We start from the raw sequence: 72,089 nt of genomic DNA on the forward strand, positions 1-72,089 counted from the left end.
CTTAGGTATCTCATAGTGCAGATGGAGTCTAGCATATCAAAGAGTACACAGAAGTTCAGCAGTGTATACAACAATTTTGACATTTACAGAAGATTCAGCTTCTTATCTTGTTGGAGATGAAGTGAGGCCTGTCTTGCAACATGGTGCATCTTTTGCATCACTGCTGCATCGGTTTCATGTGGCACGGGACTTTACAGCATGACACATCTGCCTAGATGCATCAAGTTGTAAATATGTCGCCACATAGCAAATCTTTTGCACCGCCGCTGCGTCACAAAAGTGACGCACAGTGACGCAAAAGAGGCATACACCTATCATAAATCTGTCCCTAACATTTTAAATGATTGATTCAGGATGACGATAAGGTGTGGCCTATCCAGAGGTTTGTTTAAGGTGAGGCCTACTCAGGGTTGCAGATGAAATTTACGCTTGTTGAAGAGTACAGAGGAGATAATACATGTGAAGGCCTACCAATGAAGTAAGTCATGTCCACTTCACTCTTGAACAAAGGCCAGACCTCTTCTGTGTCCGTGGACAGGCCTAAACCTTATCTGCACAATGTCATTCGTAAACTTAGGAAACACAGGTGATGTAATTGAAAAATGTGGAGTTTCTTTTCCTCATTTCACAATCACATCACCTGTGTTTCCTTTGCTTAGGTATCTCATAGTGCAGATGGAGTCTAGCATATCAAAGACTACGCAGAAGGTGAGAACTGTATGGAACATGGTTATGTAAGTCAAATAATCAAAATCTAAATTTACCAAGCACACATGGGGGTGTATTTACAAGGACCTTCCACCACGGGGAAATGTCTTTAATTAAAATGGGAAAAATAACATCAAAGGGACTCAAATGCCTTTTAAATATATACCCCAAGCAACCTATGAAACTCTAGCACTACATATCAAGAAACCTAATTGATTTCAAAAATCATTTTTAAACACATCATCTAAATCAATTATTTACCTACATTCAAGGGGAAATGACTTAAAATGGCCTAAGATACATGAAAGCGTTTTTTTAAGGCCCTTGCACCATTTTTGGGTCGCTTTTAACATGGCTATGTTAGTCAAAGAATTAAAATCAAAATTTGCCAAGCACAAATGGGGGCATATTTACAAGGAACTTGCACCACGGGGAAAGGTCTTAAATTAAAATGGGAAAAATAACATCAGAGAGACTCAAATGCCTTATAAATATGCCCCAAGCAACCTATGAAACTCTAGCACTACATATCCAGAAACCTAATTGATGTCAAAAAACGTTTTAAAACACATCATCTAAATCAATTATATACCTACATTCATCGGGAAGTGACTTAAAATGCCCTAAGACACATGAAAGCATTTTTTTTAAGCCCTTGCTCCATTTTTGGATCACTTTTAACATTGCTATGTAAGTCAAATAATCAAGATCTAAATTTGCCAAGCACAGATGGGGGCGTATTTACAAGGACCTTGCACCACAGGGAAAGGTCTTAAATTAAAATGGGAAAAATAACATCAGAGAGACTCAAAGGCCTTATAAATATGCCCCAAAGCAACCTATGAAGCTCTAGCAGTACATATGAAGAAACCTAATTGTTTTCAAAAATCGTTTTTAAACACATCATCTAAATCAATTATATACCTACATTCAAGGGTAAATGACTTAAAATGGCCTAAGACACATGAAAGCGTTTTTTTTAAGGCCCTTGCAATATTTTTGGGTCACTTTTAACATGGCTATATTAGTCAAAGAATTAAAATCTAAATTTGCCAAGCACAGATGGGGGCATATTTACAAGGACCTTGCACCACGGGGAAAGGTCTTAAATTAAAATGGGAAAAATTACATCAAAGGAACTCAAAAGCCTTGAAAATATTCCCCAAGCAACCTAATAAACTCTAGCAGTACATATCAAGAAACCTAATTGTTTTCAAAAAACGTTTTTATACACATCTTGTAAAGCAATTATATTCATACATTCATGGGGAAGTGAGTTAAAATACAATAAGACACATGAAAGCATTTTTGTAAGACCCTTGCACTATTTTTGCGTCACTTTTAACATGGCTATGTAACACAAAGAAACAAAATCTATTTGTAAAACACTTGACACAAAGCAACATTTTAAATACACAACTTTCTTCATAATTTTCTCCCTAAACCATACTATTCTCTATCTAAATTAAATGAATCTTTTTTCACCTTAGCAAATACTTTATGAGTTTCAAAACAGTCTCAGAAACACACCAATTTGTCTTTAGCAGAGCAAAAGGTATGCACTCCAGAGTCTGCAGCCATAAAAAGCACAGAAAAGCTGTAATTCATCACACATATCTCTCATGTCACCCAATCAAAACTCTTCCCTCACTTTTTTCAAATCAACACCCTTCCCCCTCTGCCCTTTCTGCCTTTTTTGCATAGCAACCACCTCCTGAAAGACCTCTCATGTTTGCAAGTTCACACAACAATGTTTCAATTGAACTCTGAACTCTCAGTACACCTGCATATCCAGTGCAATCTTTCATAAAATGATTTTTTTTGACCATTCAAATTACATCTTTCAAAGAACTCATCCATGCACCCTAACTTTCTGTTTTCAGCAATCAAAATCCACCAATCACTGCTACTGCTTCATTAACACAGAAACTCCACAGTTTTTTTCATTTTAAACTCTTATTTTTTCAACTGCCATTTCATTGCCACACTTCATCTGACTGCAGCAGAACCTCCTCTCACCATGTTTTCTGTCTGGATTGTTGGACATAGTTATATCCACTGGGCTCAAAGGTTTGCTGATAACAGAAATTTACCTAACCTCAATTTACAAAATGTGGAAATCAAGTGGATTGCCCACAGAGGATTAAAATGTCACCAATTGATACCATTGGTGAAAACCTTTTTGCATTTGCCAAAACCTGACCTGTTAATTGTGCACTGTGGAGGTAATGACTTGGGCACTTTGACTGGGGTAGGTCTGGAAATGCTTTTAAAGGACACCTTTGAGCAATTGATGGCACTTTTTCCTCAAACTGCCTTGGTATATTCAAATATATGCCAAAGACAGAAATGGAGGTGGTCGAACCAATTTTGCCCACAAATTGAGAAATCGAGGAAGCATGTAAATAGGTCTGTTTCAGCTTACATGAGAGACCATGGAATGGGCTCCATCTACAACAATAACTTGCGTTACTACATGCAAGATATCTACAGAGGAGATGGAGTTCACTTCTCAAATGAGGGGAACAGAATTTTCATCCTCAATTTAAGACTGTGCATTGCTACCTACTTGTAGGTACCTACATCAGCCACAGGACCCAAAAGCTCTTTTCAGAGCTACCCTGCATCTGATCACTCACAATTATTATTTTACTCTAATTTTTTTCACAAATTTTCAAAAAAGTACGCTCCCCGGAGCGCTACCCGGTACGCGCACCGGACGCTAACCGTGCAAAATTTAAAAAAAAAAAATTTTTTTTCGCACATATGGGCCTCCTCAGCCACCCTCAGAAAACCTAGGGGGTCAAGATACGTCTACCGTGCCCCCTTCTAACCATTCTGAACATTATTTGCCCTCCATCTTGTATCTCAATTCTACCGAAACACAAAATGGTGGACTCTCGTAACGCTGCCGGTTCGCGTACCGGGGCGCGCACCGGGAAGCGCTCCATTAAAAAAGGTGGGAAAGTAATTTACAGAAAAAACCCTGGAGACAATATCACCAAATATAGATTAACTCATACTACATACCAATCCCTACCATTTTCACAAATTTGGTTGGAATACCATTTAGCCATTTAGCCTGTAGACCTCTCTAAATACCCTGAGGTAAATTACTTCACAAAACACATCTGAAGTGTAGGAATTGACAACCAATTAAAATGTTACTTTCATTTTCTACTTTTTTTACCTGACATTTGATTGGTTATATACCTGAATATATATAAAAAAGAGAGAAAAACACAGCCATTTTGACTACTACTTCCTGAACTACATTGCAAGATCATTTTCACTCACAACTTAAACTTGTTTTTAAAAGGTAAGATATTATTTTATAAATTTGAAAACATTTTCAGATAGTTATATACTATCCCTCTGTAAGAGTTAGACATTGAGAAAGGCTTGTTTATTATAATTATGGATTGATTTAGGTTTCTGTGGTATAATTATGAATTTACATAGGCTTTTTCACAGGCACTTTTTAATAGTACTACTTCATGCCTCAAAAGTACCTGTCTGAACTTAAACCCAACAGTGCCCTATCTCTACTGATATATTTTTTTTTTTCGAATTTCAGCACAAAAATGCAAGGAGAACAGAACGTTTCCTTTGAAATTGTCCTAGACATGAACAATGAGGAAATAATTGAACCCATTGACTTGGAATTCATGGATGAATCACGAGACCATCAACTTCTACAATGTGTAGAATCTGTGGATCATTTACTTCATTATGATGACGGTCAAATGTGGGAAGTTATGTTCACTCAACAAGAGGACATATCGGACAGTCAAATGTTAGACGTTCTTTTAAATTTTGAAAAACAATCCGAAAAATAAAATTATATGTAATATTAAAAAATTGTTTGAGTCTTTAATCATTTTTATATGTAATTCATAAACTAGTACCAAATTGATTATAATGTAAAGTCAGACTTATAGTATACTGTGCACAATTCCAAAAATACATTTATATTTAAAATTCATTAATACTGCTACTTAAATAAAAAAAATAAAAAAACAACAAAAAGAACAATCAATAAACATACAATATTTCAAAATATCATAGTCTATCATTCTTTTTTCCTTATAGTACGCTCCCCGGACCGCTTCCCGGTGCGCGTACCGGGCGCTCCCCACGCAAAAAAAAAATTATTTTTTTTTTGCCCCGCGGGGCCCTTTTAAAGCCTCCACATCAAACCTAGGGGGTCAGGGAGGATCTACTATGCCCCCTTATGGTCATTTCCCCCTTTGTTTTGGCCTCCTCTTGTCTCTCGATCCTACCGAGAGACAAGATGGCGGCCGCTCCGGACTGTTTAGAATGTTGACAGACACCGGAGAGCCAATCAGCTTCGCTTCGCAAAGTTCCGTTACACGTCAGGTACGCGAACCAGGGCGCTGCCCGGAGCGCGCTTACAGATATATATATTTTTTTGAACGTTAATTTCTCAAAATCCACTGGAGCACATATATTGAGACCTAGCAAAGGCACATCGGGCTACCAGTCCCTACAATTTTGCCAAGTTTCGTGCAAATCCATTCAGCCGTTCGGGCTAAAAGTGAGGCCAACCGCCCTATGGAAATTAACATGGGAACAACGCGTTTTGGGACCCCCCTTTTTTCTCGGCCCCCCCTTGACGACCCCCCCCAAATTTTCAGTGGCTGCTCAGAAACAAAATGTTCCATTTTCCTGAAAATTTCAGCCAATTCCGTCCACAAACGCCAAAGTTATTAGACATAGAATTTTCAAAAATCCCACAGAGAAAAAATCCTAACTATATATACCTACTGGCGACCGCCAGTAGGTAACATATATATATATATATATATATTCACTGAAAAAAACATAGGTTTCACACCAGTTATAGTTAGGGATTAGCATTTAAAAAACCTATTAAATTCACTGAAAAAAACATAGGTTTCACACCAGTTATAGTTTACTCGCATAAAACCATTGAAATTCCCACGTTATAGTTAGTTGGATTCACTATAACTTGCGCGTGCAATGCACTTCTGATGACATCACATATTACATCACTCATGACATGGTCAGTGACATCACTCATGACATCACTGATGACATCTCAAATGACATCACTGATGACATCATCCAGTGAATGTGTATCTTTCTGAAAAATAAATATTTTTTATATATGTATATCTAAAGGTTGATGGAAGAATAAATGGGTAAATAAATGTCTAAATGGATGTTTTTTTGTGTAAAATTGATTGGTTAACTGACTTATTAAATGTATCTTAGTGAATACATATATTAGCGAGTAATGTTTAAATATTTACATATCTGTATCTGTGTCTCACTTTGTGTATAAGTGGCTGCATGGGTTGGTGAGTAGCTACATGAGTGTGTATATGGGTTATTAGTTGTTTTTTTGAGTATCAGTATCAGTGTCTGTATGGTTCGGTGGGGGATATTACTTAGAGCACAGATGCATGAATGAGTGACTCACTATTTGTATGTATTTTGAAGACAGCATGTGTGCAAGACTGTATGGGTGGATAATTGTGTGTATGGGTGGGTTAGTGAGTATGTGTTTTTATAATTGATTGTTTAAGAGAGTAAATATGTTTCAGTTTCTGTAGAAGTATGTGTAGTGGTGTGTATATAGCAGTATAATCAAGTAAATGTTTTTTGATAGTTTATTTGCATGTGTGAATTTGTGTGTGAGTAACTATATGGATGAGTATTAGTGTGTAACAGGATGTATAGGTTTATGAGTACATATGATGAGTAAGTACATGCATGAGTGACTATATAGAACTGTTGGTGAATGAGTGGATGTGGATGTAGATGTTGGAATTACCTAATAAGTTGTTGTAATTGGTATTGGTTTCTCCTTTTTTAAGAAAATGTTAGTTTCTATTTTTGAGATTTGAGATGTCATCAGTGATGTCATAAGTGATGTCACTGACCAATTCATGAGTGATGTAATATGTGACGTCATCAGCAGTGCATTGCACACGCAAGTTATAGTGAGTCCAACTAACTATAACGTGGGAATTTCAATGGTTTTATGCGAGTAAAATTTCCAGCTAACTATAACTGGTGTAAAACCTATGGTTTTTTCAGTGAATTTAATAGGTTTTTTAAATGCTAATTCCTAACTATAACTGGTGTGAAACCTATGGTTTTTTCAGTGAATTTCAATGGTTTTTTAATAGCAAATCTTAATAGGTATAGAAAGTGAAACATTTGAAAACGAATTTTATATTGTATAAATATGTAAAAAAAAAAATATATATATTTTTTATTTGTAACCCGGGGGCGCTCCCGCGGCGCGTACCGGTGAACGCACGGGTAAGCGCAATGTTACGGCGCGCCCCGGGCGCGTACCTGGGAGCGTCCCATTAGCGCTATTCTCGCGAATGAAAACAACATCGTGATGTTTCGCGTAACCGCGTGATGCGTCATATGACGCACAGCGTAATCGCAACCGAAAGCACGCGATCGCATACGATCGCGAAACGTCCTGACGCGCTTACGCTACGCACCCGCAGGCGCCCTCTGGAGCGCGATTACGGGCGCGCCCCGGTGCGCGTAGCGTAAGCGCGTCGGGTCATGTGACCTGAAAATAACACTTTCTATTGGTGCAGAACAGTTTTGGTTTCCAAATGAGTATAGCCTGGGTCTTGTGACCAGCCTGGGTCTTGTGACCTGAAAATAACACTTTCTATTGGTGCAGAACAGTTTTGGTTTCCAAATGAGTAAAGCCTGGGTCTTGTGACCTGAAAATAACACTTCTGATTGGTTCAGCACAGTTTTTTTTCCAAATGATAAAAAACCCCACCTTTCTTCCTCACTCTGACTTTGTCTTTTGACTGAGGAAGACCTGTCTCATCTACAGAGACAATTCTTTTGTACTTTGAAATGGCTACTGTAGCAGCAGCTGGAGCATCTGCACCACCACCACCACCACAACCACCAAGAGGACCACCACAACAATACATTGCTGGTGGAGAAGAGGAGGAGGAGGAAGAGGAAGAGGAGGAGGGGAGCAGATGGCTGCCGGAAGAAATTACCCCATACAAGCCAAAAGAACACATTGTATGAGAGTTTTTTTCTCTTCCAGAGGGCAAGAAAAAAGTTAATGCGGCCAAGGTAACATGTCGAATCTGTGGTGCAGAACTCTCAAGAGGCAATCCAGATAAAAAAATATTCATTTGGGAATCATACCATGATTCGGCATATGACCCGGAAGCATCCTGCTAACTATTCTCGTGCAGAGATCAGGGAACTGGCCAGTCACCTCCCCCAGTGTTCAAGGACCAGCTCAAAAAGAAAGCAACCCAGTCAATCGGACCCAGAAACAACGGAGACGATGCCTTGCATTCAGCAACAATTTGGTACTTTTAGAATCACTTGTACTGAATGTGGCAAGCTCATCGCCTATGGTGAAAAGAGCGTAAAGCTGATCGTCCTTGCTGGTCAGAATCACATTTGCCCCAAAAAAAAAAAGTAATTTTTTTCGTTTTTTGTTTTTTGCTCCAGTTGAGCCATTTTCAATTCCCTTTCTCTTTGTTTCTTCCCATAAAAAATACAAAAAAAATATAAAACTGTTTTGAAAAGCCAAAAAAAGTACAAAATGTTCAAAAAACGTTAAAAAAAATATAAAACAACAAAAAGAATAAAAAAAAAGTATATTTTTAATGGATCTCTGTCAATTTTTGTCATTAGGGTACGTGTACCGGGGCGCGCCCCGCAAAAAAATAGAAAACAAATATTTAATGAAGCAGTTAGCATGAGGGAAGGACACAAAGAGAGTTATGTTAAGAGAGAGCTACAAGATGACCACAGAGGGATTGTTTATTACATAGTAAAAAATAGAGAAGGTGTAATTGGATGAAAGTGAGAAAAGTAAAATGACTAAAGGAGCGAAAGAAAGGAAGAGAGAGGAAGAACACTGAAGTAGAGATAGTGTGAGACTGTGATTGGCTGTTAAAAGAAAAAAAAAGGACAGTAAAAAATGGAGAATGAAGGGTAGTGGCGGAACCACGATAAATGAAGAACGATGAGGGAAAGTGAGAAAAGACCAGGTAGTATAAGTAAAGAGGGGTGAAAGAGGGAGAAAAATTGAATTAGGATAACACATGGGGAGTGACAAAGAGAGAGGACAAAGAGAGTAAAGGAAACAGTACCTGAATTGGCTTGAGTAAAACAGCAAAAAAAGATAAGTAATGCAGTGTGTGTGACTTATAGGGAGTCAGTGGGTGTAGGTCGGAGTGTGGGTGTGTAAGGTGTGTCTGTGGGTGTGGTTGTGTGGAGTGTTTTGGTGTGGGTGAAGGTGAGGGTGTGTGAAATATGTGTGAGAAGTGTATGAGTGTGGGGTGTATATGTGTTCGATGTATGTGTGTGTATGGAATGTGTGTGTGTTTTTGAGGAGTGTGTGTGGGAGGTTTCTTTGTGTGTATGAGGTGTGTGTGTGGTGTGTGTGTGGGGTGTATGTTACAGGTGTGTGTATGTGTTGGGAGGGGGATGAGGTGTATGTGTAGGATAAAGGTAAATAATTAAGAAAAAGAGAATGAGTGAAGAAGCAAAGGAAGGGAACAGAGGGAAAGTGAAGTAAAGAATAGGGATCGAAAGAGGTTGAATATGAGAGGGTAAATAGGGAAAGGGGAGTAAACATGTAGAATAAGAATAAGTGAGAGAAGCAGAGTAAAGACACAGGAGTGAGGTAGATTGAGAAAATGTTAGTGACCTTAAAGCAAAGGGTGATGACAAACTACATTGTTTTAGTCATACTTACCATATAATAAATGTAACTTTAATTAATTTTTTTTACTACAGTTTGTATCTGTGAAAGAGAGAAGAAAAAATAAGTTATAATTAGTAAAATATGTATTTTAAATTAAAAGATACAAATGAAGAGGTTAAAAATCATAACGCTCTATTTAGAAATAAAGTTAGAGTGAAGGACACAGAAAGGGAAATAAACTAAGGTAGAAGGACAAAAAGAGAGAAAAAGAAATAGAAGGAGAGCAAATTACAAAGAGTAAGGCATATAGATTCACTGACAAAGAGAGAGAGAAGAACAGAGAAATGAACTGAAGGTAAGAAAGATACTAAAACAATGTGAGTTAGCAAAACTAAATCAGGAAACAGAAGTAAGTAAAAAGATAATGACTGAGACAGAAAACAGTCTAATTAAGGATGCATTTAGAAGATTGAGGAATAGAAGATAACTGAGACTAAGTGAAGAACAGTCATAGAGTGAAAGGATGAAGGGAGACAGGATAATATGCAACGATTGAGGGAAATGGACTGAGGAAGTTATAAGGTAGACACACTAAGAGAAAAACTGAGTGAGGTGGAGTACACTGAGTGAGAAAAGGAAATGAGTAAGTGAGCAAAAAGAAGGAAAGAGAGGAGAAGACGACTAAACCAGTGGTACTGAGAGAAAATAGTTTGGTGATGAAAGTAAAGAGAAGGACATTGAAAGAAAGGAAATGAGGGATAGTAATGGAACCAGAGTAAAAGAAATGGGATGAAGAACGATGAGAGAGGAGCAGTGAAGTTGTTGTAAAAGAAGTGATAGAAGGTAGATAAACACAAGTGAACATAACACAAGTAGAGTGAGGCACTGAGTACATAGAAGTAGTGAACAAAAAATAGAGAGAAGAGGTCAAAAGTAAGGAACAAACAAAGAGAAGCGAGGGAGAGTGGATGGTTTATAGTGATAGAGTGCAATAATACTGCTGAGTGAGTAAACAGGAATTACTAAAAGAGCAAAGGAGGAAAATACGGAAAAGAGAAGTAAAGCAGAGAGACTGAAAGCTAAAAAGTTTTGCAAGGGAGAGACGGGATGCACACAGTTGAAATGAGAATGAGGGGTTGTCAAAGAAGTGGAGTAAGGGAACGGGGGTTACAGAGAGTGAGAGAAAGACATTATAAGTGAGTAGAAAGAGCTGAAAGAGGATGGAAAAAAGAAAGTGAGTGTCAGAGAATGGGAATACAATTTAATTTACACAATCCAAAGTATAAAATAACCTGTACAACATGTTACATAGTTTATTTTTGCTGTTCTCAGAACATATTGAATTTCACTTAAAACAGTGAGTTCAAATTACTCATCATATGGGAAAAAATCTTAAAGATTGTGTTTTTAAAAAAAACTTAAATACTGACAAATGACAAATGTACGCTAAAGTTAGATTGACTTACTTTTCCTTGAGGCCAAATTCTGTATCATGGTGGTCCTTTTCTCGTTGGAAAGTACTTTGCTGTTCACTTAAAAATCCATTTCATCGACTTTTCTATAAGAAAAGCTCCAAGAACATCTGAAATATTTTCAATATGCAGATAATTTGGAAAAACAGGACATTCTATGGTATCCTTCGTAGCATTAAAAGAGTCTTCATAACAGAGAAAATCTCAAGTAGTTCCTCTTCTTCTCACCATGGTTTAAAGAGTTGCAAAAGAGCCAAATAGTAAAATTCTCTTTTGTCTGGATTTTCACAACTCAATTTTCGATGATTAATGAAATGACCTTTTCTCTGTTTCACTAGACATCCTTCACATCCAATGACAGCATATATTCCATTATTGATATCTTCTCTGATGTTCCTCTTATAAATATAGCTTTGAAGAACTTCATAGAGACAAACGTTCTCAAGATGAGGACTTCTATTTGGATAGTATGTATCCAACATGTTTGTCTTCAAAATATCTGTACTTTCTGGTTCTTTCTCCGCCAAATACTCTATCTCTTGTACAGATTTCAAAACTTGATTTCGTGTTGCAGCAAGACCTAGACTCACCCAAATGATGGTTCTAGATTTGGCATGGAGACTTGCTGACGACAATCGATCAGAACATTCATATGCTCCAATTTCTCGATGCGACAACATCTTCAGACTGTAACTGTATAATTTCTTGCTTAGACTCTTTTCATGTGAAATGTCCTCCCACATTTCCTTCAGTTCTGTCTTTTCTTTTTTTGCGATGTAAGACGTCACATATCGAGCCACAGCAATAGAGTTGTCAGCAACGAACTGAATATCCATGTTAGCATTCCACATGAACAAAATCACTGGGTTGTAGTCGTTGATGTACTTGGACTCTTCGTTTCTTTTTAAATTGTATGTATTTTTTGGTGATTTCCTCGTCACAGTATGTCGCAGAGAAGACATCAAATTATTTACTCTTCCTTTAGAAATCACTTGTCGTGGAAAGCCGAAACGACATTTTGTGTAGAACTTGTCCTTGTTTCTGAATTTTCGACGACAGTACTTTCCACAACGATGGGATTGAAAGCGTAAAACTTGTTGCCTTAAACTGTTTTCCTCTGTAGTTTTCGGAACAGCACATGTTGAATACTCTTCAATGAAGCTCATCACTGTCTCATCCGAATCTGTTCCAAATTTGGGTGCATCTTTAATCCACAACAACATATGTATGTGAGGAGCACCTCTCGCTTGATACTCCTTTCTCCAAAAGAAATCCAAAACCTCTCCAAGGGGAGGATTTTTTTTGTTGGTAATAAAAGACATCATAGCTTCAAATCTATGATTGAAATATCTGCATACATTCACTGGATCCAAAGAACACAGCTCTCCAGGTGTTTTGAATTCTATATTTTGTATATTTGCATTTGCCTCTCGTAGAAATTGAAGTAAGTCGTCCCATGCATACTCGGCACAGCTAAGAGTGAAGAACCATGTCGGAGTTCCTAAGTTTCTTAGCATACATTTCAATTCCCCATGACGACGGTACCAATACTCGTTTGTACCACGCTGACATGCCATGAGATTGATTAGATGAGATTCCAAAATATTATCTTGCAGATTCACTTTCTCCATAAAGTCCCTCTCCGAAACATTTTGCAGATGTGCTCCACTTTTCAGTATATGGTTTACAGCATAAGAAAGCCCAAACAAGTCACTTTCATACAGTAGATGAAATAAATAGGGAATGCATTGACGAAACCTTGGATCTTCAGCATATAATCTTACAGTTCGATATTCAGATGCAGGAATTTGAAGTGGACGATCGTCATATCGTCCACCTCGACCTGTTGGAAATAGCTGTGGAAAACAACGAGCTTCCAAACTTTGTTCCCATACACTAATGGGACTTCCTTTTGCTGCTTTCATTTGAAACAATTCAATTGCATTCCCCATTACTTCTTTGGAATGAAAAGGATGAACAGTATAATGTTCATATATTTCTTCACTTCTAGACACATCAACTTTTTCAATTTGGCCGCCTGAACAATCACTGTCTTCATCTGTAGCTGTTTCCTCTGCTGCAACACATACATCTTTGTAATACTCATTGTTTTTGACTAAATACAACGTTGCCTTTTTGACTTTCCTAACATCCACTAAATCTTGCCAGATTTTTTTACTCTTTGTCGGAACCCCATTAACTAGAATAACTAAACGTTCCTCTTCTACTTTTTCTATACCAATTGTATCAATATTTTTTTTTAATCTAGGGGCAAATAAACAACTCTTCCCCTTAATCCTCTCTGCAAATCTGTAGGAGGCAATTTCCCTATCTTAGGCTCCATGCGAATAATTGCCTGAAAAGGATGGACACATTGAATCAAAATAGACTCATATGTATTTAAATCCATCAATTCACGGGGAATGTCTACCAACTCCAGATTATTATGAACAGCTCTAGCAGGCATTCTGTTTTGATTTAATTTATCATAACAATATTTACAAATACGCTGATCAGAACTCAAATCAAAACAATTCTCCACCCACAAATAAGTTGCAAAATCTTTCCACTCATAATTATTCATCTTTTCACTTTTTACATATAAATCAACTAATCTAGTTTGATGCTTATAATGACTTCGTCGACAACACACACAAGTAAAATTCGGCCTTTCACTTGATTTCACCTTAAACCTGGTAATTTCCTGCTCAAACTTTTCTGTATTTGAAATCTGTACATTGTCTTCCACATTACCTTGAATTGCTGTGTCAATTTCTACACTGTCCTCTTTTTCACGAAAATAACAAATCTCAATTTCTTCACAAATCTTCTTCACATCTAATTCAGTTCCATGCAAAATAGCGCTGTTTAATTGTTTAAGCTTAAGTGCTGGACTATTTGCATAATACAACATTCTCACTAATTTCCTCATTTTGCTATAATGCACTGCTAACATCCTAAAATGATGAAAAACACTCTGACAGACTTTTCTAGAAAGACAAGCCAGTGAATGCCCTTGCAAACCTGTGTTTTCTCTCACTCTGCAAGGATCTAAGTCTTGCAACAACTTCACTTTCTGCTTTAGACTTTTCTTACTATATGTACGTAAGAAATTACAAAACAAATCAGTTGATTCCTGTCGCACACTACAAATACTACTACACTTCCAAGTGTACACTGGACCCTTAGTACGTCTCCCTAAAACTTCATCAGTTAACACCTCTTCTGGTTCTCTAGGCACAAGTTTCTCTTTTTCAATCGGACAACCGTCTTTCACTTCATACGCTCGACCACAGGTGTCAACTGCATGCACTAAATCATTATCCTGGAAGTAACTCTCCTCATTAAAAAATGGCTCACAACTTGAACTGTGCATCCATTCTCCAGAAAAAACTTTACAAAAATTAGTCCGATTAATTACTCTTTTCCATCTACTGTTTGATTTGAAAACATCAATTGTCTTGTTAAGTGTCCTAATTCTATTGATTATTAAAAGAAATAATTTTTTCTTAACTTCAAAAGCCTGATCAACAATCTTCTCTACACTTTTCTTTTTCCTATAAAAAGCAGCTCTCTGTTTACCTTTCCTAATGTTTTTTAACAAATTTAAAACCACCCTATTGCGAAACATTCGTTTACGAATGTCTCTAAACTGATTCTGCCTTCTATTCCTATACATATTATTCTCTCCTGCTCCAATTGTAGAATTCTTTGATGGTCTCTCCTTCCTTTTCAAATTTACTCTCTCATTCTCTTTTTCTACATGCTGTCCATCTTTTTTTTGAGATGTACATATGTTACGTATGAAAGACTTAGTTCTCTTACCAGGAGCTTTGTTCCTGTTTTTTGAAGTATTTGTTGTGGAAGAGTGCTGTAATTCCGTTGCTCTTTTTGTTTTTTTGCGGTTATCTTCTTTTCTTCGCCTTTGCCTTGAAGGCATTTTGTCTTACTCTTGAAATCTTGATTTCAATCTGTATTAAAGAAAAAATAGCACATTATAGATCACTATTACCAAACAACAAAGCAATGACAAAAACCAAACAGTCTATTCAGGGTTACAGATCAAGTCAGGATTCTCCAGGGGTGCAGAAGAGGTGAGGCCTGTATTGAAGAGTGTAGTGGAACACAGCTCTGTCCACAGGTACAAAGTAGGTGAGACCTGTGTCTAAGAGTCCAGTAGGGGATAGGCTTCATGAAGTCTAGTCCACTGCACTCTTATACAAAGGCTTCACCACCTATGCTTCCCAGGAAAGGCCTCTCTCCCACTACAGTCTTGAACATAGATCTCACCTCCTCTGTCCCTTTGGATATGCCTCACCTCATCTCCACAATCTACTTCCTAATCTCAGGTGAAACAGGTGACATGATTGTGAAAAGATCAATTTTTTTATGTAATCATGCACACACAATATATTCTGTCTCAAAAATGTAAAACACATTACTTTGCCCTATAAATGTGTCAGTAGTGTAATGAAAAGCTTATACATACCACCTTATCTCTGTTTTTCAAATTTTATTCTAAAAAAAGATTATGAGGCCTAAGCAGGACTGCTCATGTGATGAATCCTGTCCAGGGGAGCACAAAACGTGAGGCTTCTGTCCAAGAATGCAGTGGACGGGACTAAACTGGAGTAGTGTGCAAGAAAAAGATGAGCCTCATTTATAAAACCATGCGTCAGTTTTGCGCTACTGATGTGTCACTTTTTGTGACGCATTGGCGGCATAAATGTAAATGTAGCCGTACTTGTAAAGCGCACTGACACTCCTGAGTGTCCTGGCGCTGTACTCATACCGCTAGGGAACCCTTCCTGGTTTTTCCCCGTGAAATGTCCACTCCTGGGCATCCCCAGGGTGCAACCAGGCATCCCTAGCGCTGTAGGGGGTCGTTGTGGAGACTAAGCTAGCTATTGCCCAGAGTTGCAGCGTGGGACCCATGCTTAGAGTAGGCACCGAGGCGAGAAATCAGGTCCGAGGAATTATGAGCCCAAGATCCGCCGAGACCAGCCAAGGCAGGAATTGAACCCTGGTCCCGGGCCAGACCTCTGCATCAGGGTCTGCCGCTCTAACCATTGAGCCACACTTTTCCAACATATGCCTTGTTGCACCATATTTAAACAGTGACGCATGTAGGTAGATGCGTCATTTTTTAAACCTCTGCACCACATTATACCTCTGTCAAGTGTAATGTACTTTACAATGATGTTACCTGTGTTAACTCAGTGTAGGAAGCATATTGAGTTTGTTTGCATAGAGGAATTGTATGTTGTAAAATAGTGAGGTTTCAGTAATGACATGGAATGCTTGTACATTGGACCTGTGCTGTGTTTCCTAAATGTGATATCAAAAACGATTTTGAGGAAAATGAATGGCTTTTACATTTTTGAGTATAATGTGGCGCAAAGGTTTAAAAAGTGACGCATCTACCTACATGCGTCACTTTTTAAATATGGCGCAACAAGGTACATGTTTGGGCTTTCCTGGGGAGCGTAGGTGGTGAGGCTTGTGTCTAAGAGTGCAGTGGACTAGGCTTCATGAAGCCTATCCCTGACTGCACTCTTAGACACAGGCGTCAATTTGACTCTTTACAATGATGTTACCTGTGTTAACTCAGTGTAGGAACCATATTCGGTTTGTTTGCATAGAGGAATTGTATTTTGTAAAATAGTGAGGTTTCAGTAATGACATGGAATGCTTGTACATAGGACCTGTGCTGTGTTTCCTAAATGTGATGTCAAAAACGATTTTGGGGAAAATTAATGGTTTTTTAATTTTTTAGTATAATGTGCCTATTTGGGCCTCCTAAGACCCCCTCAGAAAACCTAGAGGGTCAAGGAGTGCCTACGATGCCCCCTTATACCCATTCCCAACGTTGTTTGTCCTCCATTTTCTGTCTTAAATCTACCGAAAACAAAATGGAGGACTGCCGTAGCGCTGCCGGTACGCATACCGGGGCGCGCACCGGGAATCGCTCTAAAAAAAATGTTAAAACCATCAAAGACACTTTCACCAAATATAGAATAGCTCATACTACATACCAATCCCTACCATTTTCCCAAATTCGATGGAATTCCATTGAGCCATTTAGCCTGTAGACCTCTCTAAATACCCTGAGGTAAATTACTTCACAAAAACACATCTGAAGTGTTAGAATTTACAACCAATTAAAATGTTACTTTCATTTTCTACTTTTTTTTCCTGACTTTTGATTGGTTATGTACATGAATATAAATGAAAAATGAGAGGGAAACACGGCCATTTTGACTACAACTACCTGAGGTACATCTTGAAAGAATTTTCGCATTTTGTCTTCTTCACCTCTCTGTAAAGTAAGTTGATAATTTGTAACGGGCACTTTAAGTTAATTTGTAAAAACGTTTTCTAATAATTATTTACTGTTCCTCAGCTATAGTTATAGATAGAGATAGGCTCCTCTGTTATATTTATGGATTGACTTAGGCTTCTCTGCTATTATTAGGAATTTACTTACGCTTCTTCACAGGCACTTTTTTATATTTCTACTTCCTGCCTGTTACCATACACTGCCCAAAGTTAACTTCACTGTTAAAAAATCTGAACTACCTGTCTGAACCTAAACCCAACAGTGCCCTAACTCTACTGATATAGTTATTTTTTATGCAATTTACAGCAAAAAAATGGAGGGGAGCAAGAAAATATCAATATTTCCTTCGAGATGACATCTGAGGATATTCTAAATGAAGATTTCTTTGATGAAGAATTTATGGATCAGTCTTTGGATCAACAATTTGTTGAATGTTTACAAGATATAGAAACATGCATGTTTGAGGAGATTCCAGATGATGTAATGCTGGAAGTTTTATTGAACTATGAAAATTCAAACCAATACATTTTTATTTAATAATTAAAAATTCTTTGAGACATTATTCATTTTTATATGTAATTCTTAAACTAGTACCAAATTGATTATAATGTAAAGTCAGACTTATAGTATACTGTGCAACTTTTTTGTGTTACATAGTAATTTTGCTCATAGATACTTCCTTTCTCCCACTATATTATCTCCAATGTGTATTTGACATCTCTTTTTCATCTCCTGCCTCCATGTTCTTTCTGCTTTCCTGACAGACTATGGTATGGATTCCATATACCACAATAACTTCTATAACAACATGCAAATTATCTACAGAGGAAACGGTGTACGTTGAATTTAAGACTCTGCATTGGTACCTACATGTTGGTACTTAAATCACCCACACAACACAACAACTCTATTCAGAGATACCCTACCTGTAAGCACTTTAAATTATTATTTTAGTGTTTCACTGAGTTTTCCCCATGTGTGGGGGGGATGTGTGTGGGGGATGTGCGGGGTGTGTCTGTGAGGCATGTATGTGTGTGTGTGTGTGTCTGGGGGGGATGAGGTGTATAGGTGTGTGGGGTATGTGGGTGTGGGTGGGGATGTGGGTGTGTACGGTGTGTGTGTGGGTGTGGGTGTGTGGGGTGTTTGGGTGTAGGTGGGAGTGTGGGTGTGTGAGGTGTGTGTGGGGTGTGTGTGGGTGTGGGGGTATGTGTGTAGGATGTGTATGTATGTGTGGGATGTGTGGATGTGTCTGTGAGGTGTGTGTGTGTATGTGGGGGGGGGAGGTGTGTGTGTGGGATGTGTGGGGTGTGTCTGTGAGGTATCTGTGTGTGTGTGTGTGTGTTGGGGGTGAGGTGTGTGTGTGTGAGTGTGGGTGTGTGGGATGTGGGTGTGGGTGTGGATGTGTAAGGTGTCGGTGTGAGGGTGTGGGGTGTTTGGGTGTGGGTGGAGGTGTGCGTGTGTGAGGTATGTGTGGGGAGTGTGTGGGTGTGGGGGTGTGGGGTTGTGTGCATGTGGGTGTGTGTGGGACGTACTTGTAGGTACCTAAAACAGCCACAGAACCCAAAAGCTCTTTTCAGAGCTACCCTACCTGTAATCACTCAAAATGATTATTTTACACTATTATTTTCACTATTTTTCACCAAAGTACGCTCCCCGGTACGCTCCCCGGTGCGCGTACCGGGCGCTCCCCCCGCGAAAATAAAAAAAAAATATATTTTTTGTCCCGCGGGACCTTTTTATGGCCCCCACATCAAACCTAGGGGGTCAGGGGAGGTGTACCCTGCCCCCTTTTGGTCATTTCCCCCTTTTGTTTTTAGCCACCTCTTGTGTCTCGGTCCTACCGAGACACAAGATGGCGGCCGCTCCGGACTGTTTCGAATGTTTACAGACACCCGAGAACCAATCAGCTTCCCGTGCGCAAGTCGCGTGGCGCGCCTGGAGTGCTGCAATAGATATATACATTTTTTTGAACCTAAATTACTCAAAATCCTCTGGAGCACATAGCTTGAGACATAGTAAAGGCACATCGGGCTACCAGTCCCTACAATTTTGCCAAGTTTGGTGAAAATCCATTCAGCCGTTCGAGCTAAAAGTGCGACCGACCGCCCTATGGAAAATAACATGGGGAAAACACGTTTTGGGACCCCCCTTTTATCTCGGTCCCCACTTGACGAATCCCCCCTAAACTTTCACAGAAGGAGCGAGGAGCCGCGAGGCAAAGTTGCAGAAAAATTCAGGCCGATTCCTCAACCGGCGCCAAAGTTATTCCAAATAGAATATCACGGGTTACTACGCGCTCTACAAAACCCAATTAATAATAATAATAATAATAATAATAATAATAATAATAATAATTTCCCTATGGAAATCAATCCTAACTATAACTACCTACTGGCAACCGCCAGTAGGTAATATATATATATCCAACGAAAAGATTGCCTGCCAAAGGACGCCCAACGCAGATAAGGTTCGTCGCCGGTTGTGGATGTTACAGACATGACAGAGTGCCACAGTGCACTTCAAACTCACTTGGGATTTATGTTGCAAATAGCAGGTATTAAACGGCAAATCGTTGTGATTAATATCACTGCGACTCCAAATACCAGCATGCCATCGTTATGGCCACACGAACTGGGGCGGGAATAATACTTTAAATAACTGCCATGATACCTGTTCAGCATTGGCCAGCAGCCCCTGAGGAAGTGATTTTACGTCACGAAACGCGTTGGGCTTTATTACTTTGATGAACACTGAGGGTCGCCTGTACATTGTTTTCCAGGAACCAATAATGATGGCATGATGTGTACTTACCTGCATTGGGCCTCCTTTGGCAGGCAACCTTTTCGTTGGATATATATATATATAAATATATAAAGATGTATGTATATATATATATCCTGCTCCAGCTTGCACCAACAATTGAGAGGTACTCGAGCGCGGAAACGGGCCTCAAGTGGCAGCCCATTTGTCAATTGGAACCTCAGATTGCTGATGCCTTTAGCAGCTCAACCACCACTGCCTGACGCATTTCACAAATCTTCCTCAGAGGCTGTTAGTGGAAAGGAACATGCACAGTCTGGAACTACAGGTAAAGAACTTCCTTTATTGAGTGCCCCTTATAGGATGCTCGAATGAGTCAGCGCATTCGCCTAATGGTACCTGTAGGTATATAATAAAATAGTAAATATTCAATATGTTAAATAATAAAATTAATATAGGAAATAAAGGAGATTTAATATAAATTAAAAAATATATCATAAATAAATATAATCAAAAAAGTGAAAAACATATACATAGTAATTCATATACATTTCATTTAAAACAATTAATAAACTATTAATTTGAATATATTGTATCATGTTAATATAATATAGAAATATATATGTGTGTGTGTGTGTACCAACAACATAAAATCTAATTAAAAAACCACATTCTGGGGCGTGGCTAGCAGCCAAGCATGGCGGCAGCATAACATAAAGGCTCCTGAAGGCACTGTGGCCTAACCTCAATCCGACACATTAATCCGGCGCATAGCCCACCTGAAGCGGCGGCGGCTGGGACCGGGTCCGAAGCGGTACCACCCAACCCGCTTTTGAAGAACAGCGGAGTCTGCAAACTGCTCCGACACCCTCTGGCACGTTTGGGCCTGCACCTGGGTGAGAGACACCGGTCTAGCGTGATCCTCCGGCCCCGGCGGAAGTAAGTCCGGGCCGGCATACTGGTAGACGCGACTCCCGGCACCCGACCCACACCTAAAACCCACCCACGGAAGAGACCGGAAAGACGGACGGACCTCCTGCGACACTGCCCAGGGGTGTGGCAGCCAGTTACGACTGTCGGCGTCTGCCCCTTACAGCCGGAAGGAGAGGGACCCTTCGGAGGCTGGCGAGAGACGACACCGCAGACGGCACAGTGCGGGACCCCAGAGCGACGGTGAACAGCTCACATCAGTGGCGGAGGGCGACAGGCAATCGCAACAAATTGTGAGGACACCGCAAGCTCCCTAGGACTGTCTGGATCCACGTCACGGAGTCCGGCCGGCGGCGGTAAGGGCGAGTGCCCCCGGGGGACTGACAAGCACACAGCGGAGCTGCAGGAACTATCGGAGGGGGGGGCAGCACTGATCCGTGCGACGGAGTCTGGCCGGTGGCAGTGGCGACGGGTACCCCCGGGGTACTGGCAGAAACACCGCCGAACTACAGAATTAATCAGAGGGGAAGGCAGCGCCTATCCTGCGCTATTACGAACGCCAGTGCTGGTACGGTGAGGTGCCAGAGGTTGGGACACTGTGAGGCAGACACCCTACTGAGGCCCTGAACGATCTGATAACACACGTCCAAGGCGTGGCCCACCGGCACTACGACCAGTACATAACGGGGCGCCCCGCTAGCGGGTGCAACATCCACCCTGTTCAGATCCGGTGACCCCGCGTGGAACTCGTGGGGCGCTTCCTCATTGAGGCGCTATAAATCAGACTGGACATTGCGCATTGCAGACGTGGGGAGCTTTCATTGCATATACTAGGACGGAGTGCCGGCTACCACTGGGAATACCCTATCACCGGTACGTAGTGAAACGGCGAAGAGGCAAACTGCGTGGCGACAAGTGGCTGAGAGGAAGGTGCCCCACGGTCTCTAGGTGCACAGATATACTTCGACCCACGGAGCCCTGCCCCGGACGCAGTTTGTTGCATCATTTCGCTGCGACACGGGGAGGGACGACTCCGATCCCTACAGGCCTCAAGACATGGCGGGCAAGAATATTAGGAGTGGATCCACGCAGGCCAAGCTGGACAAGTTTGCCTACAGCCAGCATGCACAATCTCAATCCAGTGGGCGAAACTCCACCGGGACATCCCAAGAAGCAGACGGGACCAAGAAGGTGACGCTAGAAGACATCATGAGAACACTATCGGACGTCAAAACTACAGTTGGGTCCATCTCCTCTGAAGTTACACTACTACGAGCGGATTTTCAAAAGATGACCGAAAGAGTGTCCCAGGTAGAGGTGGTCACGAAGTCTCTGGTGGAAGACACGTCGGAGCTACAAACGGCCATGGAACGAATGGAGAAGATCACCAGGCTTCTGCAAGACAAGCTGGACGACCAAGAGGGGCGTTCACGAAGAAATAATGTACGCATCCTTGGGCTTCCCGAGACGGAGGGTAAGGGTGCTATGGACCTCTACATTGAAGACCTCATAAAAACCAAATTGCAACCAAAAGGGCTGTCCCTCTTCTTCTCCGTGGAAAGAGCACACAGAGTTCCGGGCGGAGCACCCAAATCAGGTGCCGCTCCGCGGCCTGTACTGGCTAGGCTCTTTAATTTCAGAGACAGGGACGCCATCCTGCAGGCGGCGAGAGTCTCCCCCCCTGTCAAGATTCACAACGCAACTCTGGCCTTTTTCCCAGACTACACGGCGGAAGTAGCCAGACGCCGCAAATCATTCACAGAGGAATGTTATTTCCTGCCAAGCTAAGAGTAGTGGCCGATGGAAAGACTTGGTTTTTCGACAATCCGGAAGTGGCTCGAGACTGGCTCGATGGTTGGCGCCAAGCGGGGCAACAACAACATCGTCCACACAGAGACCGATCCCATCAGCGTAACGGCAAGCAATTGAACAGACAGGTCGACCACCCGACGCATCAGGACGGCCCGGAAGGAACTGAGCTTAACGCAGCACAAGATCTCTTCGATTCGGGGCAACCAGCCCCGGTCTGAAGTCCACTTATAGCGGAGCGGGACACGATGGACCTGGGTCCCGGTGCGGCTGAGTAAGGTGGGCACAGTTAGTGCCTGTAAGGAACTCACCAACCCCACGAGCAAGTAAGATAGTTGGGGAAAAACTAAAGCACTCTGCGAAGTTGGGGTCACGGGCGGGGGTTTGTCCGTGGAGCAGGGAAGCAGGGAGGGGGGAAGGGGATACAGTTATGTTGTTCTCGTTTCTGTTTTTTGCCATCACTCAAACCACACGATACATTATCTCTCGGAATGGGGCCACACGCCTGCATACCGTCATAACACATCAAGTCTGCATTAACCCAAGCACCACAATACAGAATACACTATCACAACGGTTCAATGACCCAACCACTGCATGCAACGCCCGAAAGGACTGACTCCGGAAAGGTAAAAGTGCCCCCACTGCGCCTTTTAACTTGGAACGTCAGAGGCCTAGGGGATAAAATAAAGAGGGGGTTAGTGTTGCAAGCCATTAAGAGACAGAGCCCGGATTTAGTCCTACTCCAAGAAACACATCTGGCAGGGACAACATGTAAAGCGCTTGATAGGCGCGGCTATGAAATGGCGATACATGCAGAATTTACCACCGGTTCCAGGGGGACAGGGATCCTAATGAAAAAGACATCGCCCTTTATCATCACGCACCGTGTGACGGACGACCAGGGTCGTTTCGCAGCTATACATGGCCAATGGGAGGGAAGACCGCTAAATGTAGTTTCTGTCTATATACCCCCGGCACTCCACTCCGTAGCTCTGCTTATCTTAGGTAAATTCCTCCTAGACCTACCTGAGGGAGACACGATCATAGGGGGGGACCTGAATGCCATAATGGACCCGGCGATGGACGCCTTCCCCACCAGAGACAGTTCAAGAGGGAACGCATCATTGCGTGACTTTCTAGACGCCTTTGGCATCACGGATGTGTGGCGGCATCTGCACCCCACGGCGACACAATACACTTATTACTCGGCGGTACACAATAGCCTATCTCGAATAGACTACTTCTTATTCCTGGGGGTGGGGCTGGGGGCCGTGGACAAACTAGACATCCTGCCCAGGGGTATATCTGACCACTCGCCACTCACTTTGTCTCTCACCACCGGGGAAACGACGTGCGCTAGAATCTACCCAATATATCCGAATTACTTAAAAATCCCTAAGATCCGGAAGAAACTAAAATTAGCGACAACACATTTCTTCACAGAAAACACGGGCACGGTAACTTCACCGTCAGTCTTATGGGAAGCATACAAAACAGTCCTCAGGGGCGCAGCGATAGCATCAATAACAGGACACAAACAAGACTCCCGGCGGGAACTCGAGGAGATGGAACTGACACTAAACGACGCAAACACTGCCCATATGGCAAATCCCACCCCAGCCACAGCGCACACATTGCAACTAAAACAGCAGCAATACCAGACTCACCTGAAAACGACGGTTCAGGGGTACATCACCAACACTGCACACAGAATTTACGATGTGGGCGACAAAGCGGGAAGAATGCTGGCATGGTTAGATAGGAGTAGAGGGGGTGCAAGGGGTATCCAGAAGCTTTACACTGCTGACGGCCGAGTACTGACACACCCGGAAGACATTGTGCACACTTTAGCGACTCACTTTCAAGAAATATACACCCCGGAACATACCGTCACCGCTCAAATGGCATCGGCATCGCTAAATGCAATCGACATCCCCAATATACCACATGAGGTTAGGCAAGACCTGGAGAAAGACCCGACAGAGGAGGAAATACAGTTGTCAATTCAGGCATTGCAGTCAGGCAAGGCACTGGGCCCTAATGGACTGCCCGTGGAGTGGTACAAGGCAATGGCCTCGGAGCTTAGTGGACCCCTATTGGCGATGTTTAAGGAGAGCAGGGAAAGGGCGGAATTACCACTTGACCAACGCACGGCCACGATCATAGCTATACCAAAGCCCGGAAAACCGCCGACGGATTGTGCTTGTTATCGCCCAATCTCCCTGCTTAATGTGGAGGCCAAGGTCCTGGCCAAGCTTCTGGCTAACCGCCTGATGCCACACCTGCAGGCCCTGATCCACCCTGACCAGTCAGGCTTTATGCCTAATAGGAGTACAGCGTTGAACCTAAGGAGGGTCCATGGGGTACATAGCCTGGGTACGACTCCTATACACGCAACCGGTGGCACAGGTGATAGCAAATGGTCACATCTCGCTAACATTCCCATTGGGCAGAGGGACCAGACAGGGATGCCCCTTGTCACCCTTGCTGTTTGCGTTGGTGCTCAAACCCTTGGCTATCCTGCTTCGGACGACACCCTTGTTCAGAGGCATTAAATGGGAGGAAGGATGGGAGGACAAAGTATCACTATATGCGGACGACATGCTCGTCTATATGGTCGACCCTGATGTCGGGATCCCGGCCCTGCTAGATCTTTGCAACACACACGGGAAGTCCTCGGGCTATACCTTGAACTGGTCAAAATCAGTGATATACACACTGAAGGGTCCGGCGCCGACCCTGCAGATAGACTGCCCTTTGGCGACATCGTTGTCCTCCTTTAAATACCTGGGCATTGTCGTCACGCAGGATGCGCCAGCCTTCTTTATCAACAACTTAAAACCACCTATGGAACGACTGCGTGCAGACGTTAAGCACTGGGCCACTCTGCCCCTGACCCTGCTAGGGAGAGCAGCCTTATATAAAATGATGGCATTGCCCAGGTTTCTCTATGTATTGGAAAACAGCCTGTATCTTGTCCCGCCGCGATATTTTAAGCAAATTGCGGAGTTAGTCTCCAACCTGCTCTGGAACGCTGGCTCGGCATGTATAGCCTACGACAAACTGGTAAAAAGTTGGTATGAGGGGGGAATTGCACTACCCAACATACAGCTCTATTACTGGGCAGCTCAACTTAAAATACTCAACCAGTGGATCCACGCCCCGAGAGAAGACCCAGCTTATCGAGCAGACTGGTCACAACTGGGGACGGATTGTATGCTCTCGGTGCTATATAATAAACCGCAGATAGGTCGCCTGACTGGCCCAACGCAACACACAGCGGCACTATGGCACATAGCGCAGGCGCGAATGGGCTGGAAAGGAAGAATCACTAAAATGACACCATTGTGGGATACAAAGGCACTGGGATCCCTGAGAATATGCAAAGGATTTGCGCAATGGGATCTTATAGGCATTTCCACAGTAGGGGACATGTGGGACAAGGACACAGTAATACCGTTTCCACAGCTACAACACCAATATAGCCTTAGATCCACAGAGACATATAGATATGTCCAAATCAGACATGCACTGCTACGGGCGATTCCGGCGGGCACGGACTTACCGGAATCCTCGCCACTAGAAGATAGATTGCTAACAGATTTTATGCAACACAAGGCGACCTCTCTTACCTATAAAAAGCTAACTAACAACCTGGAGGACCCCACGCTAAAACTGAAAGAAAAATGGGAACGGGAAATAGGTGAGATGGATGACTCAGAATGGAATGAGGCACTGGCCTCCCCAAGAGAGGTGGGAATTTCAACAAAATTCCGACTGGTGCAGCTAAAAATCTTACACCACATTTATTATACCAGAACATTGCTTCATAAAATACATAGAGCACAACACCCCTTTTGCCTGCGGGGCTGCGGGGAGGAGGGAACACTGTTCCACACACTATGGGACTGCACACGTATACAAGAATTCTGGAAACAAGTAATGCGCACTATCTCCCAAGCAATTAAAATCACTGTTTTGCCTGAACCGCGCAAATGCCTCCTAAACATCTGGGATCCCAACGACTTAGACAGGTATGGACTAATGTGGGCTACACTGGCCATGACAGTGGCTAAGCGGGACATCGCGCAGAAGTGGGGGGTTCCGGAACTACCCACGGTGAACAGATGGGCTAAAAATATGGATGCGCTAATGGTAACAGAGAGGGCGGTTTATGTACTCAGAGCTTCCCCCCAGAAGTGGAACAAGGTTTGGGCAGCATGGAATGTCTATCGAGGGGAGATATGTGATCCGCTGCCAGAGGGAGATGATACGGACTCCGAAGGGGAAGATGAATGATGAAAGGGCAAAGAAATGATCGCCTATGAGGGCCGAATGCAGTGGTGGCCTAGAACATGACGACTAAGTGGTGCTGGGAGGGGATGCAGACTTACTTTTGGACAGTGGGAGGTGGTAACGCAAGATATATGATGGCTTAAGTTTGAGGGGGGGGTTGTTTCAAATGGTTTTTAATATGGGGGGCATGTTAAGCAATGTAACCAAGGCAATAATTGGTGACATCCAGAGAAGTTGATATAAGCAAACACGAATGGTCGCACTCATCGCAGGAGGGGTGAATACTATCACTGTTTGGAATTTTATGTTACATGATACGTGATGCAGGACTGTTACTTTGACAAAAAGAAAAATTATGATTGAATGTAACAATGTAACTGCTTGATATGCCTACATGTCAATAAAGATTTCCCCCCAAAAAAAACCACATTCTTTTTTAAATGTAAACTTTCAATTATTTAATAATCTTCAAACTTAAAGTTACCACTCCAATGAGTGCGATAGTAGGAAAGTATTGGATAGAGGAGGGGTAAAAATTACTATTCCCTTTCCAGTGAGTGCAACAGTAGGGAAAGTATTGGTTAGTGATGGGACAAAATTTACTATTCCCACTCCAATAATTGTAAAAGTAGGTGAATGTGTTGGATAGCGGAGGGGTAAAAATTACTATTCCCACTCCCGTGAGTGCAACATTAGGGAAAGTGTTGGATTTCAGAGGAGTAACGATTAATTTTCTCACTCCAATCACTTCAAAATTAAAACCAAACTAAGGGGGTCATTAGGATGTCTGGCGGATTGCCTCCGCCAGGCTGGCGGTGGCCACCGCTAGCCTGGTGGAGGCAATCCGCCAGACATCCTTCCCTGAATTCCCCCCGCCATATTACAATGGCGGGGGACCGCAGCGGGAGAAAACACCGCCCGCCTGTTTTCCGCCCCGGTCGCCTTGCGGCCGGGGCGGAAAATGATTAATATGGTGGCGGTGTCTATTAGACAGCGCCAGCCATATTAACATGGGCTGTGTTTCATGCTTTCCCGTGGTGGCAATGCCGCCATGGAAAGGCAGGCGGTGTTCACTCTGGGGGCCCCCTGCGGGCCCCCAGAGTGAAGCAGAGTGGGGACATGCACACGGGGGGTACTTGTGGTACCCCCCCACATTTACATAAACAAAGCGGCAGGCACCGCATGGTGCCTGCCGCTTTGTTTATGTAAATGCTGCAAAGCAGTTTTAGTATTGTGGCGGGCAGTGCTCTCTGCACCGCCCGCCACAATACTAAAAATACAGGATGTGCCTGCCACTGTGGCGGGCACATCCTAATACCCCCCACGGGACCCCCACCCTTATGGCGGGCGGTCCCATTTACCACAAGGATGGCGGGCGGGCAAAGTCCGCCCGCCATCCTAATGAGGCCCTATATGTTGACAACTATAAAAATATTTAAAAAACAGAATAAATTAAAAAATCCATAAAACAATGAAAAATTTAAATATATTTAATATTAAATGTGAAAAAGAATTACAAAAATATATTAGAATGGTAAATAAATATAACAAATACCTACAAAAAGTATATTAAATAAAATAAAAAACTATTTCCAAATACATACATATTTTTAATAAAAATTATTCAAAAACAAAATCATTAATTAGGATATACATTTACTTTTTTTTATTTCCAACCCATAACACCACACAATTAATAACACACATCAATGTTAAAAAAGTACTTCTTCAAATAAAATAATGAAGTACAAATTAATATAATATTATTTATTTAAAAAAAAACTCATAAAAATTATTTATCTTCCAACACTTTACTCCTATAATCCCCACAACCCACAAGTAAAATTAAAGTATAAAAAATTATTTACACAATTAAAACCTATTTTCAGTTAAAAAAACTAATAGTATTTAACAACTAATTAAAAAGTAAGCAAACTTGATTTACTCTCCACACTGTACCCCTATAACAATAAAACCCACACACAAAAATATTAACAAATACCCTAAATATAACTTAATTAATTAATATTAATGATCAACTAATTTTTAATTAGCATTAAACAATTGCTTCCCATTGCTTCCTATGAACCCCACAACCCACACCTAAAATTAATCACACAAATTCCATTTTTATTTTTCAATCATATATTAACCCCTCCCATGCTCGTGACGGAACCGTTCCATCACGAGCCTCGGGTGGGCTGTGCTGGTGACGGAACGGTTCTGTCGCCGCGCCTGCGCGGCACGTTCTATTGAGCGGGCGGGGCCGTGACGGAATCGTTCCGTCACAAGCACAGCTCACCCGCATGCCATGACGGAACGGTTCCGTCACGAGCACGGGACCGCCGCGCTGCCGCCCCGCCCCCTTAGCGCTGCGGCGGAATAGCCGCCGCAGCGAAGGGGTTAATGACTAATTATTAATTAATTAAACATACATTATTTCACACTCTTTACCCAATAAACCCCACAACCCACACCTAAAGAAATTCACACAATTACCATAATTAATTATCAATTAATTAGTTAATATAAATTATCAACTAATTATTATTTCATTACACATAAATGACTGCCCACCCTTTACCCCTATAAACCCTACACCTGCACCTAAAATTAATAACACATTTTCCCATAATTAATTTTCAATCAATTAATTAATATGAATTAACAACTAATTAATAATAATAAAACATAAACTACTTCCCACCTCTAACCCCTATAAACCCCAGAACCCACACCTAAAACAATTACACAATTACCATTATCAATTAGTTAATTATTATTAATAAAAAACAATTAATAATGAATTACAAATAAATTACTTCAGACAATTAACACTATAAAATCTAAATTAAATAAATAATCAATTAATTTATTATAAATAAATTACTTCCCACCCTATTCTTCTATAAACCCACTATGGGTATAAAATTCATAACTTCTAAAAATGTAACACACATATTAAAAACCATAAATAATACTCATACAAAAAACATACATTTAAACGTATCCGGAGCCCTTTCCGTACGAATTGTACACGTACGTCCGAATTGCGTAGTACGGCCCGTATCTCGTCAATCCGTCCGAATTGTCGCGAACCGTACGAATTGCAAGGCTGAAACTGTATGACACGGACCCTCACAGTGAACCGTACGATTCGTAAACATGACGTACGACTCGACCAGTACGATCCGGACCGGGGTATGAGGACGGGATTCGTACGGTCCACGTCAGGTAAGGGTGATTCGTACCGACACCCACACAATCACATACACACCGTAAGGTGCGTACACCCCATGATCGCAGGGGTACGGTGCGTATCCCTGCGATCATGGGGTGTACGCACTGTACCCCATGATCGCAGGGTGTACTCACCATACACCCTGCGATCATGGGGTGTATGCACTGTACCCGGGTGGGCCGTTCCGTACCTGTTTCGAGGTGTACTCTGCTTCTCCGGACGTTTTGGGCTCCTGTAAAAAAAGTGTTGTACGGTGCGTTCCTGACACGAATCGTACTTGCTGGGTCGGGAAAACCTGCTTCGAACCGTACGGATGATGCGTACAGCGGGTTCCGAGGGAGAATCGTGCGGAGATTAAAGTCGTACGGTCTTTGTACGATTCGTACGGAGTCCTGCTCCTGGTACGAATCTTACTTCGTTGTACGTCCGGGGAGGTTGCAGGGTACGATTCGTACGGGAAAAACTCTCCGTACGGCTATTCGGAGTGGTTTTTCCCGAATCGGAATCGGCCCCTTTATGTAAACATCTAAATTTTTGCAAGCAATATTAATGACTTCTATATTTTTTAAACAATATTTTTTACCCTATTTTCGATATTCTTGACAATTAAATTACTGCTGTCGATATTTCTGTATCACAATATTTCCAACTCGATATTTGTGTAAGTCGACAGTCAACTCAATATTCGATCTCAGCACCATATGAGGTATGGTGACACCAAGGGAGATGGTATCATTGTGATGATGTCTCTGGTCTTGCTGAGGAAAACGCATTCCACTGTGAACAAACACTCATTTGACACTTGAACAGTACACCCAGTTTCAATGGGTTTTTGCATTGGTACCTCTAATCTGGTTTAGCAAGGGTCGCCGATGTGTGTGTGTGTTCATGAGGGGTCACATTGTGCACAATAAATACTGACTTAAGTCTGAATGGAAATATGTGTTCGTTGAAAGTCTCCTTGATGTTTCATTAGATTGTCCAACAATTTTTCAGTGACAAATGTGTGCAAAGCGAACTTAATTCTGCACATGACTTTCATCCTCACAAGATGCACCCATATTTTCATGTTTCATGATGACTATGTCACTTGTGTTTTTGAGACACAGATTGAGTCACCCCCTCCCCCGCCACCCCTCCAGCCCCCTCACATGTGGGGCAGCTTATCTAACACAATGAGCTGTCACAAGACAAACCAACACTGCTTGTGGATCCTATGTCCTGTGATTCATCTGTACTCCTACTATCATGCAGGACACAATCTGCCCATTCAAAATGGTATTATTTAGCTATTTAAGTAAGGTGCTAGATGGAGATTGTCTGTGAATTACATTCTCAAAAGATCTTCATCTACACATGCAGATTGGTATTTGTTTACAGCAGCACCAGTGCACACATTGGGATTGTATCCTACATTGTTGTTGGCCCCTGCTTCTTTCAAAACCAATATTGTTTTTGAGTAGAAATATTTCCATGTCAGCTGTGACACAACCACTTCTGTGTTGGAGACACTAAACTCAGTACTGAGTGGCTTTGTCTGTGAACATTTGTGTTGTCTCTGCTGATATCCTCTGTTCTAAATTGTACACAGATGCATCACAATGTCATACTTTTGTTAGTACATTGGAGTGGATTGCCCTGCGATGTTTCTGTGTGTGTTGTAGTGGACTTATGCATTCACTTTGTAATACACACATATGTGTGTTTGTTGCAATTCCTGCTCCTGCGTCAAATGTGTGATTCCCTTAGTATTTAGCGTGCTAGTTGTACCTACGTAATGATGACATTCCCTCATTATATATACACAACATGCTATTGACCCATGCTTGGATTGTGACCACAATCATGCTCTGGGCCTCAGAAAGAAATTTGCACACAATCTCTGATCATCTTTTGAACCAGACCTCTGCGCTTTTACGGGTAAAAGGTTTTGTAGTAAAATTAACACTGCTGCTGAAATAGGGTGTGGTATGTAGGTCAGACTGTCCAGTTGTGACTTGCATCCCTAAAAGGCAAGTCACTACTTCCAACGCAAACTCCCTGCACCTGCCATGACCTGAAAGTGATGTTCATGTTGTCGAGATGACAATAACTCTGTCAAGGCATGTAAGGCAGTGTACCATAGTGGTTATGCCACAAAGGCTGTCCCCCACCTCTATTTACAGAACAGCTGGTACTCCATGGACATCATGGCCTAATGTTGCAGTAGCCTGGTGAGCCCATTGGTGTGGTATAGGAAGGCCCACAAAACCATGGCCCACAGGTGACCCTGGTGCACCTGCTCATCGAACAATGCGCAAATGTCATCATGGCAATTTCATGGGTATGCTGAACACTTTTTAATTAGATGTCAACACTCACGGGGGGCTTTGGGCTTCAGCACCCCATCATGTGTGTCATCCCAGGCTATGACAGCTTCCCCACACACACATACAGTCCTTGATCTGTGGTAGCTGGTTTGTCTGTCTTGTTTGTATATCAGTCAACAGTATTTCACAGGTTTATAAGAGACCATTTAGTAGATGATGAGTCTTTGTTTGTTTGTTAATGGTCCCTGGAGCACTTGCATCCCCCCTCTACCCATTCCTCAATGTTTCCAGTTACTTTTGCTGCAACAGTGTGTGAATGCTTTTAATTGAAAAAGAGCTTTGTGATTGCTTATGTAGACATTCCTGCAGCATGTTCTCCACATGTAGTGATTTAGGGACTGGGTTTGATCATAAGTTACATTGTTCATGTGCACATTTCTGAAGTTAATTCCCCCAACACCAGATATGCATCTACATGTATGGGGGTATTGCCCCCTAACCCCAGATATACATATACATGTAAGGGGGTATTGCTCCCTGTTCCCCAACCCCAGATATGCATCTACATATATGGGGGCATTTCCCCAAACCTCAGATATGCATCTACACGTATGGAGATATTTCCCCCAACCCCAGATATGCATCTACCCATATGGGGGTATTTCCCCAAACACAGATGTGCATCTACTCATATGGGGGTATTTCCCCCAAACCCCAGATATGCATCTACACATAGGGGGTTATTTCCCCCAACCCCAGATATGCATCCACATGTAGGGGTTATTTCCACCAACCTCAGATATGCATCTACACCTATGGGGGTATTTCCCCCAACCCCAGATATGCATCTACACTTATGGGATTTTCCCACCAACCCCAGATATACATCTACACATTTAGGGGTATTCCTCCCCACCCCAGATATGCAGCTACACATATAGAGATATTTCCCCCAATCCCAGATATGCATCTACATGTATGGGGATATTTCCTCCCAACAATGGCTTAATTTCTACATTGCTATATCTGTTTGCCCAACCCACATATTGACTCTACATTGCTGTAGGTATTTGCCTCCCAATTTTGACTCTACATTGCTGTTGGTATTTGCCAACACCATTCACTCTACATTGCTGTTGGTATTTGCCACCCCCTATTGAATCTACATTGCTGTAGGTATTTGCCACCACCCTATTGACTCTACATTGCTATGTCTATTTGCCCAACCCACATTTTGACTCTACATTGCTGTTGGTATTTGCCAAAAAAGGTCAAAAGGTCAAAACTCACTTTATTCGATTAGATAAAAATCATAAAAGTATACTATAAAAATACATAAAAACATCATACAAAGCTTTAAAAATACCGTACATTTTAAAATTCATTAACAATACATATAAAATGACCTGGCACACAAGAATAACACTGTTAGCAGGAAATAATTCATGTTCCTTTTTTTTTCCAAAAGTATATGTTAATAGGGGCAAAGCTGAGAAATTAATTCATACTACCAGGTATAGGGCAAACATTTACATTAGCTCCATCTAAACTCGTGTGGGATCTCTTCCGTCTAGCACGGATAGATGCAATCAAAAAATTGGCTACACAGAACATCACCCGATGATTTTCCATTAATTGTAAGAACAACAATGCTGGCTTCAACTGTAAAAACCCCATTTCCCTCAGAAGAGGCTTGATGTACTTTGCCCTACCTTCAGAGAAGAAGGGACAGAAAAAAATAAAATGTGTCAAATCCTGATCGGAAAAATTATCACATTCACATGGGGCATTTTCCCATGGCATACACCAATTTTCATAATTTCCCAACAGAAAATGTGCCTGATTGAATCTAAATTTGGTTAGCAACCAACGATGATAAGGACGTGTAACAACAGTCAGATAGGGTTCCATTGACATTGAATTAATCAACAAAAAATTTGATCTTACTGTTGGTTTAGAGATCTCAATCGACTCTCGATCCATTTCTCGGGCCCTAATGAAGTTCTGTTTCACCCAGTTAATGTCATCTTTACTCAAATTTTCCGGGTTTGAATACAATTCCGGGCGACCCATGAGTGCAGTAGATGTTTTGATGTATGCCAACCATTTGATATCAGCCACTCTATCCCGCCCCAAACAATCCTTAATAATTTTATGATTCAGTGTAAGTTTGGGGTTAAGCCAAGTTCTGATCCATAATAAAAGCGGTGCCATGTTTAACATGTCCGCAATGTAGCCCATACCCAGCTCTGCATGGACCGCAAAAGATGAAGTGGATTGGGGAAGGCCCAGGAGAGATCGCAAAAATTTGTTTTCCTCTCTCTGAATCAAGGTTAGATCTTTATAACCCCAGATTGCTGCCCCATACCTGGCTATGGCCATAGTTTTGGCTCTATAAATCGCCAGAATGGCCTCAGGCGGTTTCCCACCCAATCTTTTTGCAAAGCCAAGTATTGCGGCCGATGACTTTTTCACTGCTACTCTTTTATTTGCCACTTGGGGGGCCCAGCTGCCCAGGTCATCAAACACCACACCCAGGTATGTAAAAATTCTTACTTTTGATATTACTGAGCCATTGCACAAGAGCGTCTTGGTATTATTCCTCCCTTTCCCCACGAACATCACGTGCGATTTCTCCACATTAATTACAAGTTCCAGGTTTTGCATAAAATTCCCGAAGGAGTTTAAGAGGCGTTGCAAGCCTATGGGAGTCCTGGACAGCAGCACAGTATCGTCCGCATATAGTAATACTGGTAATTTGGTACCCCCCATACATGGGACATCTGCAGATGCTGCCGCCAAACTTGCACTTAACGCATTGATATATAAAGAAAATAACATTGGGGCCAAAATACACCCCTGTCGTACTCCCCTCCCGGATTTAAAATCAGCCGTACACTTCCCATCTTGTGACATGCGTATAGCCGCTTTCAGATCCCTATGCAGATCGGCCATGAAATACACCAATGCCCGGTCTAGGCCCATATCCAGGAGCATGGTCCACAGCTTTGACCTATTAACTAGGTCAAAAGCTGTGGACAGGTCCATAAACGCTAGATAAATTGACCCCCCTGCAGCCACAGTGTATTTGCTGACTATTAATTGTAGGTTGAGACACTGATCCTCAGTACCTCTACCAGATCTGAAACCATACTGTGCGTCACACAAGATGTCATTATTGGTTTCCCACGTTGCAATCTTATTTAGGATCACCTTCCCTAATATTTTAAAAGACGAATCCAGCAATGATATCGGTCTGTAACATCTTGCGTCCCCCCTCTGGCCCTTTTTGAAAATAGGGACTATTATAGACCGTGACCAGGTCGTAGGCAATCTTTTTATGTCAATGCTGGCCGTATTAAAAATATTTGCAAGGGCAATAGACCATATGGAAGGATTAGATTTATACATGTCTGCCGGGTATTTGCCAACCCCATTCACTCTACATTGCTGTTGTTATTTGCCACCCCCTATTGAATCTACATTGCTGTAGGTATTTGCCACCACCCTATTGACTCTACATTGCTATGTCTATTTGCCCAACTCGCATATTGATTATACATTGCTGTTGACATTTGTCACCCCCTATTGACTCGACATTGCTGTAGGTATTTGCCACCCTCTTGACTCTACATTAGTGTGGGTATTTGCCACACCCCTAATGGCTCTACATTGCTGTGTCTTTGTGCCCAACCCCCTTTTGACTCTACATTTCTGTTGGTATTAGCCACCCTCCTATTGACTCTACATTGCCGTGGGTATTTGCTACCCCCTCTTGACTCTACATTGCTGTGGGTATTTGCCACCCCACAATTGACTCTAGATTGCTGTGAGTATTTGCCCCTCAACTACCAATTTGGCACTACAATGCAAGTAGTATTCTCCCGCACCCCTTTTGGCTGCTACTTTCTGTTGTATTGTCTTTTGCGGGGTACTTACGTTAGTCTGTATGTGTAGGTGTCGGACTTACCTTCTGTGACAAACGCTTTGTTTGCGGTTGTAGTAGTGCTCAAAGGGGTAGAGTATGGGGATGACATGCATGACCGGGTTAATGGCTGCACCGTCTTGTTCGCAGGAATCGTGTTGTGGCGAGAGCCAGAGCTGAAATGCTCCTCTTCCAGCTGCTCTGACATGTTGGTTGTAGCACCCGATTTGGCACATGGGAAGTATTCATCATACTTCTGAGTTCGGAATCAGACTTGGAAATGACTCCGGACGACTCCTTTCTGCATTTTTAGGGGCTTATCATTTGGACAATGAGGAAGGAATCGGAGTGACCGTGTTGTCCGGTAAGTAAAGGGTTTTGTGCCTCATACTGCTTTGTTTGTTTTATCTGGCTCCAGTACGAGCCTCTGGACGCATCTGGAAGTGCCTTCCGCACGACATCGGAATCGGGCCCTAAGTTTCTCAGTCAAATCAAGTCTGACATTCACAGTAAAACATTTACTTCCAACAGGATAAGCGTGTCAATTGATTCCTGCGTGTTGTACTGCAGCCTACCAGAGTATTTTCAAGAACAACTAGAGCGCTAACAATCTTACTTATGGCAAATGTATAGCACAACTGAAGCCATCTTGAATGATTAAACTGGTAAAACTTAAAACGTAATTTAGAAAGGTACAAAATGAGGAGATTCATTTTGTCATAGAAATTATGGTTAGTGCTGTAGTAAGTAAAATTAGGACATGTTTTAAATGAGTTTTCAAATATTTTCATCTTGTATTTCATTAAAACATTCTGGCATGGAGACTGACACATGCACTTTCAACACCAACAGCAGTTAGCTCCCTGGTGATCAGCAGTTCACTGCCGGGTTCTGATGAGCAACTAGAGTGCAACATTCAGAATCATGGATAAAGTACAGCACATTTGACCTCCATCTTGATGGAATCGAAGTGGAAAAATGAAAGCATTTAATACTGAGTATACTGCAGTAAATGAGGAGATTAGGGAGCCTTATAACAAATAAGTCTCCCAAGATGACCACCAGAGAAAATAGCCCAAATGTAGCACACATATCAACCAAATGTAGCCCACGTAGAGCCCAATGTCAGCAGTGTGCAAAACAACCACACATATTGGGCTCCTTTATAAAAGTGCATGAAAGACTTAACACATACTAACCATTCATAAATGGAGTGACAAAATAAAATAATGTAATATATTTTTATTTGCTGCCTTCTGCAGGGTGATAAGTTGAAAATGCTGCCATTAATGGTTGCTTTGTGTGAGAGTGGTGTGCCATTCTTATGCTTAGTGTTTACAATATCGGACAGTATTGTATCTGTCTGATAAGACAAAAAAAGTATATTTGATTAACAAACTCAATGTTCAGGTATGTGAATTACATTTAATGTGGAGAACAGCTGACAGAAAAGGTATATGTGTATGTGAGAATGTTACCAGAGAGTATCACATATTTTTGAGAATATATTGGAGCCATATAAGGTAATGTATGAGTGGTTTTGTGAGTGACTTTGAATGTTTAATAACATGTAATACACTTAATGAGTGTCTGAGAATGTGACAGTGTGTCTGATTTGCAGACTGGGTGTGTGAGAAGTTGGTTCATAATCTTTTCTTGTGAATTAGTAGGTTGTACTTTTGCTGCTTACAACACGGTGTAGTTAGTAGTAAAAAAAATCTGTAGATTAAGAGTTAAACTTTTAGTTAGCACGGCATCAGGACATATGGAAATAATTACATGTGTATATATGTGTGCTGTTCTCAAAGAGTGTTTTTCTTTGAATTCTGGGGGTTGTAATTCTATTGCACTGGTTTGTCAAACAGATGCAGAAACACCTGAAGGAGCTGGGATCCACGTTCTAGATTTACTCTGGAACCCTAGGCCAATGTCTCTTTTTGTCTGCATTGAAGTGTGGAGGGGAGGGAAATAAATAGTCAATCAATCATTACTGTTTCAATTAACTATGACTCCAAGGCATCACAGACTTACAATCAAATGTAGTTAGTTTATTACAAAGCCAAAAACAATTGGACATAAAAGCAGCTCAAGATCAAGGTGTAGAAATAAATTGAAACTAATACAATCCGAAACCTACGGGTGAAGTTGAGACGGTGCAGCATGCACAGAATAACCAGTTTCAGAATCAGGATGCAGAAGAGAATGGCTCCAACATCCAAATTCCCCTTCATTAGGGGTTCTTAGGTGAAAAGCATTAGTCTGTCGCTACACTACCACTAACGTGACATCCCTACTTAGCATTTCTCCAAGGCAAGTTCTGTAAAGGTGTCAGCTCGTGAAAGCTTCCTAAGAAGTCCGCTCATGTTGAAATGGGTCAAGCAGCATAAAGCTGTAGAGCTAATTCTAAGATGTACTCTCTCTCAGGCAGAAGTTCCCGGACTGTGTCCCTAATTTCAATACATGAACTTGCAGGTAGCATCTCAGGATGCAATGGTACATCACACCATTCAAGCAAGCCACCTCCTTGTAGGTAACTTTCCACGTGGCAATGATGCTCCCAGGCCTCGGTTCGATGACCTTGATTCCCAGGCTCTCTCCGATGAGAAAGTACACTGTCCCTCATTATCAGCATCACCGTTCAATGTATCTTCTCCTCACTAAGCCTAACACCTAAAAAGAAGACATTATTCTAACTAACAAGGATGAATTTCTCCACCTGCAACAGAAATGTGAGAAAGAACAAAATCCACATGCACATGAAATGTGCTAGCAAGTCAAATATTCAACTAACCGGGTGCAATACAATTCAGGCCTACAGAAATCAGCCAACATAAGAAATGGCACATAATTTTATAAAGCACATGTATAAATGAATATTATTACTGAGCACATTCAAATCAACATGTTACATAGACACATCAATGATGTGAATACTCACCAGCTACATGTACAGATCCTACACTGTAAGGTTTCATCTAACCACATATAATTGCAACATTAATTTCTTCATGTTTACACTTAAATATATCTAGCACTTCACTTTTCATTTCAATCTAACGATCCAATGTTAGAACAATAAAGGATTATATGCGGGCACGAACTACCCATGTTTATAATGCACCCCTACAAATAAAAGAGCAAAATCGCACTCCAACAGACATGTACATTCTGTCACTTACCCAGAAACTACTTGTGCATGCAGCAGATTCAAACATAGTTGTAGTCATATTTTAATTGCTCTCTTTTTTGTAAAACAAGCATTTAGGTGTTTGTTTATAGCCACTTATATAGATATTTAGAGAGTCCAAGAGAAACTAAAATAGACAGTCATTTACTGACACATTTACTTAAACATCTCATGGCACTGCTACAGGTGTACTCCTATGATTTCTCTGATATGTTGGCAAGTACTGACATAACCTTCTCATTCATGTAGAGAAATACATTTTCAGACAAAAATGATGCTTGGAAGTACAGGGCCTGTGTGTGCACTTTCACTTGTAGCTTGATTTGCCAAGTAAAAGCTGTTTGTCAAGTCTTAAATCCAAGTTTCATTATGCAAAAGTCACATGTGAGAGATACTGAAGGGGTGCGTGCTATGAAGCATGCTTGCTTGTAGTTAAAAGATGAGAGATGTTCTTTTCTGTTCATTAAGTTACTTGTGCATTTGCATGCCCTTTTGCCAAGTAGTACATAGACTATGCCATCCCTAAAGTAACTGACATACATGTTCAGAACAATATAAAGTGTATGTTTCAGCTATTGAGACAGCTACAGAAGCACGTATTGATTCAGTCGCTCACTAGAAACTATTAATACATGCAGCAGACTCAATGGTAGTTGCAGTCCCACCTACATAGTTGTGCATCGCCTAACACAGGCACTGAAGTATTTCTGCAGCCACTTACATACACATTAAGACAGCAATAGAGGTAGTATAGCAGGCACTTACATACCAGCACATTTACTTAAACATTTCATGGCCTGTTAGAGGTGTACTTCTACACTCTCTCAGATATGCAGGCAATTACTGACAGACCCTTCTCAATCAAGCACAGAAATAGTCTCTGCACATTCACTGTAAGCTTCACTTGGCATGTTATAGCTGTTTCTGAAGTGCCAAACCCGTTTTAGTGTGCATAACACACTTCTAAGATATGCTGTATGCATGCAAGTAAGGATTCTGTTTTGTGCTTAAGAGATTGACTGATGTCATTTTGAGTTGAATAAGTTACTTGAACACTTGCAGGTCCCTATGTGAAGTACTACATAGAGTATGCACTCATAAAGTAACTCATAAACATGTTCACAAAAGCATTGACCCTCTGCAGCCTAACCAGACAGCCACTGAAGCATATATACATTCATATATACATTCAGTCACTCACTAGAAACTACTTATTTCTGGAGCAGACTCAAAGGTAGATACAGTCACACGGTCATAGCTCTCTATTCCCTTACAGAGGCACTAAAGTATTTGGGCAGCCACTTACATACACATTTAGATCGCCATAGAGCTACTAAAACACACAATCACATACCAGCACTTTACCTAAACATTGTATGGCACTCATACAGGTGCACTGCTACACTCACTTACATACATAGGAAAGTACTGACACAACCTTCTGAACCATGCTGAAATAGTTCATGAATCATGGGTGATGGCTACTAGTGCAGACCCTATCTGTGTATTCTTACTCCAAGCTTCACTTGGCATGTTATAGCTCTTTCTCAAGTATCACACCATGCTTAATCTGTACAAACAATAAGTGCCAGGGCTCTCGTTAGGAGGCCACTGCAGATTGCATCACGTATTGCCCCTGCGAGCGCTGCCAATGACAGTACAAAGATAACAAATAACCATCACACTTCTACAAATGTGACACTTCAGACTATTCCAGACCCCCAAAGCTAGAAGTATGGCTTAGGTGGCAGGTAATAATAATTTTAATGTATATTTAATTAATAATTGACTGATATTGTGGTCATTGCAGACTGTGCCACCTCATGGCAGACTGTCACAAGCACCAATGTTGACAATTAAGTGCCTGTGCCGAGTACCGGAAATTACTTGCTCAAATTGAGCACTGTCAAACCCATGTTTAAGTGCACATTATACACTTCTAAGATATGCTGCAAGTATGCAATACATGGTGATGTTTTGTGCTTATGTGATTGAGAGATGTCTTCTTGAGTTGAAGAAGTTGTTTGTGGATTTGCAGGCCTCTAAGCCAAGTACTACAAAGAGTATGCCGTCCCTTAAACAATTAACCAAGATGTTCACAAAAGCTTAGGGCAGTGTCTAGAGACAGAGCCTGTATTGTGTAGGTGAAGTGATATTTTACTAACTCTCTCCCCTATCATTGCAGTAGGGTCTATTGATGCTGCTAGGATTTACATTGATTATGAGATTATGAGACCACACTTACGAGATTAGGGTTTTAAGCTAGCATTTTAGCCGGCACCGTTCTTTTAAATGTTATTCATTTCTTTTTTTTTTCTTTTTTTATTGAGATTTAAGCTGCAAGTTTAAACAGATTATAACATATCCTTCCCTTATTCAAAGTATACATATACATTTTGTAAAAAAAAAATATGTTCAAAAAGAAATACAAGACATAGAGAATGGAAGAACATAGATCCTCTTAAGTCATTACTCCATCAATCCACTTTTGAATTGGTGTCCAAATTTTTATACCAATTAGTTTCCTTTTTCTTCCCTTGGTTGCATATATTGCCAGTTCAAGTTTGTATCTGGCTAGGAGACGACCCCTCCACGTAGAAAACGACGGCGGTTCTGGGCTGATCCAATCCTGCGTGATGCAAGCGCGCAATTCAGACATCATAATAAATAATAAATTAGCTTGTTCTAAATCCATTGAGTCTTTGGAGACACCAAATAATAGTAATTCAGGCGATATAGCAATTGCTTTACAGAAAATGTTTTCAATAAAGTTTTGAATATCAGAGATTAACCTTGTAATTTTTGCACAAGAGTAAAACATATGTATTGTGTCAGCCCCTCTCATGTTACAGCGATTACAATTAGTTCCCGCAATGGCCCCCCATTTCAGAACCTTAGCAGGTGTATAATAAAGATCACACTAAATCATATAGTGTTGAGTACGGGTGCGCCCAGAAAATAGGATAGAAAAATTAATAACATTTAGGTTTACACCACCTAAATGTTATTCATTTCAACGCTTTTTAAAAACTTCTAATTATTTTTTTACTTAACTCACCTATGTATTTTCTTTTGCCTCCAGCCCCCGTTCCGTCGCGACTGCATTGCCATTTGCACGGAGGGCAGTTAGAGGTTTCCCTGCTCATTACCGCTCTCTACTCACTTCAACTAGGTGCACAGTCTACTCTTCGCATCCCACTGCTTATTTAAACAATGGCAGAGTGGGTGCGCAGCGGGAGAGCCACTGGTGCACTAAAGGCAAGCCCGTCTGAGCCTGTAAGCATCCCGGAGGCGGCTAGCACCGGCAATGCTGCCGCTTCCAGCCCAGTCAATCAATCAAGCAATCAATCAATCACTCAATCAATCAATAATAACTTTATTCGGTTATTATGTGGAAAAAATAACCATAAAAGTACAATTAATAAATCACAATTTAAAAAGATATAAAAACAATCACGGTACGACTTGGTACTTTTTTCTTTTTATCTGCCCCAGAGCCACAATTCATACAGAACATTTTCGTACAATTAATTCTCAAATCCAAATTAGTCATGAATTGGAGAAAGATGTAACCATCCTTTGCATGGCCAAGGGTGTCCGGGCCATCAAAACTGCGTCATCTGCGTATAGTAGTGCTGGGACAGATCTGTTAGCTATCATAGGCATGTCCCTGCACTCCTGCAACAATGTTCTTTCTAGGTCATTGATATAAATTGTAAATAAGAAGGGGGCGAGAACGCATCCTTGCCGCACTCCTCTTGCAATACTAAAAGGCCTAGTGCACTACTCATTCTTGCCAATTCTAACTTTGGCCCGTTCCCCCCGAATAAAGCTCCCTAAGAAAAAGAATTATATTTTCATCCACCCCTAATTTTTCCAAAATCACCCATAGCTTACTGTGGGTGACGCAATCAAAGGCTGACGTTAAGTCAACAAAGGTTAAAAATATGCGACCTCCCTTGGCTTTGGTATATTTTTCTAAAAGAATATGTAGGTTAAGGCCCTGGTCAATAGTGCCAAGGCCCTTCCTGAATCCATATTGAAGATCACTAATTATCGAGTGTTCGTCAGCCCATATTAGTAATTTATTTAAAATCACGCGGCCGATAATCTTAATGGTTGAGTCTAGTAATGATATTGGGCGATAGCACTAGCAACTTGTTCTATCCTCCTTTTTGAATATGGGTGCAATAATAGACTCATACCATGAGGGTGACAATCCGATCGAACAGCATGCGTTAAACAGTTGTGTGAGGAGTGGACCCCATAAAGCCACGTTATTTTTTTTACAAATCAACCGGCACCCCATCCGGGCCCTGGCCTTTCCTCCCATACTGGCTTTTATACCCAAATTAACTTCGTCAGGGTGATGCCCAGATCCACTCTCTAAGTAGTATGTGAAGACTCCTCTTCCACTACATTCACAATTGGTACCTGCTCCGATACGGTTGAAGCACTATATAAGTCTGCATAATGTGATACCCATTCACTCTCTGATATGGCTACTTGACGTTATGTCAGTCCAGGGTGCAGTTAAACTCTCTTGGTTTGCACACATTAAATCTTTACTGATTAACATGGGCTTGGGTGATTGTTGGGCTGATCCAGACCGTGCCTGCCCCCAAATCACAAGAAAGCAAATGAAGGTCCACTATGAAGAGTATAGAAGGGCACAACTCTATTCTGGCCCCAAGACGGGCACATTATCTCTAGCCTTTCTAGAAGAAAAAGATGTTGCCCGCTTTGAGCCAATATTGGATCTTATCATACCAGTGGAGGCAAGAAAGCTTTTTTTTAAATTTAGGTTTGGGGTTCTTCCGCTACGATGTCATACAGCAAAGTGGAGCAAGGACCAAAGGGTACAGTGTCCTGCATGTGATTTTCCAGACGAAACAGTGTTACATGTTTTTTTAGCTGTCCCGGGTATCCTAAAGCAAGGAAGCGCTGGTTGGTCCAGATCTGTAGGAATGTTGGTAGCATCCCGATTGTGTTTTGTAAATGTAAATGTAAATGTATTTGAGCTTGTAAAGCGCACTGCTACCCGTCCGTAGGTTTCCTGGCGCTGTATAACTCTGGGGAACCCGTCCTGGATTTCCCTGTGGGATGGTCCCTGCGGGGAGTCCCCAAGGTGGAGCCAGGCATCCCCGGAATTGATGGGGCCGTTGTGGAGATTAGGCAAGCTAATGCCCAGAGTTGCCGAGTGGAACCGCTGATTAGAGTAAGCACCGAGATTATCGAGTCCGCTGACCCAAGTCCACGACCCTGCCGCGTCGGGAATTGAACCCTGGTCCCGGGCCGACTTCTGCTCCCGGGTCTGCCGTCTCTAACCAGTAAGCCACACAGTCGCCGGATTTCTGTTTTCCATGTGGTGTACCAGCAGGGCTCTAGTGAAATTATCCAACGACGCTTAGGTCTTGCTACAAGGACTCAATGTATTTTTAACAATATAATATTACGTAGCCCATGATTAAGCTTATTATGGTTATACGGTTCTAGTTCCTCTTATGAAAGACTCTTGTTCTTAATCAAATTATTTATTTATTTATTGCATTATGCACTTTTTGATATGTAATTGTATACTTCGCCTACCCTCAGCATTCTAAATGATACTTTTTTACCCGCTAGGCTTGAAGACAGTTGGAATGAATTCCCTGGTGAACCGTGCCTTTTTAATGCTTTAAATCGATATCTGTAACCATTTATGTATGTATGTTATACATGATTTTAAAGGGTTGTACTTTTTTAGGTCATATTGACCGAAATAAAGTTTTTCTGAACTGAACTGATATGGCTATCTATACTCTTGCTTTTGCTTTATCATTTAAGAAAGGGGCATTAACCGCTTTCCAGAAGGCTACAGTATCTATTTTCAAAGAAGCCTCACACAAAGAATCCCATGCTTCCTTTTTCTTTTCTTTTTTTTAACTGGTCTTTATTGTACAATTTTGACGATTAAACCACCCTTCCCCCCCCTGAACCCCCCATACAGACTGTTTTAAATTATTAAACACGTACATACATCATCTTGATGAATCAAAATCAAAGTTGAAGTTTGTTAGTTCAAAAACAAAATAAGTTCAGCTGGAAATACTTCAAACAAAACAAGAGAAAACGAAAACATGGAGCAGAAAGATAGAAGGATCCAGAGTGGAAAAGTGAAGGAGGAGGGAAAAGGGCACATGTTTATCGTGTTTGAACATATTACAACATCGATCTCCCCATCTATTGTGTAAGCGGATGCCATATTTCAAGCCCTTTCTTTTTCCTTTTTATTCCCTTCCTGCTGAATATGGCTATTTCCACGTTACATGCAGCTAGTAGTCGTGCCCGCCATTGATGAAATGAAAGTGGATATGGGTCTAACCAAGTTGATGTCAAGCAAATTCTTAGTATGGCCATTGAGATAAACAGAAGTCCCTGAATGGTAGCAGGTCTAGGATCCCTATCAATCCCAAGTATTATTTCCGCTGTCGTGATCACAATTCTAGTTCCAAATATCTCTGATAGAAACAATGAGATTTCTCGTCTAATGGTTTTCAGGGTTTCACATGTGGCCAACATATGAATCAGATCCACCTTGGGCATTGCGCATCGAGGACATAATGTACCTTTACCTGTGCTCGATTTAGAAATCTTTTCGGGGGTATAATATAGTTGGAAAATGTCTTGTAGAATTGGCCTTGAAGTTTAGTGGACATTAGTAAAGAGAATGACATTTCTAATGTTTTATGTATTGTGGTCTCTGACATGCCTAGTTTATTTTCCCAGTTATGGAAATGTTTCTCTAGGTCATCAGGAAGGCCAGTACTAGGTTTTTATAGATTTCACCTATTCTAGCCCTATCCATTTGGGCCATTTCAATTGCCGAAATTTTCCGAAATGCCTCTCCCCCCCCCCTTTTTTTTAAATATAAACTCTAATTTGTAAATATTTGTTAAAATCGTGAGATTTCAGTCCAAATTTAATTTTTAGGGATTCTAATGATCGAAAGCCCACTGAATCGTACAGTGACCCAACTTGTACTATTCCTGATCTCACCCAGCGCCTCATACAGGAGTCTTTGAATATCTCTGGGAGATTATTATTCCCACATAGCGTAGTGTAGTGGGAGAATCTGCCGATCCCCAGAAGTTTTCGTACTTGATTCCAAGCGATATAAATGCCTCTGAGTGATTTAAAGCGTACTTTTTGAAGTGATAATCATATGTGTGCCTCCACAAATGATTGCTCGCCTCCCCAACGAGGATCAGTTCCTGTGGCGTTGGAACTAGACTCTCTGAGTTAAATTCCTGCCTGGGGGTTAGGAGCACTCTACAGTATTTAAGGATAGTGGCCCACCAGTATAGTTTAAAGTTTGGTAATGCCAGGCCACCTCGTTCCCTAGGTAAGGTAACAAACCTTTGGGCTCTACGTGTTCTTCTAAATCCCCAAATAAAACGTGCAAAAATGTTGTCTATAGTTTAAAAAATCTGTGGATCAATATTTAAACAAATTGTGCGAAAAAAATACAAAAATTTAGGAAAGAATAACATTTTGATAAGATTGCATCTACCAATAATAGTGAGGTGCAAATTGTGTAGATGAGCTAGCCTCTTTTCAGTCTGTTTTAGAAGGGGGCTCAGATTTAGGCTCACTAAGTTATCTAAATCTGCTGTGATGTTCACGCCGAGATATACTGCCTTATCTACGACCCTTTCATCTGAATAGTTAGTCTTATTGTTGATTATGATCTGGGTTTTAGTTTGGTTCAATTTATACCCTGATATCTCCCCAAATCTTGTTGCTTCCTCCTCCATCGCTTTGACTGCCGACATTGGATCAGTTGTTACAATTGCAATATCGTCAGCAAAAGCCAAAGTTTTGGTTTCGCCATTGATAGTTTTTATAGGAGGTATGGATTTGTTTGTCTCTAACCTTGTAATAAAAGGATCTATGTAGAGGGCGAACAATAGAGGAGAGCAAGGGCACCCCTGCCTTGTGCCTCTTGTCACTTTGATAGTTTCCGATAGGTCCCCATAAATCATAACCGCTGCTTCGGGTGTAGCATATAACATCTGTACAGCTTTGATGAAGTGATCCCCGATCCTGCTCCTTGACATGACACTCCAGAGATATTGCCAATGCGTCCTTTCTCTTTTTCAGGGTCTTCTCATAAACTTTCTCAAATCCCTAATTAAAATCTGATCTTTATCAGGGGAATTTAGGGCACACTTAAGATTAGAATAAGCCTTGGTGCAAGCTGTGTCGAACCAGCTCGCTGTATCTTCTCTAGGGTTATTCATTTCTACCCACAGGCTTTTTTTAATATGTGAGGCAATTACAGTAACATTTTTAATAATTACAGAATTGTCTAAATTTTCATCCAGGCAGGCATAGATATTGGATTCACATTTCTTTACTAAATTATAGAGAAAGTCCTCTGGAATCACTTTTGTCCATTTTAGGGAGTACCCATTTTGTCTATTCAGGACAATATTACCTATGGACTGCCTTGCTGTACTATCTCTATCATATTCATGGTGAGGTGTTATAATTTCAACACTTAGGGTAAAATGATCGCTTAAAGCGATGTCCAAGGTGTTAAAATGTTTAACTTGTTCTCTGTATCTAGCGGATATCAATATATAATCGATTATTGAAAAGACACCTCTGCCATTGAATGTGGGACAAAAAGGGACCGCTGATGGATAAATTCTATTGGCAAAGCCCATGTCACAGGAAAACATAATTTCATTCATGAACTTCCCACATACAGTGTGTTCAAAATGCGTTAGACTGGTCTCTTTGTCCAGCATTATACCACATGTCCCTAGCTCTCCTCTTTTACATAGCGAACAATTAAAATCCCCTCCCCAAATAACAAAAACTTCTTTGGGTTTCCATTCTAGCAAACTTTTAACATCTATCCTCAGTGCTTTCAGCATAGCTTCCATTGCCTCAGTGGGAGCATTATTATAAAAATGTACAATGATCAAACAGAGCACTTTATCAATATGTGTCCTGACTGTGTGGTGATATCTATTGGTATGGGGCATCTCTATTTTCTCACATTTAAAAAGATTTGATATGTAAGTACACTGCCCCTTTAGCCCTACCATGTGTTGAGCCTATCGCTGGTGTAAATAATGTTTTAAAACCACATAGAGGATGGGTCTCTTTGACCGTGGTTTCTTGTAGACTCAGTATGTCATACTCATTTACAAGATCAATCCAAATTTGATTAGACATCTTGGTTTTTAGGCCTGCCACATTCCAGAACATAATCGACCATTTGCCCTTTTTAATTGTACTATCTGCCTGGCCAATACAACCAAAATTATCATTAGTATTGGTATCATTTTCAATCGCGGTGTTCGCTGCTATACCATTTCCCTCCATTACACCAATCTGTTCAGTATTAGTTACCCCAAGTGTTACACAAGGATCTAATAGAAAACAATTTACTCCCTCTAGGTGATCACCATTCAAGTGTTTTACGTTTGGTAGATTAGATGTCGCTTTTACAGTAGGGTTCCCAGATCTCAGTCAGTCTACTCCTTCAAGCCCATAAAGCATGTCAAAGCGATTAAACGTCGGGATGTTAAATTGATTTTTATGCACAATCATGGGGCCTCCTCGCTGTACCCCAGAAGGGTACACATTTAGTGGCACAGTAAAAGCGGGGGGGGTAGAAGTAACTTAGATCAAAAGTTTGTATACCACTTACCCCTCTTCGGTGGTACCAATCACAGATGTGACAATTCACCTGTCTATCCCTAAAGTTAACAATGATACAGTCACCAGCTAGGTCCTTTGATCTATGACCCACCCAACTTACTCTTCGAGCATACACATTTCGCTATGTATATAAGAAGGGAGGGGTCTATTATTGTTTAGCCAAAAGGTTACCTGATTTTTTAATTTGGAGTAAGTTTCTATTTTATCATTGTTCAGCTCAGGAACCCAAGGCAATACAACAATATATGGGAAGGAATCTGGTGGTAAATCAATGCATGAAAGAATATGCTTTGGTTTTACGGGATTTGTTGTTTCCTTAACTACACATGTAGGTTTTTGGGCCTGTCCCGGATCCCGGGATTCCTGTTCCAATCCCCCTCCCCCTACCCCTTGTCGTCCCTCTCTTCCTAACATCAGTGTCCTACTTTCAGTACTTATGCCAGCTTGGCTAGTTCCGTTTAATGATAAGGAAGGTTTATTAGTTGCAGTTGGAATGGGCAATGAGGGAATTACAGTTGTGGATTCTCGTGTTATGTTATTTTCCACTACATTTCACTTGGATATGTTCTCAACGGATTTTTTCACTGTGTCAAAGTTAACTGTAGTTGACCGTTAAAATGTTCCCAATCTTTTGCTAATCGTTTTTAACCTCTCTAGCAGGGGTAACATTAGAGACTTAATCAGTTGCTCTGCTTTCTCCATAAATCCCTCAGCGATTTGAAGCGGAGGCAGATGAGGATCAGCCGGCTTTATCAACAAAGCCTTCAACGGGGGAATAGATGCCGGTGAAAGTGTGATAACTGATGGAACCGGGATCTCAGATTCACCATTCTTAGTTACTCTAAACGTTTTTATTATCTTTGGACATCTTCCCTTATGAGAACCCCCTCCACGCTTCCTCTTAGCAGTGGATCCTGATGCTTGTTTTAAAGGTTGAGGGTTAGGGTTGGGTTTGGATGTAGACCTTGTAGGTAAGCGTGAGGCAGTTTCGTTAAATGTATCGTCCAAAACAGAATTATTAGTTAAAGCAATGAGGCTAGGGTCTTTTGTCACAGATAGATTAGACAACTCCTGTGACTGATGGGCATTACTTTCTCTCGCATTAGTGTAGTTAGAGTTAGTATGCGTTTGTTGTTCTGGTTGTTCTGGCAAAATAGCCGACATTAGACCACCTAAGGATGATCGTTTGGAATACATGGGCTCTAGTGAGAGGCGACATTCAGTCAAAGCTATCTCATGCGCTAATACTGATGTGGCCATAGTTATAAACTGGTCTAATGTCCCAGCAACCCTACCACCCATCACTGCTTTCTTCCCTTTCCCTGCATGTGCAGCCATTACTCCTACGTGCTGCACTACATAGCGTTACCAATCTTTCCTACCCCGCAAAGTAAAACAAATTTCAAATCAAAGTTAATAATGTCATTACGATGGTAACGTTGTTCGAGGGGTGGCCCAGCCCAGCCTCCCCCAGTCTCTGACGGGTTCAGGCGGGCCCGCCCTTGGACCGGGTTTCGCCCGGGGCACTCCCGCACTCGTTCCGTGCAGTGGAGATGATGATGCACTTAAATAGCCAACGGCAATGTAACGCAGCTGTGGTGTGTCCTGTGGCCTTCTGGGATCTGAAGTCCCTCAGTAGTTCATTCTCTGGTCCTCGCAGCAGAAAACCAAGCATCATCTCGTAATATATGAAGTCCACAAAACAAGTCATCCTTCTAATCACGCTTAATAATATATGAACAAACAGTCCATTTTCATAAGTATATCCCCCTTGCACATTGCCCTGCTTTATGCGAGAAGATAACAATATAAGCTACCATTTCCATGACCAAGTAACGTCCCAAAATCACGTAGTCTGTGATCCATAAGTCACCAAGTACCACGGGCGCCATCTTATAGTATGTGAGGCCCCCGTAATAGTCCTAAAACTAATCATATATTTTGTCAAATCTATGCACGAACCATATACAAAGTTATCATTACCGTTACCACATTACGCTACTTGCTGCGAGCTACAAAACGGGTCAACTATCTATTTTAAATAAAAACGGGCAATACTGTATACCTGTAAAAGGCGAATATCCCAATAGTAATAACAATAATTGCATGATCAAATCGCGACTATTCAGTTGAAAATACACGCACTCCTTATTCGATTCCAATAGGCTGAGAAGTGGTTTCACAGTCACCTCAAATCAAACCTAGGTCGTCTCACTATTACTCTATATATGTAGATGTTCTCTAAAGTGAAGAAAAAGGATAGGCTAAAAGTCAGAAAAGAAGAGGTGGTATGAATATAATACATAAAGTCCACAATATGGTCATTTTAAATGCACACATTATTTGCTTCCAATTATAGCTATGTAACAATCCATAATAGAGGTCGGACTTTACATTATCTAATTGCCTCTCACATGTACGCGATGCTATTATATTAGTAGGGTTATAACAATTGTAACTATACACATTGTATGTCAACATGTTCTCTCCAAATAAAAATCATACATTTGTCAGACAAAAATAAAGTATAACATTTTACCCATTCCCAAACAGATGGTATTAATGAATCCAAGCAAATTGATAATATGAACAAATCTTACAGTCAATTAAAAACATAATATAGGCAATCTCCTGTTCACATATAGTAAGTAGTAAGTCCCTTCATTTAATCTTGTCCCAGAAAATATTGAAATTCATTATCAATATTCATTCCGTGTTCTACAGCTCTTAGTTTCATCAACCAAAGTACTTCCCTACGTCTTAGTTTCAATTGCCTGTTACCCCCTCTCGGGTCCTGGATAATATGGTCAATTCCATGAAAACTAAAAACATGTTCATCCATATTATCGTGATTCTGGACAGCATGTGCTGCAATGGGATATCTCTTATCTCCATTCTTCCACGCCCTGAAATGCTCCATCATTCTGTCACGAAGTCTTCTAATTGTGCTGCCCACATATATTTCACCACATGAGCACGCTATCACATACACCACATAAGTGGTGTCACAGTTAATAAAAACATCAATTTCATAGGTATCAGATCCATTATAACTGAAACTCGTTATTTTTTTCTTTGCCCACCTACAGGAAGTACACCTTCCACATTTGTAGAAGCCCTTCAATTTATTACTCTACCATGTACTAGAAACCCTAATAGGGTAACTGGGACTCACAGCATTCGCTATTGTTTTGCCCTTTCTAAACGTTATGCTCGGCCTCTCGCAAATAAAGGGCATCAAGTCTTTGTCAGCTTTCAGTAAATGCCAATGTTTATTCAAAATAGTGTAAAGTTTGTGACTCCCTACACTGTAGTGTGTGATTAGGCGCTCCTTTTGCCCTTCTGGTTCTCTCGTGTTATTCTTCTTTGGTAACAATGTTTGTGCTCTTTTCAGACCACATGCTCTTGTTCTTGCTTTATTAATAACCATCCAGTCATAACACCTTGCCTCAAATCTGCATGATATATCCTCCAAGTTCCACTGAAACTCATTATACTCCGAGCAATTCCTTCTCGCTCTCACCATTTCACCAAAAGGTATCATATTAATCTGACTCTTAGGATGACAGCTTTTAGCATGCAATAATGCATTGCAACTTGTTTCTTTCCTGTGCATTTTACTGCACAGATTGTTTTCACAGACATACAGTTCAATGTCCAAAAATGTTATTTTCTCTTGGTCAAATGGGTAGTAAAACGAAGATTTATATGATTATCATTCAGGTACAAAAGAAATTCTTTCAATTTCTCCAAAGACCCAGTCCAAAACATCAGACAGTCATCAATAAAACGACCCCAATAGTGGATATATTCTACCCACCTGTGCCCGCGACGGCCCCAGATCCACTCCACCTCAAACCACCCCATAAAGAGGTTAGCAAAAGATGGAGCGAAACTGGAACCCATCGCTGTCCCAAGGCACTGCCTGTACCACCTGTTGTTGAACACAAATACATTATTTTTAAGTACCAATTCCGTCATTTGTAGAATCATCGTCGTGTGTTCCAAGAATTCCACTGGTCTTTTATTGAGAAATGTCTCAATAGCCTGAATGCCCAATTGATGCTGAATATTAGAATATAAAGATACAACATCAAGGGTCACCATATACATCCCTGATTCCCAGGTCAGATCACACATGACATTCAATACATGTTTAGTGTCCTGAATATACGACGGGAGGTTGTGTACATATGGTCTAAGAAAAGTATCTATGTATTCAGACAGTTTCTCCGTCGGGTCCCCTATGCCCGAGATTATGGGCCTCCCTGGGGGACTCTCTCTACTCTTGTGTACTTTGGGTAGCGTATTCAAACATGGTGCTCTGGGAGAGGATACTGTCAAGTAGTTATATTCATCAAGATCTAGAAGCGTTTGATCATACCATATTTTCAACTGTCTGTTAATTTTGAGCGTCAATTCTTCTAGGGGGTTATCATTTAAATGTTCATAGTACACCTCATTATTGACTTGAGTCAGAATTTCTATATTTTCCTTATGTGTATCCATCACAACAATATTTCCCCCTTCATCCGCCATGCGGATTATTATATCATTATTAGACACCAACGCCTTGAGTGCATGTCTCTCGCCCACAGAAAGATTGTCACCCTTCCTAAGCGATCTACAACTCCTGTTCTTATCAATAATCCTGTCAATTTCATAGTTAACAGATCTATGAAAAACATCAATAGTATTCCCTGTTGTTAATTGTGGGGTCCATTTGGACTTCAGTTTAAGAACACTACTCTCACTTAAAAATCTATTCACTTCTAGATCTTCCAATAGTTTAGATACCGTAATAGGATCTTCTTCATTTTCTGTCAAAGATAAAAGTAGCCTCGTAGCATTAATCCCTTCAATTGTCAAGTCACTCATGTTCTTTATTTTATCCATACATTTGTCCTTCTTAGGTATATTAACAAAATACTATTTTAGTTTCAAAATTCTTACAAACTTGTATATGTCAATTTATGTCATGTACCAATCCGGTAACATTGTTGGGCAAAAACCTAGACCTTTTTTCAACAAAGTAATCATATCCATTACATTACGCCCACCCAGCAGTGTTTTTTCGACACACTCTGCCATGCATGTTTCAGTGTCACCATACTCTTACGAAGCGCTTTGTGCTCTTCTTGTAACTATTCACCAAGCACGTCCCTTTTTAGTCTTCACCACCTCACCAGCGTTTCTTTAACCAACGTTTGTGCTATAACATGGAAGTGCCACCTCCCTTGGTTCTTACCTGGCAATTTTTCCTTTTTCTCAGATTGAACGATATTCCCCTGAAGAAGGGCAAAGTCCCGAAATTCATAGGGATATAAACCAATCGCAGTATTGTATATGAAGTCATAACCCAGTTTGGGAAAACATTTACCAACAATTGTAAACAGCATTGTGAAGTAACAATGTACCATCACAATTAAAGACGAATTTGTGATCAACAAACAACAAATGAAGTTCAGATAATATTGTCAATAGAACAACAGCATCAAAGTTTTGTGTACACTATGTGAGACCACGTCTCGAAAGGAGTGCTACAGGTCACAGTGTCATCAAGGTGACACTGTAACTAATTTTGGTTACATTTTCAACTCCCCAAGGTCAGAGGGAGTTCACCTTACAGCACCCAGAAGAAGTTTTTTCCAACCCACATATTAAATACCCAGTCGATCTTATTAAAAGAAAGGTGTGCTGTGCACCACATATCTCTTTATGTATTATATTCATACCACCTCTTCTTTTCTGACTTTTAGCCTATCCTTTTTCTTCACTTTAGCGAACATCTACAAATATAGAGTAATAGTAAGACGACCTAGGTTTGATTTGAGGTGACTGTGAAACCACTTCTCAGCCTATTGGAATCGAATAAGGAGTGCGTGTATTTTCAACTGGATAGTCGCGATTTAATCATGCAATTATTGTTATTACTACTGGGATATTCGGCTTTTACGGGTATACAGTATTGCCGGTTTTTATTTAAAATAGATAGTTGACCCGTTTTGTAGCTTGCAGCAAGTAGCGTAATGTGGAAACGGTAATGATAACTTCGTATATGGTTAGTGCGTAGATTTGACAAAATATATGATTAGTTTTAGGACTATTACGGGGGGGGCTCATATTAATATAATATATTATTATCTGCTCGCATAAAGCAGGGCAACGCGCAAGGGGGATATACTTATGAAAATGGACTGTTTCTTTAAATATTATTAAGCGTGATTAGAAATATGACTTGTTTTGTGGACTTCATATATTACGAGATGATGCTTGTGTTTTTATACCACGCTACGCTAATGTGATGTGGATACAGAATACGATGGTGATGAAGGCATCCTTCTGTTATATAAGTAGCTGACATATATAAAGCTAGCATTAATAAAGTGAATAAACACATTACAAGATGGCGCCTGCGGAATTTGAGCTACTTAAGGGGTATTCTAATGTGGCGCTGATGTAGAATGCCGGCTACCGAGGGGAAGTGTCAATACTCGCGACCCGACATAACGTAGTGAGTGTTATTGCTTGTGGAGACTGTATCTTTTGCAGTTCTATATAGCGAGAATAGCATATTTTGGTGACAAATGGACGAGAGCCTAAGTGTTTCAATAGATGTGGTTGCTGGATTAGGAATACACGGAGTGATTTTGGACCGAATGCAGTAACGGAGGGAGAACCTGATATCTTTATTCGAAGATATGGGGTGAGTAGGTGGCGGTTTTCACAGTTGATGTAATTATAGAGAATGCGCTACACGCATTATGTTGGTGGATGATATCATATCCGCTTTTGGATTTTATCTGTAGGACTTACCGGCTTTATTGAATATATGGCTGCTGTATATGGATGTGAGCTTGGAAAGACAAAGTCTGCACATTTGTTGAATTTGAATTTGAAGAAATAAACTTTCTCTGGAATACGAAGAAGAGATCTAGTATCTTGGATCAATATATGGACTGTGGACTTTGGTGACTGTGTCACTTTGATTATACTACATATACTTATATATAATCTTTATTTTTTATGGTTATACTAATGAGTGCTCGGGGAGAACTGTGTATAATTTAGACTCACTTAATGTGAGTTGTGGTGGGTGTTGTTGGTAACCACACCTTCTGCCCTAGTAGCACCTAGATTATTATGGTATTTTGATTTTCCCCTTGACTTTGCAGAGCGCCCGAGTGCCTGTTGGTTACCAATTACTATTTGTCTTTCAAATGTGTTTCAGTAGCTTAAGGCAAATCATCTCAAATGCAACTTGGATAAATCTGAGACTGTCTTCTTTGGCCAACCCGCATTTAGTAACTGGAACACATGGTGACCTGAAGAATACTCGCCACCGCAACTGAGCAGTCATCTGTGAGAAACCTCTGTGTTTTTCTGGATAACGCCCTGTTCATGAGGTTTTAGGTCCAAACCATGGTTGGGACCTGCTTAAGCATTTTACGTATGTTTAAAAAATGTCTTCCACTCTTGACAATAGAGACTAGGAAAATAGTGGTCCAGGTTTTGGTAACGTCAAGACTGGACAACGCAAATGTCTTGTATTTGGGCCATCCCAGCCTGCCTTGTACAGCGGCTGCAAGTAGTACAAAATGCCGCAGCCAGGGCGATCTGCTAACCTAAACCAAGGTCTCATATGTCCCCCCTCCTTAAATCCCTCCATTGGCTGCAACTGAAAGAAAGGATCAAATTAAATTCCCTTGTTGTCTTTTTTAAGGTCCTTCATGGAAAAGGAGCACGCTACCTTAGCAAACGAGTTAATCGCTACATCCCGGCTCGGTCTCTAAGATCCTCCTCCTCTGATCTTGCCTGTGTTCCCAAAGTACGCTTGGCCCAGATGTCTGCCAGATCATTTGGTTTCCTGGAGGCACAGGCTTGGAACAGACTCCCGGCCTCTCTACGAGCCATTTCAGAAATCTAAGTCTTCAAGAAACACCTGAAAACTTTGCTCTTATAAACTTAGAAGCGTATTCTAGCTCTCTTCTATCCCCTTCGGTCAGCGCTGGGATACTTTTTTCAGTAGCTGTAGTGCTATAACTAATCTGTTTAATTCATTCATTCATTCTTTGTGTCAGAATGTGATGTTTAGGGAGAAATCTAAACCTCCTGTCCAGTGGTATTACACAGGCCCCCACAGCCACTGCGGTGCAAGGTGCCCACAAGCTTCAGGGAGCCCCCTCAGCACAGTACCCTGGCCAGAGAACTCTTGATTGACTCCAGATGGGGACCCTCCACGTACCTTACAGGTGGCCCCCTCAAGTTTCGTTATGCCACTGTCCATGTCCAGCAAAAAATGTTTGTGTATCTAATCTTATATATCGCTATTGTTAGCTATGTGTCTATATGGAGCTGCTTGATGCGAGACTGTGGCAATGTCAAACAGCAGGGAGCACTTAACAAGTTAATATGCTAGTCTGCAAAGAGTACTGAAAATCTTGCCACCATCTTAATCTCAAAAGTCGGTTTGTGTTTCTACGCACTCCAAATTTAAAGTGTAAAGCAGTACTCCTATGCTTCCCGAGCTTTTCCTGCAGTTCTAACAATTAATGCAAATGCTATTAATTGCAAGTGAGACCTACTGGCTTTGCCAATGTTTGTCCATATTATCAGGCAGTAGCCCTCTGCCAGCAATGTGTGAGCTAAGCAAAAAATCAACACCGACCCCTAAACACGTTTTAGCCCCAGATCTGACAAGAGGTCTGAAAATACTGTAAATATTTGTCTTTGACAAGGTACAGTGCTCTGCTGCCTTTTTGATAGGTCAGTGCTATAGAAATGCCATATGCATAGATACATACACACAAAATATTTTACTGTTAAAGGTGTTTAAGTGCTATTGCGTACCATGCAAAACGAATTTGTGTTTAAAGCTATGTTTGCTAAGCTTCTTGCACTACTTGGCACAGGTTTTATATATAAATACAGTATTACTTTTGTGTGCTAGGTACACCTCTTCCTTAAGAATGCCAGCCTCGCCACTCCAACTTGGAACAAAGACAACACAACTTAAAATAAAAAAGCACCTCTGCCCAAATGCCTCCATGGGCTCGTGAGAGTTAGTGCAGCAAATTGAATTACATTTTCACTTAGGCCATCGGGCTCCACGGTATCCCACGGTCATTTGTCAAGTGCTTTTCATCTGAGACATGATTCTTAGATTCAATTACTTTATAACGTCAATATTTTAGGTCACAGCTTATGCATCACAAAGACATCTCTGGGGAGCAGGCTTTAGTGCTGTGGAGGTTTAAGTGCCTCCTTGCATTATTCCATCAAAAAAAAGTCAATAATATATGCACGTATCTCTCACTTTTCATTTTTGAAGGCTTTATGATCATTGTTCACTTTTGAAAATTGTAGTCATTGTCAAAGAATTTATATTTCTGACTTTTTTACTTCCAAGGGCATCGTGTTGGCGAAAGGTTCTTTCTACTTGTTTTCTTTACTCTACAATCCATTTTTTTTTTCAAAAATATTTTTGGAAGCATGCGAAAAAATTGTGCTCAAAGAAATAAGCCCAGGTGAGTTTCCATTCTTTCAATGGTAACACGATGTGTAATTTCAAATTACTTGAATTGCTACAAGGACTAAAAAAAGCGTTTAGCAACTTTGCGTTTATTAATTAGAAGAAACTTCATTGTCACATTTTTTGATTTTCGCTTCAGATAACATTAAACCATCTGAAGTGTTTTGCATTTTTGGACGTTCGGTTGCGTACATTGCATATAAGCGTAACAACGTAAATTGTGCACACATGTGTACGCTTCTCACGCAACAGTCACCATATTAATACATACCCACATCTGGTACAAATAAGTCAGTTTACTGTTTAATGCATGCCTGTAATGGTATGTTTTGTCATAAATGCTAAGGGTAGAGAAAGGAATATTTGTATCTTTGGTTTAAAAATAGCATTAGCCTTCCTCTTTCTGCATTGCTTTTCTAGTGCCCAGGAAACCTAATATTGCACATTTCCACACACTCAATGTTCTATATGGGATGTGAAAGGTCATAGCCTTTCAGAGCTGATATTTATATTCAGTGTCACATTCCCTTGCGCGTCAGAATGAATTTCTTAATGAAAAGACAGAAATAGCACATTTAGCTATCTGTGGTTCGCTCGTGTCAGCACATCATCATCGGGGGGGAGAATGCAGAGGGGCAGCCACAAATGCTACAGGGCAATTGAATTAAATTATGTATATGACGTTAACTGCTAGTGGCAAGTGCATTTCTGTGCGGTATTTATTCATGAAATGTATTTGTACATCAGTTTACTTCGCGCCATAATAAGGTCCCCCCTGGGCCCTTTCCGGGATCTTTAGGACAAGAAATATGTGGCTAGAATCAGCATCGACCTCTTTAGATCGAAAATATTTATGTGAGATCTCTGTAAACAGGAGCTCAACTTTGTCTGCAAAAGATATTGGCTACTTGAAGCCCTGCTGACCAAAACCAGGCGCTAGGGCCATCTTCAAGAATTCGGGGATACCGGACACAGAGGTATTTTGGGCCCCTGTATACTAGCAATTAAGCTTTGGCCCAAATGGGCTGGTGTATGCAGCAGAAAGGAAGCTGAAAGGAAGCTGAACCGGTAATAGCATTGGAGAAGACAGATTTGCCCGACATAGAAGTATATATAGAATAGTACATATTTAGGAGTTGTATTTAATTTAATTCAATGCAGACAATGTGGGGCTGCTTCCCCACTTTCTTGAATATTTTAAGTGGATTACAAAATGTACAAACATAAATACCTCTCATGGACCGTTACAATTTGTTTATGTTTATTTATCGGTAAATTGTGCAAAGACAAATATAATTACGTCTTTGCCCGCCAGCAGTAGATATATCATAGTTTTAGTGATATGAAGAGGTTGTGTGTGGTTAAACTGCTCCAGTCTGCATCTTCTTAATGAATATGCAAACTATATCTACATGTAATTAAGCAAAATATGCATTGCAATTCATACAGTAAATGTAGGGACAGGCAAACAGGGCCTGTCCCTGAGCTGTAGAAATTAAAGTACTAGCACTAGATCTCGGGTTCCTTGTTAAGAGTCTCTTTTCAAGTTGACTAGGATTACGCCATTAGTATTGCAGCTCCAGAAATTACTAGAAACGAAAATGAAGGAGCTTTCGGGTGTAGAAATACTGTGAGATTTTGAGTTGAATCATGACTGTGTCTTAAGAATTGGGAAATTAATATTTGCATCTGGATTACCACGTTCAAACCGTTTAGTAATTCTTCATGTTTAGCTGTTTATCCACAACAGCAACATTGAATGAGAACAAACGATGTGGTAAACAAATCATAGTTATAAAGTAAAAAAACTAAAAGGAAGACCTATTTAAAGATTATTACACCTAAAAAAAGAAAAAAATGTGTAGGCTCAATAAGATAAATGGTCTCCTTAAATATTAACAGTAGGTAAGGCACTAATAAGGATGGTGTTGAAAGGAGAAAGAGGAAGTCAGCAACATCAGCATGTTATGTTATGTTACGTTATGTTATGTTACTTTACTTGATAGAGACATCTAACCGCAGATTCCTTATTTTAGAATCCACCCAAGACACCAGACTGGATCCGGACTTTTTTCAGCAGTACCACTGCGTATCGGTAGAGGGAATCGAGCGAAGTTGTAGCAGCGTTGACTCCCAAATGTGATGTCAACGGAGCCCATATAAGCCCTCCCCCGACACGCTAACATCAGTTTCTTCTTTTCCACGCTAGCAATGCAGATTCGAATTGCAGTAAGTAAGAAGATTGCTATGCTACTTTTTTCAGGTGTTACGCTTCTTATCTTTAGAACTCCCATGGGGCTCCAGATACTATTAAACCAGTTCAAGGCTTTCTGCGATGAAAGGGTAACAGGAATAAACACTAATAAGACAAAATTTATGATGCTGAACCCGCAAAAATCCTTTAAAGGATGTTTAACCTTAGATAACATTCCTTTAGAGTGAGTACGCAGCTTTGAATATCTGGGTGTAAGATTGGGTATGACTTGGGAACAACATTTAATCAAGACCAACTTAAAGTTTAAACTTTAGGGGAGAGGGGTTGGCCTAACGGCTAAGGCGCTCGACCTCGGGGAACTTGGTTCGAGTCTCGGTAACGACGCCCAAAAAAAAAACTCCTGTGATTCTGGGCAAATCACTTAATCTCCCCGTGCCTAAAAATGAAAGTGTGTCCTCATGTAACGTAACTGGTGCTATTTAAAGCGCTCTGATAAATGATTCGGTTCGGTTCTAGTTCGCGCTATATAAAACTCTGCAAAAAAAAAAAAAAACAGATAGTGGGAGGTTTGAGGAAGGACCATTCTTTGTCATATACCAAACAAGTTGCCCCGGATATAGAGATCTACAAAAACAAGGCAGTAAGTAGTGCACTCTACGGGGTTGAGCTGTGGAGCTTTGAGAAAGTGGACGAACCCACAATAACTGAGCATATGTTCCTCAGGAACTGAGCACTCCCCTTCGCCCCCTTCAATTAGATATCAGGGTCAAATCATTAAAAGATCTTGCAAAATTATGACTTCTTCTTTTTTTAGCAGAGATTGGTTTCAACCCCCTAATTGTCCTCATATGCAGCTGCCTTTGAAGAAGTCTGCACTTCAGACAAATTCAGAAACATAGGCTGGGTGAGGAATATTAACACTCTACTTGATAACATCGGGATCAAGTGGGGTTGCAACAACTGCTTGGATTTGGTTCTCCCAACAAAAAAAAATCTAAAATCTATGTACTGGGATTGGGTATTGGAGAATGAGATAAGGAACACTAAGCTAGGAAGAATAACTGCGGAATTCCTAGACGTTAAATTGTAGCATTCCTTGATCTGATCCCAGGGCCAGTAGACAGAAAGCTATATTTCCAATTCAGACATCCCCATGAATGCATTCATGAGTTCGTGGCATTGGAATGCCTCTAATAATAAGCGTTGTTCTTCCTGCCTTGCCTCAAACGAAACTGTAGAGTACATCTTCTTTGGCTGCCCAGCATACTCTGTTCCGAGAAGTAAATGGCTTACTCCCATATGTAAACAGTCTGGGACTAGAGATCACAGTGTGGCATTACGTATTCTCAGATCGGATGCAAGATCTTTGTTTTCTTGTGCAATTGCTACATTCTTAGGCCATATGTGGCTAATCAGAAGAAAAGCAGAATTTGGACTGGTTATTCCAACAATCAGTTCAGACCAGACTCCCTTATTACTGGCCATTGAATAGCAACCTAAAGCTCATAAGTGTAGCCGGGATGTCAGGACTGGGGTGCTCTGCTCTGTTGTTTTATATTTTATATTTATTTATCTTTTTCCGCAAATGATGGCTTTCATCATTACAAGTTTTTGTATATTATTTGCAAACTATGATTATGTGTTAATGTATTATTTTATTGCAACTAATGAATTTCTATACCTTACTCCTTCCAATATATGTGTATGTATTTTGCACTTTTAAGGTCAGTCGACCGTTATAAAGTTATTGATTGTTTGAGAATTACAGTTTCTCCAGCTGTTTTCAGTCCTACTTGACATTTTCCTGTCGATGGTGCAGTGTGCCTTTTTCTACCCTTTTTTAATGTCCTCAGGGTTCAAGCCTTGTGAGTCCTATGGGCAACAAATGTCTGCCATGGACACTCACTGAGTTTCCATGTGGACTTCGACCAGTGTGACTCTTGTCATCAACTCCGATTGAGGTCACAAAGCTAACGTAGCAGAAAGCTTATTGAGGCACAGATGTCAAAGTTATTGAAGTCTTCTTGTTGTCCTTGGTCTCCTTCATGAGCTACCGACCAACCTGCTCCAGGAGTCATTCCAACGGTTATCATTCTCTTTGACGCCCAGACGTAAGTCTTACCATAGGCAGTCAAAGTAATGGCACCTCCAACCTTCGTGGCCTACCACTGGTACCCGCTCTTCTGTTGAAGATTCAGTGCAGGAGTCCATCCCGTGCTTCCTCACCTATCCTGGGACCGGAGAAACTTTGATCCAGATGAGAAAATATTGTCAATCTCTTCATTCTATTTTTGGGTCCTCAGTTTCCCCTGAAGTGCCCATGGGCCCCACGGAGATGCTTGAGCTTGTACCTGTGTCCATGCTGGCGGGCTCTTCCTTGGCTTCAGGTCGGCATCTGATATCTAAAACCCTTGCAACTACCACCTTCGACTAATGCTTCTGGTCTGTCGACTCCAATGTTGGGCTCTTGTCTGCCAGTTCCGATAGTGGTGCTGTCAACTCTGCTCAGTGCTCCTTCCGATGTTGAGGGGTCACCATCTCAGTGTTGATCAGCTTTGGTTACGATGTCAGATGTGGTACTGATGGAGTTAACCATCTCAGACTCTTTTCCTCTGCTCTCCTGCTCTCTGGAGTCCTTACTCTGGTTTATGCTTCTGTGGAGCATGGTTGTGGGGGTACTAAGGAAGGTGTGGAGTGTTCCCATCTCATTTTGAACACGGTTCCACCCCTTATGCAGTCTAACTGGTTACTTAACTTGGATGACACCAGTGGCTCAGAATCTTCTCCATCCTCCCGTCTCCTCTTGGTTTGGCTATGTAGGCGAGTTCTGCTCTGGTGGACATGCTCAATCGAATTTCAATTGTATTGGATTTACAACTTCCTTCTGTGGAATTGTCAACAGAACCTTTACTTGCCATTCTACATCCAGACCAGCCTAATGTAGAGCTTTTCCTTCCTTATAGTGAATGTCGTTTTGATATCCTGTTGGGTGCCTGGGCTAAACCTGAAGCAGGGCTCCCAGCGGATCGCTCTATTTCTCACAGGCATCGCCCAGCGTGGAAGGATCTGTCCTGTCTACTTAGACATATATCTTATCAGAGTTTTGTTGTACAGGCTGCTTTAGCTGACCAAAATATTGATTGTATTCCTCCTGTCCCTCCGGAAAGAGAGGCCAGGAAACTTGATGCTTATGGTAGGCGTATTTTCTCTTCTTCTACATCTGCCCTGCGATCTCTGAACTCATCTTGTATCCTCACCCTCTTCTCTCATGCCTTGTGGGAGTCAGTGGAGCTCCACTTGCCCTCACTTCCTGAGGAAGACCAGAATGCTCTTCTTCCATTGGAACGAGATAGGCAACAAGCTGCCAAATTTAGCATTCACTGTGGTATGCATGCATACCACTGATTCTGTTGATTGGGCTATGGCCTCATCCATGGCTTTACATTGTGTGCATGGTTACGTACCTCCAGGTTTTTGGAGGCTGTGCAAACTACTTTGATTGACATACTTTTTGATAGCGCCTCTCTTTTTGGTGTGCATGTTGACTCGGCTTTACGCCAGTTCAGAGATAGTCATGGAGGTACTGAATCGTATTTAGGCTTCTAGCAGCTTTCACAGGTCCGAGATCTTGTCTCCTTTGCAGGGAGTGTGGTGTTCCTGCTTGCGCAGGGGTTTTTTTCTGCTTGCTGCAGGTGTTTTGTTTCTATTTTAAGCTGTCAGTGACAAGTTAAGTTTCCAGCCATCTGTAACATATCTGACTTTGCAGCCTTGTGGGCGCGGGTGCTTACAGCTTCTTTTTTGCTGCTTGATTTTTTTCTGCCTGAGTGCTTACTTTTTTGTCTTCTCCTTAAGTCCATATGAGCGATAATGGTAGGACAGGTAGGCAGACTATTTGGCCTGGATAACTTTTGATCCGGTGTACGACCTTCTTCGGTGTTGGACCATCTCTTTGTTTTATTTTGCTTAGTGGGACCCACAGATTTTTTGCTACTGAGCTTCTGTGTTCCTATTGGATCAGGTCTAGGTTCCACAAATCCATCTCCACCTTTACAGAGTATTCACTTTCTCTAATGCCCTTGTGGCATTGGCATCTTTTTGGCGTATTAGTTTACATTGCCCCTGGGTACCGCGTTCTTGTGTAAGCTCTTTTTCTACTTTATCGTGCTCCTGATTCTGTTAATCTTCAGCAGTTTTGTGTTCTTTGTATCTGTTTTTACCCATGACATGTTCTCACCTTCCTGATCGGGTTACTGCCACTGCTGGTGCTTCTTGCATGGGGTAGCTGTTGTATCTGCTGTTCTTTTCAGTTCTTTTCCTCTTGGAACACCAGTCCTTTTGATTGTTTGGATCAATGTCTTGGTATCCTTATTTCACAGGAGGCAAGGTTTCCTTTCTTTTCTGTATGTCATCCTTCCTCCTCATAGGTGACGATTGTTATCTTTCCCTCACAGCTCTGTATGCCACATCCACCTTTTGTGGCATCGTTTTTCTATGTGGCAGACTACTTTCTCTTTTTCCCCCCTCCCTTCGTTTGGAAGAGGTTCCGTTTACCTTCCTTTTTTGGTGTTTGTATTTCATTACTTTTTTGGGGGGCATATCCTATCTTCCATCCAACTATGTATTTTTGCTGCTCCTGTACTGTCATCCAATGTTGGGGACTGTTTTCCCTTCCTGGGGCTTGTTCCTTCATACTCTGTACTCCCAGTTTTCGTCTGGAGATTTGATTAGGTTTATTACCTGTTTCTCAAGCTTCTATGGAGCGTTGGTTTAGGATTCTTACTTGTTTCTCAAGCTTCCATGGGTTCGACAATGTGTGATTGTCAAAATCGGCAATGTTTTGCCCTTAGTTTCCACCAGACTTTTGTTTCACCCTGGTGGTCTTCTTCTTATACAAGGTAGACTTTCCACGTGGTGTTTATTCTTTGTTTAAACTGTTACCACCTGGTAGTACCCTTCATCAGTCGGGGTTGTTTGTTCTTGGATGGTTGCCCTTCTTTTCCTGTAGAGGGTGATGCCTTCAACTTCCTACTTTTATGTGCCATTGTGTTGCTGTTTTCCAGCTTTGTCTTTCTGTCTCCACCTCAGTTACTGTCGCAATGTATTTTACAATGGTAGTATGTACCATCTCTGTCCTTCCTTGGTTACCTCAGTTCTTGGAGTGTCATTCGTTTCTCCACTTCTCGTCATCCCGCTCATTGGCGGAGGATGTGGGTTACCTTCAGAGGAGTGGATATACTTTTGCTATACACTGTATGACTTGTGTATCTACGGGAAAATCTATCTTTACTTGTGAATTTATATTCCTATGTTTGTATATACATATTTATTCTTATAGGGGCATATGTATATAATTCACATTTTGCGATTCTCAAATAGCGATTTTTAAGGAATCGCTATTTGAGAATTGCAAAATGGAATGTAGGTACAAAAATCACAATTTTTTTGCAAATCTCTAAAATTCCTTAATTGCGATTAGCAAATTGCGAATCGCAATTAAGGAATAAGTGTCCCATTCATTCCTATGGGCCAAGAGGTCCATAGGAATGAATGGGGATACATTCTCAATTTGCGAATTTCTATGAGAAAATCGCAATTTGAGAATCGCAATTCCTAGGGTGCCAGGGTGTCCAAAGGACACCTGTTGCACCCCTGGAATGTACCTGTAAGTACATGTGGCGCACATACATGCCCTAAGGGCATGTCTGTTTGCCAAATGGCACTTAGAATTAAAAAAAAATGCATTGTGGCAGAAAATCGCAAAATACCATCAACTTGGAGTAGGTGGTATTTTGCGATTCCTTAGGCCAAAATCGCAATGTCTAAGGCACCCCTACATAGCATTTAAGGAATCGCAAAATTGAGATTCCGTAAATGCTTGAGCAAAATAAGGAATCGCAATTTTTGTGATTCCTTATTTTGATATGTGGCACCTACATACCAAAAGGCCGTTTGCTATTCGCAAACGCCTGCCTACATATGCCCCTTATACATTTATTTTGGGATGTATATTTCTCTGCACGTATGTACATATCTCTTGAATAGATCTCTTGTAGATGTCTTGTACTTCAGGTATATACATGTGTGTGTTTTGCACATATGGTCGTCTGGCCTTCCATACTGTGTACATTGTTGAATTTTTCTTACACCCTTCTTGGTTACATGGTTAAACTTTATTTTGCTTGCGCTTGACTGTTTCCTTCCTTCTCTTCAATGAGGGTCTCCGTTACATTATTCTGGAGCATGCCTTATGTATCTATCAACTTTTTCAGTATATGAGCAGTTTATATTACCATTATTGTTGTTTTTCTAGCGATGCTCTGCAGAATTAAATGTTCTGTCTTTCTCTGTTCTCCATCTTTCTACGATCAAAGGTCTCTCTTTTAAAAATCCGTTTCTCATGGTAGTTTCCTCTTCGATCGGTGGATGTTCTTTATTCATTGATTGTGTTTGCCATGGCTGAGCATTCTATGTATGCTCCCTCCATTTGGTTTTGATCCTGGACTCTATGGACTATTGTCCTTGGTCCCTTTGCATTGACCGATCTTTGGTGGCACCCCTTTTTGGGAGTGCCTCTTTTACTTGTGCTATACCATGCTTCCCATAGTCCTTCTTGAAGATCCCATAGTTCTTCTTGAAGATCACCTTTTGGTGAGCATCTTTGCTTCATCTGTAATTTTTTGGATAGTGTGCTCCCTTTCTATCTTCAGAACTGGCTTCTCCTATTTGGGGATCTTTTGTGAGGTCAGTTCGCATCCCCTCCTCCAAGGATGGTATTGCTTGGGTATCTGATTCTATGATAAGGATTCTGCAGCCAGATGTCTATATCAGATGAGCAAATTACTTACCTTCGGTAACACCATATCTGATAGAGATAAGATCTAGCCACAGATTCCTTATAAACCCACTCATTCTCCCAGCTCTGTGAACTGAGGGCACTGTTGTCTGCAAGATCCCCTCTTTGCATAGTAACACAGTTCTTTCAATCTGTACTTGCTGATACAGGATATTTCTCTTTTTGGCACGCTGTTTCCAGAGACTGGTTCTCTAAGTGGCTAAGTGTTGTTGACGCGAAAATAGTCACAGAATAAACTGACGAAAGTGCATCAGGGAGGGTTTATATGGACTCCGTTGAAGTCACATTCGGGAGACGATTCGGTATTTTAGAATCGGTAAATCCTATGTAGGTAATTAATCGGTAAAAAATACTTAATCGTTAAGATTCGGTATTTACCGAATCGGTAATTACCGATTTGGTATTTTCCATTCATTCCTATGGGCTTGGAGGTCCATAGGAATAAATGTCAATTACCGAATCGGTAATTACCGATTCTGTAAATACCGAAAAATTCAAGGGTGGCAGGGTGTCACTTTGACACCCTGTTGCACCCCTGATTAGTGCTGGTGTGCACATGTGGCATAGGGCATGTATGTCTGTCACATGGCACAGGTGTAAATGCACATTTATGCATTTACATAGGAATTCCTTATTTACCACCAACTAATAGTTGGTGGTAAATAACGAATTCTTAAAGCCCAGAAGCACTGTTCACAGTGCTTCCTACATCTCATTTACCGATTCGGTAAATACCGAATCGGTAAATGATGATTTGGTAAATACCGAATCGGTAAAATAGCCTCCGACATAGGAAAAGGCTTTTACCGGTCGGTAACGGCCGATTTCGGCCATTACCGACCGGTAAAAGCCTACCTACATCAGGCCCCTAGTCTGGTGCCTGGGGAGGATTCTAAAATAAGTAATCTGTGGCTAGATCCTGTCTCCACCAAGTTAAGGCATTATTAAAGGTAAGTAACTTGCTTATTATGTCATGTTGTGTTGTGTTATTTTATGGTATCAGATGTTATACGGCATCCTGGTACTACGAAAGGGGGGAGGCCAGCTGCAACAGGGTTAAGACGATGGAAAACCTATTGCATATAAAGCCATACATTTAAGAATCAGTAGTGTATTATTTTGGACAAAGGCAGTCCCAAGAGCTAAGCAGTATTTGAAAAGCTGAAAAAGTTGTAGGAGAGCTATGGCAAGATGGATGTGGATTAGTAGAAGACAGAGGTACCAGTGTGGAGATCGCAATACATTCTTTGAAAGAAAACTCTGGAAACAGCAGGTCAACCACACTGCAAAATTACAAAGTAGATTAGAAGAGGATGAGGATAATTGTAAGGTGAAGAAAACACAACCCAAAAAAATTGAATTAAAATATGTAACAGCAAGAGATCGAGGCTTTTACCTCAAAACTTCCTTTATAAAATAAAGAAATACCTCTAAGCCATAACTTTTTTTCTTGTCTCTTTTGTACTGCTACATTTTGGTTGCCCACTTTTTAGTAGGGTTCCTTTTAAGCTAGAATGTTTCCTGGAGATTTCACCAAGTTTTACCTGGTTAAATGTCCCATAAGGGTGAAAGATCAATGTAGTATTCAACAGATCCCATCATTCTTGATTTGGCCATAATCTATATTTCAGGGTAAATTGCAAAATACATAAACTTAGAAAGGTGGTTTATGTATACGTGTTAGGCGGAACACACCGAAATATAGTTATGATCCTGGTTACACAAATCATATTTTTTAAGTTTTAAACACCAGATGAATCTCTCTAAGGTTAGACAGATCTTAATATAGATTTAAGCTTCACGCAGAAGCTCTATATCGTAGATAGATATATCTTACAACCTTAGACATCAGTTCCTTGCTGACTCAGGCTTTTGATCTGCACTCAGGGACACTAATATGTTACATCCTCCAAATACAGAGAGCAAAGCTGTGCACTATGACACAGGTCTCTATGTTAAGGTTGAGAAGGTTGCAAAAACAACAATTGATGGACAGAATGCAGAACAATATCATACATTCACCCCAGTCCTGAGATCTGGGTCGAAATCCATTCCAGTTTGAACCCAGCCATATGCAAATCAGTCCTGACCCTGCGCACAATGGGAATAGTCCAACCCGAACTGCCAGGCCAGGTCCTCCCTGGACTAAAAGCAAGCATACTAGGACAAGTTTCGGGGTTTCACTCCTCATCAGCCAGGAAGCTTGACTCCAGTGGCATGGAGAGCATGGGACCCACGTCTGTGCATACCAGGTGCACTTAGGGCGAGAAAGCAAAATATGCTGTCTCTGGGTCCCATTTAATTCGACCTCCATCACCATTGCCCCGGGGAAGATTTGTATTTGTGAAGGGATGGTTGAATGGGCAGTTGCTAGTGGTAAATGAGTTGATCCATCTGAGGGCATTCCCTTGGATATCGTTGTTGTGTAGCCTGGTGATCAGAGTGTGGTGGGAAACTGTGTCGAACACTACTCAGAGGTCAATCAGGATCAGGGCTACCATGTATCATTGATCAAAGAGGGCTTGGACGTCATCTGTATCTGTGATGATCTGGTCTTGTGCACTGGTTGCTGCAGAATCCAGACTGGGCGAAGTCGAGAAGGTGGTTTTCCTTGAGATGTGATGATGGGTTGTTTGTTGATGGCCTTTCCCAGTACTTTGACTGGGAAGGGGAGCAGGGAGATGGGTCTGTAGTTCTTGAATTTGCTGGGGTCAGCTGATGCTTTCCTATGTAATGGTTTGATCTTGGTGTGCTTCCAGTCTTCTGAGAACATGGAATTTGTTATAGAGATGTTGAGAAGGGCAGTAGGTTTGTGGCTGATTTTTGTCTTTTCTGAGGCTGAAGATGTGGTGTGAGTAGGGGTCCTTTGGTGCACCTAAGTGGATGGAGCTCATGAATGGCAGTTGGGTGGTGAGTGGGTTCCAAGTGGTTATTTGGGGTTCTATGCAGGTTATGGTGGGGCTATGTGGGTTGAGGAAGTCGGTGGGCTTGGGTTGGGCTGTAAGGGTTGAGGAAGTCAGTGGGCTTGGGTTGGGGTTCAAAGATCTCGTAGAAGGTAGAGATCTTGTCATGGAAGTAATTGTTGAGGTTGTTGCAGAGCTCCTGCAAAGGCGTGATGCTGTTCTCGTGCCCATGGGGTAGGAGAACTCCCCGATGACAATGATGAAGAGTTCTTTGCTATGGTTAGATCTGGAATAGATGCGGGCAGCTAAGGCCTCTCTCTTCCTTTCCCTTAGAAACCATTGGTAGATGTTTTGGGTGGTTTTGAAGGAGGTTCTGTTGGTGGTGTTGTTGGTAGAGTGCCATCTTCTTTCCTGATGTTTGCAGATGCGTTTCGCTGTTTTACGTTCTTCAGTGTAGATTTGTAGATTTTTTTAGGTGTTTTTTTTAATGGGGGCAACATTGTTGGCACAGTTCATGATCCATATATTGAAGTTCCTAATCCCCTGGTTGAGTGATGATGCGTGGTCAGGGTTGGAGCCATTAAAGTATCAATCCATTGGGTCCTGGTTATATTGCCCTAGCTGCACTGGGGGGCTCTCAATTGAAAGTGGGTGGTTGTCTGTGTTGCTAATGTCGAAGTGGATGCTGAAATGGTCGTTCTGAGGCATGTTTGCACAGAGAGTGCTTGTTGAGGAGAATGCACTTGAGCTGCTGGTGGGGCGTTGGTGGGAGTTGCACTTGGTGTTGGGGGTACGCTAGTGTCTGTGCTGAGGCAGTTGAAGCTGAAGTGAGACCAAGAGAAAGAGCCGACCATGGAGCCGGGAAGGCACAGCAGTAACATTTGCTAGTGTTTCCTGTGTTCAATGTGCGGGGTTTGGCAGTGGAGTAGCTCTGAGGAGTAGCAGAACCAGGGTTTCTGGCCTTCATGTTCCTGTTTTCTGAAACCATTTTGTTTGCTTTTAGAAATCTGCACACTTTTCTACTGCTAACTAGTGCTAAAGTGTGTGTGCTCTTTTCTTTAAACATGGTACAATTGGTTTAGACCCAACTGCCACCTTTAATTTACTCGTATGTCCTAGTAAAGTGGCACTACAACAAGTACCCAGGTCCTGTAAATTAAATGCTACTAGTGGGTCTCC

This window comes from Lissotriton helveticus, chromosome 9 (genome assembly GCF_964261635.1).
Source record: "Lissotriton helveticus chromosome 9, aLisHel1.1, whole genome shotgun sequence".
In the NCBI taxonomy this organism is placed as follows: domain Eukaryota; kingdom Metazoa; phylum Chordata; class Amphibia; order Caudata; family Salamandridae; genus Lissotriton; species Lissotriton helveticus.